This window comes from Petaurus breviceps, unplaced genomic scaffold, assembly GCF_028583685.1.
Source record: "Petaurus breviceps papuanus isolate PSGF00001 unplaced genomic scaffold, PetGlider_PUasm1.0 126, whole genome shotgun sequence".
Classification (NCBI taxonomy): domain Eukaryota; kingdom Metazoa; phylum Chordata; class Mammalia; order Diprotodontia; family Petauridae; genus Petaurus; species Petaurus breviceps.
The window spans coordinates 2,421,114-2,486,051 of NW_027185655.1; the positions used below are offsets into that span (position 1 = coordinate 2,421,114).

The window sequence follows — 64,938 nt, forward strand, 5'->3', positions numbered from 1 at the left end:
TCTCTCTCTCTCTCTCTCTCTCTCTCTCTCTCTCTCTCTCTCTTTCCTTTTCTCATTAATTAATGGCTGTAAGTCAGAAATTTCAAGGCACTGAAGAAAACAATCCAACAAAGCAGAAGCCTGACCCTCAAAGGCCTCCCTCAAATGCCTAAGAATTCAGAAGAAGCTCAGATGACCTTGGTATTTTAAGGCAAATGGGAAACGAGGAAAAGAAATTGTTCTGATTTCAAGACCAATCAAATCAGCATTACAGTTGCAGTGTGTGTCACATTTTTGGCTTTCAAGGGATTACCTCAGTTCCCTTTAAAAAACAACAATATTCTGGATTGTTCTCTTGACTGGCACAGCACTTATTTTGATACCAATTATCACACCAAAGTCCTGCACATTGAGAGTGACAATCCACCCACCCACCCTAACTCCCCCACAGCCTTGGCCAATGCCTTTATGAAGCTATTCATATTCATCTGTGGCTCTTGAACTGAGTGTGTTGGCAAGAGGCACCATGAGCCCTGTGGGGAAAGGGAGCCCACATTCTGTATGGAATTGGAAACGCTTGTTATTGATGTTGGATTAAAAGTAATAACAGATATTGGCATGGACAAGTAAGGATGTAGATGAATAATGTAAAACTCATCATGTTAATGACAGTACATCTATAATGGAGAGTCTTAAAAAGTTGCCTGGCCTGGTGAGGGTTATTGATGGCCATTAGGTTTTAGAGGTAGGATTTGAACTCGGGTCTTCTTGAGCAACTTTGAGGCTGTACTGTTAGCCTCACAGTTCCACTGGTCATTCCTGCAATAGTCTTAACTTGGACCTAACCTTGGACTTAACATGTGAGAAAACATTTTTACAACAGTGTGTAGGTCACTTTGAATGTAATAAGTAAAATAAAAGAGAACTATTTCTTATTTTCTTAATCACATAACCAAAATGAGGAAAATGTCTAGAAAGAACAATACTAACAGAAACCTAGAAATTCCTGCTTTGTCATTTTTCTCTTAATCTTATAGATTTTTATTGGTTTCTCCAGCTAATAGAAAGTTTTCTCTCACTGATCAGGATAGGAATAATTTTTTTTCAATTTAGTCAAGAAATCCCCTTAGCTATGACTGAAGTTCCCCCCCTCCATTAAAAAAAAACCCACTACAGTTGTGGAAAAAAGGAATTGAAACATGCAAAAAGTAAGAGCTAATCAGAATTCCAAGAGCATAAGAATATTTGATGATGCATAAATTAGTGAATGAATCTTAGATGTTTAATTATTTTTCTTTAGAAAAAATATGAAAAAAATGGATCCTAGGCATTTTAGAGTTAAATTTTTGGAAATTACCATGGAGCTTTTAAATGACTATCTCTACCCTTTCCTAGGAAAGGGTATGATAATACATCACAATGTTCCAGAGAACAGACTATTCAAAGGCCAACTGCCTGTTTTGTAGGCAGCATCTGTCCTATCTTTGTTTTCAGGATTAACCTGGAGCAATTCCTTCTTCATGTCACTCTTCCTTTCTCCCCCCCACTAGACAAAAAGTAGGAGGGACAAACATAAAGCCTGACTCCTTTATTAAACCAAGATTCAATCAGTCTGTCTCTTCATTTTCCTTGGGAATCAACAAATAACTGAGTCTAGAAAACTGAGTCAAGAAGAGGCAACATCTGACACAAAGGAACGGACCCCTCTCAAGGTACCAACTTGGGTGACCCCAAAGGCTTTGGGACACCCACTCTTCCATTATCTCTCTTCTGTCTTCATCATCACTCCCTTCTTCATTCAAAGTTTGGCCCAGGGTATGGCTATGACCATGACAATAAACTAAAGCAAAGCAATGGTATCACAGTCAGGTCTGGCTTTTAAGAAATATAAAATGATGCATTATTGAGCTCTCAATCACTAAATCAGTAGACTTTTTTATTATCCCCAACCATAGTCTAAAGATTAAGGTGTGTGTGTGTGTATGTGTGTGTGTGTGTGTGTGTGTGTGTAGCTGGGTTTGAGGGACAGGAGTCGAGAATACAATCCTGACTTTGGGTTTACAAATAATAATGTTAATTAATCAACAATTATTTATTAAAAGTCAGACATTGTAGTGCTGGAGGTACAAAGATAAAGAAAAGTGAAATTGTCCCTGTCCTCAAAGAGCTTATATTCTATTTGGGAAGAATATAAACACAAGGTACTTTTTCTTTGGGGAATGCTACTTCCTAAGAGCTGCATGATGGGGGGAGAAGGAAAGGCTTCCTGCAGGAGGTGTCATTTGGATGACATTCTGAAATAAGCAAGGAATTCTAAGTGAAGGCAAAGACAGGGGTCATCCTAGGCATGGCGCATAATCCTACGCAAAGACACGTGGATGGAAGGTGGAATAATAAGTGTGAGAAGAAGCAAGAATTCCAATTTGGATGGATCAGAAAGTATGAGAAGGGGAATGATGTGCAATAAGATGGGAACTGTAGCCTGGCTGTAGGTGGACAAAGCAGTTTACACTTGATGTTCAAGGCAATGTAGAACTTTAGAGTGCATTGAGTAGGAGAGTAGACTCCAAACTCTTTTTACCACACACTCCCATAAAACAGTTTTGAGCGTGCACTCCAAATAGGTATCTATTCTCTTATTTGTAAATTATTTATAGGAGCTACTATACTTTAATTATGTACATTATAAAACTTATACAAAAAGACATTTTAAAGGATGATAAAAAGATGAAATATTTTTTAAATAATTTTATTTTAATGGGACAAAAATCCTCTCTGCTATCACTAAATTATTAGTACTAATAATACTTTAGTGAGAGCCATGTGATTGAATATGCTTTTTTTTTGCTATGGGGAAGGAGGGGGTAGTGAAGTAGGTGGAGCTAGTGGATAGACCATTAGACCTGAGTTTAAATTCATCCCCAAACTTTGACCATGGGCAAGTCACTTAACCTCTTGTTTGCCTCAGCTTCCCAGTCTGTAAAATGGGAATGACAAGAGCACCCTTTTCCCAGGTTTGTAGTGAGGATTAAATGAAATCATATTTGTAGAGTTCTTAGCAGAGCACCTGGCACACGGTAGGGGATAGACAGGTGTTAGCTATTTTTCATGGTGTTTTTTGTTCCAAATGCAGGAAATGCATTACTGGGTGTGCTCATAGCATCGTGACACTCAATTTTGAATCCTAACAACCAATTAAGCAAAGGATTTTGGTTTTTTGGTTGTTCTTGAAATTCTGCTAGTACATTTTCATCTTCTCTGCTGTGGATTCTTGCAAACTGGCCGGAAGGTTTTTTTTAATTTTGATGAATGAGTTCCAAAACTAGTAAAATTCTTCCTTGGTAGGATTTTTACAACATGTTATAAAAGTCTATTTCCATGTTTTTAAAGTGTACAGATAGGAGAGTTTTTATAAGTGACACATACTTTGCTTTCTACAGTTCAGCACCTGGGTCGCCATCTTCTAATCCTCCCCAATTCCTAGTCTTATACTAGGGGGCTTTAATATCCATAGAGACATTCCCTCCAACTCCCTCAACTCCCAGTACTGTATCCTGCTTAAACGTCATGACCACTTTACTCCGTCACTCTACGTCAGTGACTTGTAGAATAGTCACACAGGAGGTCTCGCTACTACCTACAAGTGGTCCAGTAACACGTTCCTAATTCAAAATGGACATCCTCCTATCTGACCATAATTTCTATGATTCCATTTCGGTCTGAGCTTTCCACCTCCTAATTCTTCCACTCTCATTATGGTCTCCCACCCTTCCACCTCTTAGCACTTCCTCAGGCCATTGGCCCTGGGAATTGGGACTCTTGGTCAATTTTGCTAATAAATAGCTAGATGGCTTAGGGTACTGTGGGGTACCCAATCAACTCCGGGGCTTCACTTTTCTTACTTGTACTCTGATTTTTTGAGGTCACCTTCCACATCTTGACTTTTGCCATTTGAAATGCTGGCAGTGGGATCACCCCCAAAAGACCAAATATTTCATTAGAAGGGAGGACAGGATGGTAACACACACACAAACCATTCTGTCTTTTGTCCTTATGAGAGGGGGTGGAGGGAGGGAGGGAGGGGAGAGAGACAGGGAAGGGGAGGGAGAGAGAGAAAGGGAGAGAGGAGTAGAGAGAGAGGGGGAGGGAGGGAGGGAGAGGGAGGGAAGGAGGGAGGGAGGGGGGAATAGAGACTGTTGCATCTAAATGCATGTGCTGCTGCATCTATGGTCAGGCCCATTACCATTTATGTTTCTCGGTTCTACCATTGAAGAATGCCATCCAAATTTAGGGTCGAATCCATCACCAGAATGGGATAGAATGGTTAAATGATACTCAGATCCAAACAAAGAATAGAAAAGTATGGATAGATGTCACATGTGGCCTCCCTCACTCCTACCTCCCATGTGGGATACACTGGTCAGCCTGAAAAGAAGTAAGGTATGTTCTTGGGTCCAAAGCCCAGAGCCACCGGGGGCCTAGGTTTACATAGGGTTTTCAGACAAAGGGCCTGCCATGGCATCTACAATGTTTCTCATGGGATGATGGGGTCAGGGAGTATGGCCCAGTGTTAAAAGGCAAAACTAACCAGGAAAGCCTATTTGAGATGGGCGAAGTAGAGCTATAATTATGCCACATTAGCAAAGTTTCCGGAGAATTTAAACCTTAAGAATACTAAAGTTTATGAGGGGACATCCTAGGCAAGAGTGGCCATAGATTCCTTTGGTTATTCAAAGAAACATAGGAAAATGGACTGAACCTATGGCTTCATCAGTACAGAAAATCTCTACCAATCCACCCTCAGCCCTTATCAGTAACTTGGAGAGTTTGTGAGAACAGAGACTAAGTGAATTGTACAGGGTCACACAGCCAGAATGAACCCATCACTTCCTGACTCTGAGGCTAATTCTGTATCTCCTGAGACCTCTCACTGGGTATAAGGGATATTTTATGCTAATATACAAAAAGTTTCTTCTAAAATACATGAATTTGAGTGTCCTATGACCATTCCCCCTGATTCTCCTGACATAAATGTTTCGTCACCAAATTTGATAGTACAGTAAATGTGTTTTGGAACAAGATAATTATTTTTAATCCCTGTTTTAATGTAGCATAATTTAAAAATTTCTGCATTGTGTTAAGGAAATTATCTTGTATGTGGATTCTTATGATGACATTTGAAATTCTAATTTTAGATCTAAAAGCAACTTGATCAGAGTTAATATATACATTATCATCACCCCATTACTAGAGAATTCTCTTGCTTCTTACTTGCAGGGGCCAGAAAGACAAGATGAAGACTTCAATCCTGATTGTGTTCATTTTGGCCTTTACCAGTTGTTTTCCAGTAAGTTCCCAGGTTCTGGAGAAGCTAAATCTCTTGTGATCCACTTCAACACTTCATTACACTCTCTTCCCCTTCTTTCCCTTCCCTTCTCAAAAAAACAAAAAAGGACCATCCCCTTTCAAACCTGCCAATTTCTGTTGAAAGGACCACCATCCTTCCAGGCAGTCCAGGCTCAGAACCCACATAACATCTGTAGCTTTTCACTCTTCCTTTCCCCACATATACAAATAGTTGCCCAGGTATTTCTCCCTCCACAACAATCCTCAAACTTGCACCCTTCTCTTTATTCACTCAGTTTACACCCTAGTTCAAGGTCTAACAACTTCTCACCTGAACTATTTCCCTGCCATTGGGGAATCTCTCTTCTCTACAACTCATCCCCCACTTAGCTGCCTAATGTTTAGGTCTGACCATATTACCATCCTACACAATAAATTACAATGTTTCCCTAATACCTCTAGGATTAAGTATTATTTCCTCAATCTGTTTTATTTAATTTGTATCTTTATATTATATCTTTATACAATTTATATACATATATTATAATGTATACAATTACAAGTATGGTACACACATACATGTGTACTTTGCACATAAGTCTTTAATGAATTCTTTATTCACTTGCTCACATAATTTAAAAATGCATGAATATGCACATATCAGCAGTGAATGCTCAAAAAATGTTTAACCAATGGAGTATGTTATCAAAAAAATTTGAAGACTACTGACCTACAGAATGATTGATATATGCCACCTGTCCTTGAAAGAGGGGAGCTGGAAAGTTTCACAGGGTTTGTTTGTCAGAAGGCTATGGAGGTAGATGAGGATAGACAGGAGGGAGGAGGGATGATTGTCAGGTAATAGCCAACGTGATCAGTGTTGCCCTTCAATTAGCTCTCCACCTGCAGAGTGTTTCCCCTCACTTAGGGAAAGAGGCACCACAGAAAAGATGATTCATCTGCCATTGCCACACTTTACCGTACTTACATTAAACCAGATACATTTCCTTTCAAAGTCATATTGGGTTATAAGTTGATCTTGTGAATTTCAGTCATATCATCAAGGAGATTTCAATCAACTTAATGAATAAGACCTTTCCTCAAATCAGTAATGAAGTACTCAGTGCTCCAGGGCCTAAGACCAACTACTTCAAAACATCAATTGATATTCTTAAAGATCAGGTTTGACCCTGTCATTTCTCTAAACAAGAATCTATCCTATTGCCGTTGGGATATTAGGACTAGGTACTCAAAAATATCATATTTATAATATATAAAATATTTTCAAAATCTATGCCTTTATCCTATTGCCTCTGAGATAAATATAAACTCCTCCATTTGGCCTTTTGTAATCAGGATCCAGCCTACCTTCCCAGACTTATTGTACATTGCTCTCCTATGTTCCACACTCCTCACTCAATGATGCAGCCAAATTGGTCTGCTGGCTGTCCAAATCCCACTCCTGTGTCTTTCCACAGGCATTTCCCAAGACCTAGAGCAGGAGTGGGGAACTTGAGGACACATGTGGCCTTCTAGGTCCTTGAGTGCAGCCTTCTGACTGATTTGGATTCAAACAAAAGGTCAAATTTAAGGACCACAGGTTCCCCACCCCCTCCTGGAACAAAATCCTTCTTCCATCTCTAAGAATCCTTAGCCTCAAGACCCCACCTAAATGCCACCTTTTCTGATTCTCTCCAGCTATCCCTGAAATTCCTTCATATTCACCTTATGCATATTTTGTATTTGTCTGTGTTTGTGTGGTCTCCCACCCACTACCTCCCATGAGAATATAAGCCCCTTGAGGGCAAAATGTTTTATTTTTGTGTCAGTATCACTAGTGCCTAGTACAAAGACTGGTATATTACAGGTACTTAAAAATGTCTGTTAAATGAAGAAATACCTTTTATTTCTCTCTTACAGTTAAGTGAAAGTCAGCAAAGGCAACGTCAGAGAACACAAAAAACACCCAATAATCAATTTGTCCAAAGTAATCCAATTCGAACTGTGAGAAGTAGACCATCCTCTGTTCAATCCCCATCAAGGAAATTTCAGTCTCGTCCAAGTGTGTCTCCCTCATCTGTAGCTAGATTTCCTCAAAAGATTACATCTTCACGTCCCCAGGCTCCAAAAGCCCGGTCATCATCTTCTCAGAGGGTGGTAAGAAGGTCATCTGCTCCTATCCAAGCTGCACCAAGGGCAGCTCTATCTAAACAGGTAGTTCCCAAGTCATCTCCAGCACGGAAACAGATTCCTCCTTTGAAGGAGAGGCCCAAATCAGTTAGGACATCTTCAAAACAACCAGCACGTTCTCAATTTACATCAAGGCAGTCTCGGCCTGCCAATAAACCAACAGCAGTATCCAGAACCTCCAGAGTCGCCCGTGAGCCTTCTCAACTTGCCAACAAACCAGTGAGAAGACCTACACCCACCCGTAAGCCTTCCCAACCTGCCAACAAACCAGTGAGAAGCCCCACGCCCACCCGCAAGGCTTCTCAACCTGCCAAGAGGCCAGCAAGAAGCCCCATGCCCACCCATAAGGCTTCCCAACCTGCCAAGAAGCCAGCAAGAAGCCCCACGCCCACCCATAAGGCTTCCCAACCTGCCAAGAAGCCAACAAGAAGCCCCACACCCATACATAAGGCTTCTCAATCTACCAAGAAGCCAGCGAGAAGGCCCAAGCCCACCCGTAGGGCTTCCCAACCTGCTAAGAAATCAGCAAGAATCCCCAGGCCTGCCCGCAAGCCTTCCCAACCTGGCAAGAAGCCAGTGAGAATCCCCAAGCCCACCCGTAAGGCTTCCCAACCTGCTAAGAAATCAGCAAGAATCCCCAGGCCTGCCCGCAAGCCTTCCCAACCTGGCAAGAAGCCAGTGAGAATCCCCACGCCCACCCGCAAGCCTTCTCATTCTGCCAATAAACCATCACATTCCAAATGTACACCAAAACGATCTCCAATGTCCCAACGTCCACCGAAGAAACGTCCACATGCCCAAGCTTCACAAAAGAAACATAGACCCTCCAAGGCTATTCCAAAACAACTTTCACCACGTCCCAATGGCAAAGCTCCATCACATAAACAGGCCTCATGTTCTAAGCCAAAGGCTCCAAAGCCTCCATCACACATATCCCAACCTCTTCGACCTCCTTCTAAAAGACCTTGTCCTCCAGGATCTCATTCAGCACACCATCACCCACACCCAGGCCATACACATCGACCACAAACAGGAGGTCAACAACCATCTCAAACAGTAGCAGCGACTTCTGCTGAAGTCACAAAAGAACCCAAAGCCTTAACTGATGCCCAAGCAGACTCGTTCATCACGACTCCTGGAACTACCACTGCTTCAGCTGTGACGAGGACTCCTGGGTCAGGCAGCACAGTCTCTACAGCAGCTGTCACTCAGGCAAGTTCCACAGCACCTGCTACAAAAACCACAAGAGCTAGTACCACTGCCACTACAGGAGTGGCTACCACGACCACCATGGGAGCCACTGCTGCTACTGCTGCCACGTCTTCAGCCACTGATGCCTCAACATCTGAAGCTTCGACTATAGTTGATGAGGTCACTACTGAAGTTTTCCCTGTAACAGATGAATCAGCTTCACCAGGGACTGAAGTTATCACCCCAGCTATTGAAGTATCCACCTTTGAGCCCGATGATGAGTCTACCACTGGGGCTGTGGAAGCCACCACTACTACGACAGGGGCCACCACTGCCACTACAGGAGCCAGCACCAGTGCCACTACAGGGGCCACCACCACTGCCACTACAGGGGCCACCACCACTGCCACTACAAGGGCCACCACTACCGCCACTACAGGGACCACAACCACTGGAGCCACCACTGAGGATAACACTGTCACAGTATCCCCTGAAGCAACAACTTCCATGGATGCCATCACTACTGAATCAGCTGCAGAGGTGACCACTCTCCTTGAAACAGGTGAAACAACTTCAGAAGTGACTGAAGTCACTACCTCAGATGTTGATGGCTCCACCACTGCAGAAGACTCCACCTCCCCAACCACAGAAGCCACAGTCACATCTGCTACCACTTCTGCAGAGACCACAAGTGCAGCCTCAGTTACCACCAGCACATCAGCAGACTCTACAACAACAGTTTCTGAGGCCACCACCACGGCAGTGGACACCACCCTCTATGGCACAGAGGTCACCGAACTTACTACAGATGATGCCAGCACAGGGGACACAACTTCAGGCACAGAAGCCACTGAAGTTGTCACTGAAACAGAAGTCACCACTGAAGTTGATACCACTGAAGAGAGTGGGACCAGCCCTGCTCCAAGCTCAGCAACAGATGTGGCTACCACTTCTGCAGGGAATACCACTGCTGTAGATGAAAACCCTTAAAAAGGGCACGGAGGAATATTTTAATAGATTTCTTAAAAAAGGTAAATGATGGTATTGGCAATTATTAAAGGAAAAAATCAGCAGTCTTCTAAAAATCCTGAAATTCAATATTCTTAGCAATTATATCAACTTATGATTTCATAATACTGAGTATTAGGATTCCAAGCTGGAAGGGAGGTCATAAGTCATCTGGTTCAAATCCCTTGTTTTACAGATGAGGAAACTGAGGTCTAGAGTAAATGATTTGTCCAAGATCCACCAGGTACTAAGCAGTAGAGTTCAGGTCTGAATGTAGCTCATGTGACTTCCTTTCCAACAAACATCTAAACACCATGTAAAATAGACAGTCATCAAACTTGGATTGAGGACGTTAAACATCACACCCTTTCCAACAACATGGTGTTTCTCCTCCCCAAGGCCACCAATCCCTCTACTTGTTTGCTTGCTCTCCTGGCAAATTAGTCTTTCCCTGTTGCCTATTAGCTCCTTCCTACTGCCTGAAATCATTCACAGTCCTTAAAGAAATCCCTTATTTGCCATCACCTTGAGCAATGATCACTGGGTCTCAGTTCTCTCACCTATAAAATGAAGTGGTTGGACTAGTCATCCTTTGAGATCCTTTCCAGCTCACAATCTATGATCAATGAGTCAGGAAGACCTGGTTTCATAACCTGCCTCAGATATCTTCTAGCTCTATGACTCTGACAGTCAGTCACCTTTCCAGATCCCATTTCCTCATTTGTAAAATGACAGAGATGGACCAAAGGGCTTTTAAGATCTTTTCCAGTTTTTAATATGTGATTCATGAATTAAAATTAACCAAATGACTGTCAATTGAGAAAATTATTTTTGAGAATTTCTTATAAGAAAATTATATTGAAACCAAAGAAGAAAAATTCCAATAGTCCAACATAGAGTTGAATAAGTTATTTGCATATGAAGACAGAGAGGAAAGTGGAATGGTGACCATGTAGCCTCCAAGGCTAGTTACAGGCAGAAAACATTAGGCACTTTCACTTGGTTGAAAGACCAGGCTATAATGATAAGAAGAAGAGAGGAAGTAGAACATTTTCATTGCTATTTATGAGATGCTAGGAATAGTGGACACAGAATCACCCTTGGAGTCAGGAAGACTGAGGATCAAATGTTGTCGCTGACACATACTGATTATGTGACCAAGGGCAAATAACAACCCTTTTGTGCAGCTACAAAATTGCTGCTTTGAATGCCTTTAGGGAGTTTCCATACTTACATACAATGAAATCACAGGTCCACATCCCTTCCTACCAAAAAAGGTAAAGATTTGGGCTAAACTAGAAAGTTACTGTAGTTGGTAAGAAACGTTAGAGTTTGATTTTAGATTATGACTGTGAAAAGAAAGATGATGCAACAACTCTTGACATGTTTCAAATGAAGAGTTGATGGAATTCAATTGGGGCTCTATTAGAAACCCAAATTCCTAAGAACTAGTTTTGGAACAAAAAATATAAAACACTTTATATTTTTGTAAGGTATACATATATTCAACAGAACTATTAAAGATATAGCCAAGGGGGTGGCCAGGTAGCACAGCGAGTAAGAGCACCGGCTCCAGTGTCGGGATGACCTGGGGATCAAATCCGGGCTCAGATACTTAGCACCACACCCAGAAATAACTGGCCGTGTAACCTTGAGCAAGTTACTTAACCCCAATTGCTAAAAAAAAAAAAAGATATAGCCAAGGAGTCTTTCCTTCATAGCAAGGGCCCACATATCTTTAAATGTATTTTTATTTTGCCATCAGAAAGAATGGGAAGTGACAAGGAGAAGAAGGTGGCAATAACATTAATGATGTGGCAAATTCCAAGGACAGTGATACCTTAACAAATAATAATCAATATTTATAGAATGTTTTAAATTTTTCAAAGATCAAATTATTTTATTTGAGTCTCATGACAGTCCTTTGAGGTAAGTACTACCACTTTACAGATAAGGAAGGAACCCAGGGTCACACAGCTTGCAAGTGTCAGGGATGGAATTCAAACTCAGATTTTATATGACTCAAAGCCAAAAACTATCTATTAGAGCACATTTATTCTTCTATAGGAAGAAAGGGGGAAAATTATTTCAGTCTAGATATGCTTAGATACTATGGTACCTGTAGCACCAAGCACCCCAAGCACGTCCTCAGGGTTTGCTGCCCATACAGGTTCTTGGATCTGCTTTGTTAAAGGCAAGCAACTCAAAATGGGTTAACAAGCTTACTTTAATCAGTCAGACGTATATCGTTTACCTTGTTCAGGGGAAAAGGTCAGCACCCCGAACTTCAAAGTATACAGGCAGAATTATCAAAACAGAAACAGATCAAGTAGACAGATTTCCACACTGTCCAACCATTACATCCATACCCAGTCAACATCTGGGTTTCCACATCTGGGTTTTTCAAAGCCGGGGGGACCCTGGACAATGGCTTCCCAGAATACAGATCAAATCACAGAACACTTCTCAAAGTGAGCCCCCAAAACAAAGCTACACATCAGGGCTTATATAGCTTTCTCCTGGCTCAGAGAATGTAAAAACCTTTTGGACCCACTGGCCAATCAGAAAGTATCTACTGAAAAACAAGCCTCCAACCCCAGGCTTCAGGTGCACTTCAGCCTAGGGGCAGGGAAGATCTTCCAAATTTGCATTCCCGTTACAGTACCCTATCCAAATAGAGAGAGGAAATATGTTGTAATAGAGAGAAAGCTGATCTTGAAGGCAGGAAGACCTGCATTCAAGTCCCACCTCCAACAGATACTGGTTGTGTTACATGAGTTACCTTCCCAGGGCTCCAATCAACTCTTTAAAATGATAAGTGGGAGAGACAGTGAGAGCTGTCTTAGTAATGATACTAGCCAACATTTATTTGGCAATTTAATGTTTGCAAATCTCTTTCCAAATATAATTTCATTTTTTCCTCAAAAGGTTATAACCCGTAGATATACGTGTTATTACCCCATTTTACAGGTGAGGAAACTGAGGCAGGCAGCCAGTAAGTGATTTGCCTAGGGTCACAAAACTTATAAGTAATTTGATGTCTGGTTTTCCTGACTCTAGGTCCAACATTAAATCCATTATACCACTAGTTGCCATGACTTGCCTTGGTAGGGCCCACCCCCTCAGGAGTTTAATATAACAGTAAATTCATAGGACAATACCTATTCATTCCTAACCCTCTTCCCACCAAGATAGGACTATCTATCTCTGAGATACACATATAGAGAGATATACAGCTATATAAATATACACATATATGTGTGTAGAGAGAGGGGGGAGAGAGAGAGAGAGGAGAGAGAGAGAATATGGAAGGGAGGGAAGAAGAGAGAGAGGGAGAGAGAGAGAGAGAGAGGGAGAGGGAAAGAGAGAGAGAGGGAGAGGGAGGGAGAGAGGGGGAGGGAGGGGGGGGGAGGGGGGAGAGAGGAGAGGGGAAGAGGGGAGGGGGGGGAGAACAGAGGAGAGAGATGTTACTGTCCAAAGAATGGGCAGTGTTTAGAATGAAATAAAATGGAGTTGGTTTTATGTGGCAACTAAGACAGGCATTATTTGAAGTAAATATTGCTTACATTATCATCAGACTTTGTTTTCTCTTTGATTCTTCCAGGTCCTCCTGATCATAAACATTGAACTGCTCACTTTCCATCTACCTATCAAGTATTTCCAGAAACAATCACTGCCACTTCAGAGGCAATAATCATTGTAGAGATTTGGGCTTTTCTAATTGGTTAAGAAATTCTCTTGAGCATATCTATCTTCATTTCAACAACTTTTGTCCAATAAATCCATTTGAAAGTCACATACATGTTTGCTATGCGGGTTTGTTATACCTCACCTTTTCTTCTCCCTAACAAGAAATCACAAAAGACAGTGGCCCAGAACGATTAGAACCAGAAGGCAAAATTAAAAGAGAAGGAATCCATAGGTCACTGCCTGAAAGCAATCTAAAATTTAGCATATCCCCAAATGTGATAAACAAATTCCAGATATTCCAAGCCAAAGAAAATATATTGCAAGCATCCAGAAAGAAAGAGATTGAATGCCAAAAAGTCACAGTCAAAAACCACACAAGATTATACAATGACTACGTAAAGGTAAGAAAAGAATAGAATATTAAATTAAAAAAACACAAGACAAAAAGGCTTGCAGGGTGGTTGTGGTAATGGGAGCAACAAAACTGCTGATTGTGCATTTTATCCAGATGCCATTAATTCTCAAAATATTTTTTAAAAGAAAAGAAAAGAATCAAGAGATGTGGAGCAATTACAGATGAATCCACAGGACAAAGAAGAGAAAATACCAAGATGGAATTCTTATGGAATCCCTTCATATGCCTGGTGGAGATACAAATTAAACCATAACCTTGTGCTGGGGGGCCATCCTGGAATTCCTTCCTCCTTCCCTCCTTCACTGACTCTTCAGGCACATACCAGCCCTGCTATGTAGAAAATAAAGATTCTGCCCACCTGTCTGAGGAGGAAGACCATGTTCAGCCTTTCTCCTGGGGCCACGCCATACATTAGGGACCCCCCATATCTTGAGGGACTCTCATTTGCACACCCTCCAAATCTCCCTCCATCATGAAAAAAGAGGCAGATGCTGATTCAGGCTGGCTGGAGAAAGAAAGGGATATGAGGGAGGAAATGGTGTAGGGGCCGGCATGTGTAACTTCTCCAGACCTGAAGAAAATAAGGGTCAAAATTGAGTCAAGGTCACTTCTGTCTCCCCAGATGCTACTCAGGGATCCAGGCTGGTGAAACACAAATATCCAATGTGGAAGGAAGCCAGGTCAGCTTTGCCACTCAGCTTCAGGAGTGTACCCATACGGAAGGAGAAGTCACAAAGTTAGAAATGGGGGAATTTAAGGGGAAAAGACTGAAACAAGAAGGATTTCAACAATTTTTTTAATGTACAAAATTCTGGCACACGAACGAATACAGAGAGAATCCTAAAACTAGAAAGGGGAGGATTTAAAGCCTTTAAAAGATCACACACTCTCTTAACAAATACTACAAGACAAAGAGAAATGAATCAGCGCTTAACGAAGTCTTCTTGTTGCTGCTGTGGTTGTTCTCTGTCCTGCAGTTCTGAAGAGGACTGATGACATCACAGGGTGACGTCTTGACTCAATCATGCATCGCAATTAAGGGAGGCAGAGTCGCACAAAGTGGTCAGCCTCACTCTCTCTTCCAGAGTCCCCAGAACCCAGTGGTGCCTTCACTGGCTGGCCAAGCTCTACAGCGCCTGCCTCAGTCACCTCAATGGCCATTCTTCCCATTCTGCCAGGAGAAGTCTTCACATTCTTGGGGTAGATACCCCTCAACTCACTGATGGGTCTGAGGCCCATCTGGTGAGATTGTTTTACCAGGGTGTGGCCACAGCACACTCTATAGCTTCTAGTCACAAGTGAGAGGTGGGTAACAGATGGATGCCAAAGGTGGGCAAGCAGTCCTAAAAAGAGCTCTGCAAACCCTCTCACCAGAGATACTAGTCCTCCTGAACACCCGATACACTAAGGAAATACAGAATCCTATGAACTCCCATGTGAGTATAGAACACACACACACATCCTAGAACGGTTCAAAAGAGATATTAATTAAAAAAAAAGAAACTGGAAATAAATATAAATCAGAAGTCAGAGCTTTCAATGTAGAGAACTTTCAGAAGTTTCTCGGCTTCCCTAATGAAATGTTCCCCTTCCCTATATTATTTTCTGAAAGGCTACAGGGCAGACAAGCAGGAATATGTATTAGGAAGGGGACATTTTGGAGTCCCTTGACCTCACCTCCCTAAGGTATATTCCCCTGTCCTATACAGTTACCTGCAAAGGTTAGTGGGCAGATAAGCAAAAGGGTGTGTAATCTTTTTTGTTTATGCCTTGGGATATGGTCCGAGAATAATACCCTGATAAGTAACTAACCTTAAGCAAGGGTAAATAGTGAACAGGATTAAGGGGGGCTCCTTCCACATTATCTGTATTCCTTTGATGTAGGATCTTTCTACATTGTCTGCATTCTTTGGGGGTGTCTACATTCTCCTGGGAGGGGGGGGCATAAAAACTCTGTGAGCTCCTTGCATCTTTAGCTCTGTATGAAATGGTCCTGTAATAAATAGACTATTGATTACACCCCTGTCTTGTTATTCTCACCACTAGCTAGCCCACCAACTGCACTGGCCTCAGTTTTTCAACGCAAAACAAAAAATAAAATAAACTAGATTAGTTTCACTAAAGAAGGGAAAGATTAATAGATTGAGAATACAAAACTACTTAAATCAAAGAAATCTAGCAAAAGAAAACAAAAAGTCGGCATCCATAAAAGAACATGGGATTTCTAAACAAGCTAAAGCAATTGATCTTAAAGGTAAGATATATAGAAATAACTTAAGGAGCAAAGGTGTCCCAGTCAATCAGATGAGAGGTCTAATATGAGAAGCAGCAAGGAGGCTGGTGTCACTAGACTGAGTATGTGGGCAGTGGGGTATAAGGAATAGGAAAGTCAGGAAGGTGTCAGGTTATGTAGGGTTTTAAAAGCCAGAGGATTTTAGGTCTGATTCTGGAGGTAACAGGGAGTCAATGAAGCTGATTAATTGGAGTGGGGGAAGGAAGTGGTCAAGCTTGTACTTTAGGAAGATCAATTTGAATGCTGAATGAAAGGTGGACTAGAGTCAGGAGAGATTTAAGGCAGGGAGAGTAATTAGCAGGTCATTGCAATAGGGCAGCTAGGTGGCAGTGACAGAATGTGGGGCCTAGAGTCAGGAAGACTCATCTTCCTGAGTTCAAATCTGGCCTCAGACACTTACTAACTGTATGACCCTGGGCAAGTCACTTAACCCTGCTTTCCTCAGTTTCCTCATCTGTAAAGTGAGGTGGAGAAGGGAATGGCAAACCACTTCAGGATCTCTGCCAAGAAAACCCCAGGGATGGCTAGGTGGTGCAGTGAATAGAGCACCAGCCCTGGAATCAGGAGGACCTGAGTTCAAATCCAGCCTCAGACACTTAACACAAAAACTAGTTGCGTGACCTTGGGCAAGTCACTTAACCCCAATTGCCCTGCATTCCTCCCTCCAAAAGGCAAAAAAAAAAAAAAAATGGGGTCATGGAGAGTTTACTATGACTGAAAAAAAGGCAACAACAACAGCAAAGTCATGGAGGCCTGCATCAGGGTGGTGGCAATGTCGGAGGAGAGATATTGTGAAGGTGGAAACAACATTTGGCAGTTGTTTGATGGGGGAGAGGATGACATCTAGGCTGAAAGTCTGGGTGACTGGGAGGATGGTGGTACCCTGCAGAGTAGTAGGAAATTCAGGAAGAGGGGAGAGTTTGGAGAGAAAGATAAAGGACATGTTTTGGACGTGTTGAGTTCGAGATGGCTGAGAGACGTCTATTTTGAAATGGCTCACAGGTAGCTAGAAAAACAAGACTGGCCATCAGGAAGGAGGTCAGAGATGGACAAATGAATCTAAATCATCCATGTAGGAATATTAGTTGAATCCATGGAAGCTGATGAGAGGACACATGAAATAGCATTTAGAAAGTAGAGATGAGGGTCCAAGAAAAACATCAATACTATAAGGCAGAAAATAACATAAGAAAATTGTCCCAGATCTTCTGTATACAGAAAACAAAGTGCCAACTGAAAGAAGACAGTGTCAAATAGAAAAATAAACAAACAACAAAAAAAACCCTATGTTTCACACCCCAAGATATATAGTGGTTAAAATAAATAATTTCGATGGTATACCACAAAATTTACAAGCAGTTAAAAGCAAGACCTTCAAATATAAAGGAATTAAATTGTGAATAACAACATTATTCTGCATCTATAACAAAGGGCAGAAAGAGAGGAAACTGAATATTCCAAAGGCATAAGGGCTAAAGCTTTTACCCACAATGCTTTAACTTGCAAATTTGAGACTAATCATCTTCTCAATCATTTGAAAAAATTGTTTGAAAAAATCAATATTTTCTCAATATTTCCTTTGTGCCATCACATGCCTTAAATTCAGCGGCCAAAAGTAGTATGATCCTTTCAAATTAAGGACTTGTGTATAAATTCTGATGAGGTTATAGGAAAATTCCTCAATATACAGTTTACTCTGTTTATTGGTTTGAATGGTGTGTAACAATTCCTTTACATAATAATTTGAGTAAAACTGGCAAAGTAGAGAAAACGTTGACAAATAGGAACGGGGTAGAGGAAGGCATAGGAGAGTCAGTGGAAATAGAGACGCTTCAAAAGATGTATGCAAAATTAATCATAGACACAAAGTATTGATCTAAAAAAGGAAGATCTTCAAAAATCTAAACTACACAGTTTCTAATAACTGACCCTTAATAGTTCCCTTGTCTGGGGAATATCTGCTTCAGTATTCTGAGAGAAGTAGTTTCTGAGGGTTCTAAGGAAATTCGTTGCTGGGGGTTCTTTGTCAGAAGCAGCTGATTTGCATATGGCAGGCAGGAAAAGATAGAATTTGCCCTTTTAAATACTCATTTGTTGTCAAGGAGTGGATAAGAATATACCTAGGAGTCAAAGTGAGTAGAGCACCGGCCTTGGAGTCAGGAGGACCTGAGTTCAAATACAGCCTCAGACACTTAACACTTACTAGCCATGTGACCTTGGGCAAGTCACTGAACCCCAACTGCCCTCCAAAAAGCAAAAAAAAAAAAAAAAGAATATATGTTGCTCTCTCTGGCACTTGCTGACTTGCTGGAATGGAGAAGGAGAAGAAGGGGAAAGTGATCTGTGGTAGAGAATTGATGACCTGGATCTCTTTGTCCACAGTGTGGAGTGATGATTCACTGGTGCCAGAAAGTTTAATGTTCTAAAAAAAAGCTTAGAAAGATTTTTTGATGTATTAAAATAGAGAAATATGAGTGTGAAGAAACATGTGTGGTTTCCAGAGCACCAAAGAGAACCATAACTTTGATGGAAATTTAAGAGTATGCATATACACACATATACATACACATACATACATACATACATACATACTGCATATATACATACATAACACAATATACATGTTTTATGACAGCTAGATTAACAGAACAAGGAATAGGTCATTTCTGAGATAATTAGCCCAATCTCAGAAAAAAATGAGATATCATAAAAGAACTCCCAAAGTAACAACAAAAAAACCAAGTGCCATATGGATTTATAAGCAAATTCCATTAAGCATTCAAAGAGATAAATAAATAGTACATGAAAAAAAATAAGAACAGAAGGGAGCCTACCAAACTCCTTCCAAGGGATGAGCATTGGGCCCTGATGTCAAACCTAGAAAGAGACAAAGAAGAGAAAGAAAACTAGAGAGCAATGTCTTTAATGCAAAATTCCTGAAGAAAATATTAGCAAAGAGACTAGAGTAAAATATTAAGAAGATTATATACTTTGACCAAGTTGATTTTATACCAGAAATGCAAGATCACTTCAGTTTTGAGAAAACTGTAGCTATAACAGACTATACTAATTACAAAAACAATAAAATTTCATAAATATATCAGTAAAAACAAAACTTCCAAGCCCTACTTGGTTATTGTTTGGGCCCTGATTGGCTCAGAATGAATGCAAATAGCAATTGTTTCTGTTTTGGTCAGAATTCCTGAGGGTCTTCCCCTCCCAGATTGATTTTTTTTAACTAGGTAAAGAGGCCATTCATTGCCTCATTTCTTAATAAGCTTATTTACTGAATAGGTGTTGCCTCAATCAAGTTGAGACCTATTAAAGACCTTAGTTTGAAAAGGCCACAGTCCCCAACTATATCCCAGTTGTCCTGATCTTTATCTGGTCACAGGACTCAAATGGCTCTGGAGGAGAAAATGAGGCTGGTTACTTTGCTCTGTTCTCCCTCATTTAAATCCAATTAACTTGCATTGTGGCAAAATGAGGCTGGTTACTTTGCTCTGTTCTCCCTCATTTAAATCCAATTAACTTGCATTGTGGCTTCACCTTCCTGATATCACAGTCCTCTTCAAGAACAAAGGACAAACAACAGCTAAAGAAAATATTAGCAAAGAGACTACAGTAACATATTTAAAAGATTATATACTTTTCCAAGTTGGCTTTAAACCAGAAATGCAAGATCCCTTCAATATTGAGAAAACTACCAGTATAATAGATCATATTAATTACAAAAACAATAAAATCTCATGAATTTATCAATGGAAACAAAAAGTACTTTTGAAGAAGTCCCATCCCACTTTATGTTAAAACACACACACACACACACACACACACACACTAACCAGAACTCTATGGGCAATGGGAAAGGAGGCATCTAGCAAAGTTAGGGTAAAGCAAACAAACTAGTCAATTCCCAGTGATAGAGAGAGGCAAGAAACCTGCATAGTCACCAGGCTCCTTGGGTGAAGGTAGCAAGAATGAATGGCACCCTTCCCATTAAGAAAGCCACAGTGAGGTTAAAAAAAAAGCCACAGCAAGATCATGAGAAGTTCCTAGAAATGGCAGTGACCACTGCCAATGTGGTAGCACTTGTATCAGGATATTCCAAAGCTCTGAGGTGCCTAGCACTCTATCCTCAAATTACATAGAGGGCTCTGAAGACCTAATGCTATGAACCTCAAAGATCTAAGAGGTCCTAATCCCTCATGTGGAAGTCAATGTGGGAGCTCATGTAATGGATTCAAGGCCAAGCAGGGTTAATAACACCTAAAAGAGCAGCAGGAAGTAGCATAGTTTCCTGTAGCAAAAAAGCCCACTTTGGGAACTAAGGCTAAATAAAATGGGTATAATAAATCAAAGAAAACTCCCACCAATATAAAGAATTATTATTGATCCTATAGATGCCCCAAAATCCAATATAAGAGGGAATAGCAAGCAGCCCCTCAAAGGAAAAAGTGCATTTTCTAAAAGGAGTATACATGAAGACCTAGTAGAAATGAAGAAAGAAAAAACTCTGGGGGAAAGAAGAATTATAAGGAGAATTAAATAGCTCTAAGCAAGTAGCAAATTTTAACCTGTTACCTGAAAATTAGAATCAAACTACCAAAAATTAATGACTCCACAAGACATGAAAATATTAGGACAAAATTATGAGAATGATGAGACAGAAGAAAATGGGCAGTACCTTATATCAGTCACAATTGACTTTGAAAAAAAGGTCAAGAAGAGATCATTTAAAAATCATTGGACTCGGTGAACATAATTTTTAAAAAGTCTGGATGCTACATTTCAATAACATATAAATGAAAACTGCAGTTTGTTGTTGTTCAGTCATTCAGTTGTCTTCAACTCTTTGTAACCCCATGGACAACAACATGCCAGGCCCTTCTATCCTCCATTATCTCTCAGTCTTTTCAATTTCATGTTCATTGTTCCATGATGCTCTCTGTTTCCTCTCTGCCATCCCCTTTTCATTTTGCCTTCAACCCTTCCCAGCCTCAGGGTCTTTTCCAATGAGTGCCATCTTCTCAATATGTGGTCAAAGTACTTAAGCTTCAGCTTCAGTATTTGAAATTCTAGTTAACAGCCTGAATTAATTTCAAACTCAAAAGAAATCAACAAAGTCAAAACAGCTATATGCAAAGCCTCAAAGAAAAATTCAGAGTAGACACATGCCCCAAAAAAAGAATTCCTAGAAGGCCTCAAAAACAAATTTTAAAAATCAAATGAAAAGTAGAGGAAAAATTGTGAAAAGAAATGAGTGATGCAAGAAAATCAGGAAAAAAAGAATGAACAGCTTCATAAAAAGGAACAAAAGTAAAATATTAAAGAAAATAAAACCTAAAAACATAGAATTGGCCAAAAGGCACAAAAATCCACCAAAGAGAAGAACTCCTTTAAAAATCAGAATTGACCACATGGAAAAAGATGTACAAAAATTCACTAAAGAGAAGTCCTTCAAAAGAAGATTTGACTAAATGGAAAAGGAGGTACAAGGGTTCAATGAGGAAAATAATTCCTTAACAATTAGAATTGGGCAAGTGGAAGCTAATGACTCTGTGAGACATCAAGAACCATAAAGCAAAATAAAAAGCATGAAAACAGAAGAAAATGTGAACTACCTAATTGGAAAAAAAAAACAATTCAACTGGAAAATAAATTGAGGAGAGATAATTGAATAACTATTGGACTATTAAAAGCTATGATAAAAAAAAAAGAGTCTAGACATCATCTTTCCAGAAATTAACAAGGAAAACTGCCTGGGATTATAGAATCAGAGGGTGAAACATAAATGAAAAGAATCTACCATTTACCTCTTGAAAGAATTCCCAAAATGAAAACTCCTAGGAATATTATAGTCAAATTCTAGAGCTCCAAGATCAAGAAGAAAATATTGCAAGTGACCAGAAATAAATAATTCAAATTTCATGAAGCCACATTGAAGATAACATAAGATTTAGCAGCTTCTACATTAAATGATCAGCAGGTTGGGAATATGATAATCCAGAGGTCAAAGTAGCTAGGATCACAAAACTTAGTATAATCCTTCAGGGGGGAACATGGATATTCAATGAAAGAGAAGACTCTCAAGCATTCCTGATGAAAAAAAAAAACAGAGGTGAATAGAAATTTTGAATTTCAAATACAAGACTCAAGAGAAGCATAAAAAAGTAAATAGGAAAGAGAATTCATAAGGAGCTCAATAAAGTTAAACTACTTACAATTTTACATGGGAAAAAGATACTTGTAACTCCTAAGAACTTTATCATTATTAGAGCAGGTAAATGCAGTCTGCATAGACAGAAGACATGAATGCAAGCTGAATGTAATGGGATGATATCTATAAAAATAAGATTTAGAGGTAAAAAAGGGGAATGAAGTAGAAGAAGGGGAAAGGGAGAAGTTTAATGGGGTAAATTATCTCGCATAAAATAGATGCAAAAGAGTTTTTACAGTGGAAGAGAAGAAGAGAGAGATGGAGTTGGGGGGAAACAGTGCTTGAACCTTAATCTCATCAGGATTGGCTCACAGAGGGAATAACATACATACTCAGTAGAGTATAGAAATCTATCTTACCCCACAGGAAAGTAGAATGGAAAGAAGATAAGAGAAGGGGAGGGACTGATGGAAAGTAGGGTAGATTGGAAGACATGGCAGTCAAAAGCAAAACAGTTTTGAGGATGGACAGGGTGAAAGGAGAAATAAAGTAGGATAAATGGGAGGGATGGAATGGAGGGAAATATATAGTAATCATAACTGAAATATTATAGCAAGTTTCTCTGAAAAAGGCCTCATTTCTCAAATATATAGAGAACTCAATCAAATTTATAAAAATAAGAGCCATTCCCCAATTAATACAAAAATACAAGGATACAAACAGTCAGTTTTCAAATGAAAAAATCAAAGTTCTTTATAGTCATATGGGAAAATGCTCTAAATCACTATTGATTAGAGAAATGGAAATTAAAACAACTCTGAGTTATCACCTGTCTAATTGGCTAATATGACAGAAAAGGAAAATGACAAATGCTGGAATGGATATGGCAAAATTGGGACACAAAGGCGCTATTAGTAGAGTTGCAAACTAATCATTCTGGAAAACAATTTGAAACTACATCCAAAGGGCTATAAAACTATGTATAACCTTTGACCCAACAATATAACTACTAAGTCTATATCTCAAAGAGATAAAATGGAAAGGAAAATAACATATTTGTACAAATATATTTATAGTAGCTCTTCTTTGTGGTGGCAAAGAATTTAAAATTGAGGGGATGCCTATCAATTGAGGAATGGCTGAACAAGTTGTGATATATGATTGTGATGGAATACTATTGTTCCATAAGAAATGACAAGCAAGATGCTTTCAGAAAAACCTGGGAACTGATGCAAAGTGAAGTGAGCAGGGACAGGAGGACACTGTACACAGTAACAACAATATCATTAGACTAAAAAATTGTGAAAGACTTAGCTATTTTAATCAAGACAAAGATCCAAGGGAATTCTGAAATGATGAAAAATGCTATCCACCTCCAAAGAGAGAACTGATGATCTCTGAATGCAGATTGAACCACACATTTTTGCTTTACTTATTTTCTTGTTTTTTCTGTGTTTTCTTTTGCAACATGGCTAATATGAAAATGTTTTTGCATTACTTCACATATATAATTGATATATTGCTTACCTTCTCATGGTATGAAGGAGAGGCAGGAGAGAGAAAGGAGAATTTGCAACTAATTTTTTTAAATTAATGCTAAAAACAATTTACATGTAATTGGGAAACATTTGATGAAATAAACAAAAACATTTTTAAAAGAACGACAAAAAGTAATAACAAAATTCATCTGGAGATGAAAAATCTCAAGTGAAGTAAAGGGACACAGAAGAATCAGATCTCAAACTGCACTACAAAGCTTTAAGATTCAAAACCACTAAGAATAGTTAAATACATGCATCTGTATATATGTATGTATGTATGTGTGTGTGTATAAAAGTTAACCAGTGGAACAGATTAAATACAAAACAGAGAAGCAATCATACATAGTGTAGTATTGCTCAATAAATACAAGGACACTGACCTCCAACTACTGGGTTAAGGACAAAACAATTTGACAAAAATTCTGGGGAAAAATGTGACAGAAATTTAGACTAACATCTCACACAATATGCCACAATAATAGAAATTTTATCTAGATATAAAAGGTTATATCATAAACAAAGTAAAGGAGAAAGGAGGGAGATGCCATTCACAGCTCTGGACAGTGGATGAATCTTTAAACAAATAAAGGATAGAGAGGCTTCTAGGCACTACAATGCACAGCTTCAATTATATAAATTTTAATTAAAATGTTTTTGCACAAACAAAAACAATGTAGCTATAACTAGAGCAGAAACAAGGAAATAGGAAAACTTGTAACAAATTTCTCTAATGGTCTGATATCCGGTAAAGGTAAGTAATTGATTCAAATACACATGAACATAAGTCATTGCCCTATAGATAAATGTTCAAAGGATATAATTCTTCCAAAAAGAAAAGTAAGCTATCAGTAATCATATAAGGGAAAAAATACTTCACATCACTAGGAACAAGAGAAAATTCAACCAACAGAACTCTGAAATTCTATCTCACAGTCTTCAGATTGGCAAATATGACCAAAAAAAAAAAAAAGGAAAATGACAACTAACTGTTGGGACAAAGGGCTCTTAGAGAGCATGTAGAGTAAGCATTGTGGATAGAGCTGTGAACCAGTCTATCCATTGTGGAAAGCAATTTGGAACTCTACCCAAAAAATCACAAAGCTATGCAAACCTTTCAACTCAGCAATACTATTACTAGGCATGTACAGCAAAGAGATCAAATAAAGAAGAAAAAGTCTCCTATAAACAAAAATATTTTTATCATAGTTAAGAACTGAAAATAAAGTGGGTGCCCATCATTGGGGAATGACTGAAAAAATTGTTGTATATGATTATTATAAAATATTGTTGTTTTATATTAAGTTATGAAAAGGGAAGAATTTAGAGAAATCTGAAAGGACTCATATGAACTGATTCAGAGTAAAACGAGCAGAATGAAGTAAACAATTTACACAATGACTATGACATTGTCATATAAAGCATGCCCTAAAGATTTAAGTCAAATCAATGCAATAACAAATCAACTCCAAAGGACTATGATTCCTGCTCCTTACCTGTTGGCTGTGTGGTGAAGGATTAGAGAGGCAGAATGAAAGAAACACTTTCAGACAGGACCAACAAATGAATTTTGTGTGTTTTGACATTGCTTATTTGTCACAAAGAAAGGTTTCTTTTTGTAGGAGAGGGAGATTAAAAGAAGTATTGATAGTGACACCAAAAAGAAAGAAGAAAAGTATGTCAATGAAACATTTTTTAAAAAATACATTGAAGCAGAAATAAGTTCCAAAATAAAGGCAAGCAGGACAATGCTGGGACCATTGTATTAAATTTTACTTTATAAGTATATGTGTGTTTCTAGGTGTATATACACATATATACACACATATGTATGTATGTATCTTGTATGTATATATTATTTTATACATATAAATATATTTAAAACTAAGATGTATATGACAGATTAGTGGTCTGATATATTGTTGAATTTTTTCAAGTTAATTATGATTTAAAAGAATTTTTCAAAAGAAAAACTATAGATCTGATGTAAGATTAGTAAAATAAAAAATAGGATTAACAAAATAAAATTGTTTTGGAGCAAACAAATACATTGATTCTAGATTTTAACCAAAAATTGAAATCAAGCTCACTGGGCTAAAATGTAAAGGTTCGTTTGTCTTGTCTTGCCTTTTTTCTTCCTTTATTTTCTCTTTGAAAATAAGGACACATTTGATCTCTAATCATCTCTGACCTCTGCCATTTTTCACAAGCATCCTGAAGTTCACAAACATTGGCTCAACCTTCCCATTTTTAGTTCTTCAAGAATCCTAGAATGTAACTGGTGTGAACCAAGTGGCACAAACAGCTAGGAAGACAACTAGGCACTCTCTTGCTCTTTTATGCCTATCTCGGGTATCAGTTCCCTATTAGCCATTTGTGTTCTACCATTTTCAGTCCAAAAAACATTCTCATTGTCAGAGAAAGCAGAAGCAAAATAATTAGAACTGGGCAACATCCACTTCTCCCATCCTCTATTACTTACTTCCCATTCCCACATTGAAGAGTGGCCCTATTTCTTCTTTCATCTTCCCTTCCCCATCCCATATAGCAAAAACAGAGAAACTTCATCCCATTCTAGTCCTTAGCTTTTCTCACTAGCCTTCACTCATTCTGATTAGCATTGTTCTATATTGTATTTACTTGCATAATATGCCTTATCCTCCCCCCCCATCACTAAAATGTAAACATTTTAAGGGAAGGTACCATTATTTTATTGCACAAGAATCACTTGTAGATAAATATATAAAATAAAAATCCAAAACCAAACAATACTTCAGCAATAGTATTTAATATTTTGCTATATGAAAATGCATTAATCATACATCCCATAAGCTTGTCTTCATATACCATATGGCAGGTTCCAGTAATAGCTATCAACCTGAATGGTTAATATTAAGAGGGGGAATTCACTGAAAATTATTGGGCTGGGTGTTCTCCCTAAATGGCCAATGAATTAGGATTTTATTATACTACCATTCCCGCCACCGCCCCCAAAGATGAATGTTGCCACATCACAAAGTAAAGCTCTGATTTTAGTTCACCTTTGGAAATCACTTGAGGAAAACTCTTGGCTTTCTTTAATCTCATAAAGATGAATTAGTGCCAACCAGGGATTCTGAGTCTGAGAAGGGCGGCTTACTTGAAACGAAAAGCTCACCACTTATCGAATGAGTAGACTAGTGCTTAAGTATATATTATTTTCCAACAATTACCTCAATTCTGTTGAAGAGTAATATTTAATGTCATGGAAATGGTATTCAGACTACTACAATGACATGATAATTGCTCAAGAACTGGCACATCTCTTTTGATGAAGGCAATTATCACACAAGTACATGCTTTTAACATCAAAATTCTGCCTGACTAGACTAAATAATCCAGCCAAGGCCTTCAGTATAGGTTTGGGGATTTGGCATTTGTTCCAATGTCCTCTTTCATTTGAAAGAGCAACCTTCACAGATAAAACCTTGTGCCATTTTGAGGTGGTGCGGAACTGAGGGAACCTGGAAAACTCCCCAATAAATCCTCCAGTCAATATGCATATTTGGACAGATCTCTAGAGTTCTAAAGTCATCACTGAAATTCCAGATTAAATTTAAATACTGTGGAGGAAATATTCAAAAATTTTCTTTTGTATTTTGCAGATTTTGTTAGATATCACAGAACGGCTAAAGTCCATATACTATATACAAAAATATAACACATATAGTTAGTACAATGCACTCTAGACCTATATAGCATATCATATTGGGCTGAGTATAAACTGATCCTATGTTCATAACCTAGTCTTTTTATGATACCTAAAAATCTATAAAAATGAGACTATTATTCTATGTATATATGTATATATGTAATCTACCCTTATGTGTGTATTTGCACAAATATTCATGTTTTTATGTGAATATCTTTTTTTAATCTGATTTTTTGGAAATTAGGAAATCCTCAGCTATCTGTGGCTTGAAATCTTAGAAAGCTGTCAAGGGTAGTGAGGACTCACCCAGGGCCACACTGGCAGTTCTGTTAAACACAAAATATGAACCCAAGTTTCTCTCACTCACTACTGGCCCTACTATCCACCCTGCCAGGCCACCTCTATATATGATCTATGTGCATGGGGTTATATGCCTGTGTCTACGTGATTTAAAAGTGTTTTTGCAGAAAAACTTAACAAAACCATGAGTTACAAGGCAGTAACCATTTCTATTTAGGTGGGGGTTTTGTTCTTGGGGTGGGGGGAGAATATTTTCCAAATTATGTGCCGCTGTTTAGTTGGACCGTGAAAAAAATTCTATAGAAGAAGATGCTTAGGCCGAGTCTATGCCCCAAATGACAAACAACTGACGCCTGGCAGCAGGGAAGCCTCAAACTCTCAGTCCGTTATGGAAAACTGGAGCTTAACTAAGAGAAGTGTTTAAAGGAAGCATGTGGCTGCTCCAGGTGGAGATGGACAATGGGTAGCTGTGACGCTGAGAGGCTTTGTTTAGTTGAAATCCTGAAGACGGCTTTAGAAGCTTGAGAAGGTGTCATAAGCTTTAAACAGGGTTCCTACCCCTTCCAGCACTAAGATAAGATAAGCGTCCCTATGTTCCTTAAAGAAAGAGCACAGACCAGCCTACAGTCCTCGCCAGCCTTTGTCTCAGGATTAACTCCAAGCAGACCCATCCACGTGCAAAGTTTGTCTGTCTCTCCCCGACAGGAAAAAGGGAGGGGGGGAATGGGGAGTCGGGGTTTCTTTATTAGATTCAGGCTTGCTCAGTCCCTGATTTTTCACCTTCACACATCAAACAGCAGAGAGGAGCTGAATTAGAAGAGACTCGCTATCGGCAGGCCCAGCCCCAGAAAGGAAGCACCCGGCTGTCTGGTACAGACATTGTTTATCCCTCATGCTTTTGGTCACTCTTTCCTTGTGTTAAGCATTAAGCTATAAAAACTTTGCTATGCTTAGAATTCCAAATGAAGACAGATGTGATCACTTGGTCTTTCTCTATGCGGTTTACCTGAAAAAGAGTTTGTTACAGATCAGAATTATTACTGAGGAGATGGGGAGAGCAAAGGGAGATTTTACTCCTCATGGAAAAGTTTCTTCCCATCACCATTCAATAACTGTACTATTTAATTCTCTATAATGCATAGTTTGAGGCTACTTGACTTTACTTGGCCCAGGTTCCCCATCTATAAAATGAAGGGGTTGGACTAATAATAGACTCCTAGGTCCTTTTAGTTTTAAATCTATGATCTTATGAACAATCTAGTGCCAATTTGGTACCAATTATTAAATTGCATTGGCTTCAGTAAATAAAGTACCCAAGCCCACTTGCTAATAACCCTGATATTCCTGCTTGATGGGGGGATAGAAAGCCCTCAGATCTTATTTTTAACTTCATGTTTTTATTTGTGTTAATTGCATATTCAGATCATTCTTTGCGTGATTTTTGAGACTGTAACAAAAAGGAACTTGATAAAGGTTATTGATTTATTTTAATTTCATAACAATGGGGCTTTCTTGCATCTTTAGCAGCAGAGACAAGATGAGAGTGCATGTCCTGACCATGGTTATTTTAGCTGATTGTCTCTTGGTAAGTTTCAGAATTTTCAAATAGATTTCATTAAATAAGCAGCTTTTAAATTAATTTTATATTAAATTAGTTTTTTTAGTTGTTAATAAAGAGAGGAGTGAAGAGGTGAAGATGGCTCTCAACTTATACTGTTAGAATTCAGGTAAAAAAATAACAAAAAAGACAGGATTACCAGCTCAGACATATCTCAAAAAAGAGCAAATTTTGCTAAACAAAATTATCATTTCTATTATAAATTGTATTGACCTTTTGTTTTTATATCACCAACATTTCTCTCAGTATTTCTTTTCCTACTCCCTCCAAGAGAGTCATAAGGAAAATATTTTTATAAAGAAAAAAATATAGAAGATAGAAGAAATAATAGAAAGAAAAACAGGAAAAGAGGGAGATTTTAGTAAATTTGACCAATACATCAAAAAATTCTGAAGATATATGCAGTTCCATTTCAGTGGGCCTCCCACAACTGCCAAAGACTGGAGTGGGAGAGTATCTTCTCATATGTCTCCCTTGGGGCTATGCTCGTACCTGGAATTTTGCAGGTTGTTTTGTGGTAGTTCTTCCCATTTACATTGTTATAGTCATTTTACAGTTGTCATTTATTTATTTATTTGTTTATATAAAATTTGACTGTGATACTTAAGTGTTTCCACATTTCTGTATCTCTCCTTCAGCACAACAGTATTCCATTATATTCATGTACTACAATTTGCATGGCCATTCCCCAATGGATGGGCTTCTGCTTTGTTCCCAACTCTTTGATACCACAAAAAAATTTGCTATAAAAATTTTGGTGTGTTTGAGTGCTTAACAATGACCTCCCTAGGGCATATAGCTTGTAGTGGAATCTCTAGGTCAAAGTGTAAGGACATTTTTAAACATTTTATTTGCATAATTATAATTAAGACATCATTTCTAGGCTGAAATGCTGGATCCTCTGACTTTAACTTTTTTTAAATGCATATCTAAGAGAGGAGTAAATATTGTGAAGCTTTATGGCAAAGGAGCACAAGAAAAGGAAGAAGCAGGAGAGAATAACTTCATTTATTTTGCAAATGATATAAAAGAATTACGCAATTTACAAAACAGCTACTTTGTAAATATGTGTGCATGTATGTGTTTACACGTGTGTGCACATATGTACATGCATACATGTGCATGCATGTGTATAAGTACACATGTCCAGATTCAGAATTTAAATTTATACCTTTGGTACTTAAACTTAACATGTCACTTTTTTTCCTCTCTCTTTTCTTGCTGACATTTTGTTTGGAGAATTTTGTGGCATATTTTACTGTGCTAGAAAGCCAGGAGAAGGGTGTCTCTCAATCCTCTTCTTTGGTTTATATCACTCAAGATGACTGTCACTGTCAGGCTGTTAGGGGGGAAGTCTTCAAGGGAGGCTACTGTGAAAATACTGTGCTTCTTTCTGTGCAGTGCAGTGAAAGTCAGGAAACAGAACACGGGCCAAGCCAGCACCTGTCACCCAACGCACATCTGAGTTCAACACCTGTCAAAGCTGAGGCCAGTAATGGGCACTCTTTATCCCCTGAGGAGGCGGTACACTACTTGTTACCATTCAAGGTGCTAAAGAGACATAGGCCTCTCTATGCTGGTGCAGACCACACCTTCCCTGTTGGGGCTGTGTCTATGAGCTATTCACATGGGCTGTCTGCCCCTATGGAGGGAAGATCAAACAACTCTACAGGTCCTGAAACTCCACAGAACCCTTCATCACCTATCTCAAAGATGATATCGCACTACTATGATGGCAGTGTTGAGACCCACCCCTTCAGGCCCATCTCCACTGTACCTCCAAGCTCTCTGACAATCTCCAGGGCAGCCTCCAATCTTTTACCATTACCTAGGACAACTCACCTCTTCTTACCAGTCTCCAGCATAACAAAGTCCTCTGCCCTAGACTCCTACACAAAGAGTAGTTCTCCAAGAGACTCCAGAGAAACTGATCTCTTTTCACCAGCCCCCAGTGCAACTCATGACTCTGGGTCAGGTTCTAGGGAAACATTTAGTTCTCTACCAGACTCTGGGGCAATGAATTACTCTGTTCCAACCTCCAACACAACTCACCTCTCCATGCCAACCTTTAGGATAAGGTACCGCTTTATACCTGCCTTCATTTCAAGGTATCATTCTGTTCCTGATTCTCCTGCAACTCAAAATGCTTCCCATGACAGCCACTCTTTCCCTACAAAGCATGTGCAAAGAGAGTCTTTGCATTCATTAGACCAGACTGGTTTCAAAGAGATGACAAGTCTTCCTCTATCACACTGGCCTGTACCAAGCCAATCTTTATCTAAAGTGCCTATGATGCCAGGAACAACAAAACAATCTGCAACAAACCCTGAATCATCTCTCAAACCTGTAATTAGCCATTATTTGCCCACATTGAAGGGATCCAGTCAGTCTTCATTTGTCCCAGATGCTGAAAATTATTCTTCATCCTTCAGTATTCTCTCAGGTCATCCGAGGTCTACCTTAGTTAAAAGAAACTCTTTTAATGTGGACCAGGATAAATCAAGTCATTCATCCACTGCGCCAACCAGTGGCCTTTTACCTGTCAAAGCTGCAAGACAGTCATTACCTCTTTTCTCTGGATCTGGTAACTTGCCCCACACCAAAGTTGTTTGGAATAAAAGCCATGAATTAAAGCCTTATCCACTTATTCCATATAACTCTTTTGGAAAAGATCAATATCTAGCCAATGGTAGAACAGATACCTCCCAGAGTCCCTGGAACACACCAACTGTTCCTTTATACCCACAAGCAAAGCCAAGTTCATCTATGTTTGGTTATCCTCCACTAAGTAATTTTCCCTCTATCCCAGAAGCCCCTATCAGTACCACTACAGACACCATCATCAGGATTCTTGATTCTAACACTCCCATCTCTTCAGTGAATACCAATAATGAAAGTCCTAGATTGAAAAGTCACGAAGAGGAAGCTACAACCAATGTAGTCGATTTTACTACAATTGGAGGAAATGAAGAGATTACAGCAATAGCTGATGCCACCCCATGGGGTAAGAAAGACCATAGCACTGCGTATCATGCTACTGGTTCCTTCCTAAACCCTGAGAATTTGGCTGATGACTTCCTGAAAGATTCTACCAATGCTTTAACAGGTGTCCATAACTCGTCAGATGAGAGCACATATAAGGAAGAAGGAGAGGGAGGTGGCATGGATTTAGACAGTGCTGCTCCCAGCATGGTAGAAGATAATACCATTATAGTGGACAATACAGATGTCCTGGAGGAAGATTTCAGAGCTTTAATGAACACCCTAGAATTTGTGGGGGAAGATGGTTTTATCATGATTTATGTTCCTGACTGGGAGGAAGGCTATCTAACAGATGATGATGACCCTGTTGTCCCAAAGGAAGATGGCATAAATGAGGTGAACACCGGGAGCTTTACCAAAGGAATGATATCCAGGACTAAACTCCCAGTTGGCAATAACAATGCTGCTATGCCTATGAAAAATGTCATTCCTTTTATAACACCAAGGGAAATCCTAGAAGATGCTGCTGTTCCAACAAGCAGTAAAGAGGTTGCCACTAACCCAACAGATGATGCTACAAGCTTTTTTCCTAAAATGTTTGTGAGGAAATCCAGTACCCCTGTAGCTAACAAGCACTTAGATTTTACCGCAGTAGCTGAAAATGGCATGCCTACTGGAGATCCACTTACTTCAGAAGTAAATGATATTCTATCTGTAAGGGATTCTGAGATCCCCATACAGCAAACTATTCTCACTCAATTTAAACCTCAAATAATTTTGCCTAAAAATGAACTTAATGCAACAGGAAATGCCCATACTGTTCTTCTAGAAAATACCACTGCTCCTGATAAAGATGTCACAGTTTATATGACCCAACTTTGGGGTGACAATTCAGTTACTGAAAACTATACTACTCTTCCTGAGACAAATACCACCCTTCCTAAAAGGAAAATGTCAAACTTGACAAATATGCCTACTAGACCCATACCTGACGCGGCTCTCTCCATGGTGGGCACTGCAAACCCTCTACTAAATGATCCCAATGCTACTCCTATGAAAGAAGCTATAATTAAAGCATATTATGCCATCACCCCCATGGAAGATGACTCTACAGTGGGCAAAGGACAACAGACCTTATCTGGTAGAGTTATTCCCAGAAGTTCTACCATTATCCCCAGAAAAGACATTAAAGTCACACTTTATGGTCTTCCAAGGATGAATGAAAATTTTGCAGATGGAGACACAGCCTTCGAAGGTGACGTAAGTCTGTTTCCCAAAGCAGGCACTGCAGTGGAAGCTGATAAAGTGATTCTGGCAGAAGAAAACACACCAAATGATAACACCTTAAGAACTTTTATCTTGGATGACAATGACCCTAAGTCTACAAAAGATGACTCTTTTTTGCCTCAAGTCAACACTGCTAAACATCTAATAGACAGAACAAAACATGCAACTAACCCAACACAATCTAATGCCAGGGTAGCTGTTTCCACAGCTCATATTTCACCCTCAATGTCTGACAGAACTGTTACAACTTTAAGAAAAGCATATTCTACAGGCAGTGATGATGTCATCCCCTTCATGGAAGAAAACCCTGAATCTGAAATTAAGGCTCCTGTATTCCACATGTTGAGAGATGCCCCCAACTCCAGAGATGTGACATCTAAATCCACGGGTGGTGGCAGAACCAGACTCTGGGCCACAACTTCAACAGAAGAAGATACTGCTACCGAGAACAAACTGAAACCTACTCAAGAGTACTATGGTGGATTTGAAAAGGGCATCGTGTCAAAAGTCCTTCCAACCAGTTTTGCCTTTGGATCTGATAACTCTGCCTTTGATGTTGATGATTCTGACACAAAGGGCTTTTACAGTTTTCAAAAAGGGTATGGAACGATCACTTTCCCTTTAGGAGACAGAACAACAATCCCCAGGGGCTCCCATTCATCTTTAACTCAGGGTTTAGACTCCAAGGTAGATCCCACACCTTTGCTGTACGAGATGACAGACAGCGATCCCAACGTACCTCTTATATCCATCATGAAGAACTTGAAGCCAATCCCTACCAGAAACATGGCGGACGTCACTACTGATGGAACTGAGGAAATTATCCTCAAGGACAAAGAAACTGCAATCGTAAAACAGAATGATGAGGTGGCAGAGGATGTCAGGTTCTTTCAACTTGTCAATTTCATCCCAGGAATTAGAAGAAAGGATTACGCTGGTCTCTCAGACACAGATTACAGCCCAGCTGTGAGACAGACAATAATCTTTCTTGATGACGATAGTAAGCCTGCTGTCATCAGCACTCCCCCCTGGTCCAAAACACCTGTTTCTACAATCACAGAAGTTGCAACAGACTCAACTATAAAACCTGCAGAGAAAGCCCCTCCCAAAGAGACTAATGACTCCACTCTTACAATGAAGTATATCAGTGCTAAACGTGATTCTACTACCAGGGCAGAGGGGGATAAGACCTCTAGCCTGTTATCTGACAACATAACCATACCATCTGGCCAAGTTCTCCCTACAGCTTCTACTACCTCCCCTAAAGGAGATAGGAGAAACATGGGTAATGTCAATAAGCATGAGTTGGAGCCTTATGCAGAGAAAGACAAGGCTATTGAACCAGAAACACTTCCTTTGACAGAAAGGTCCACAATAGTAGAGGCAAATGATGCTATTCTACCAACAACAAATGTGAGAGAGAATGTGCACCAGATGATTTCTCCGCTTCGTGACAATATCCCTAAGGACTATGGCTCTATTTCTGAAGACACCAGGGTAGCCCTTAAAACAGCTGACACCAAGCCCGTTGTGGACAGCACTCCACTCACGTATGGTCCAGATGGGTTTGAGGCTCCTGCTCCTAATTCTCTGTCTAGGATTATGATTCTTCCAAGTGATGTAGGAGTTACTGAAAACCACCACACCATTTTTATTGGAAAGGATAAATATAACACGGAAGCTGACAAAAGTAATCTCATGAGAGAGCCTGCCAACCTGAAGGCTGTGAATACTAGAACCACAGATGATTCTAACTTTGGTCAGACTGAAAGTTCTACCTTGGCATCTCTAGACATGGAAGCTATGGCTACCAATGATATGGACTTCCTTCCAGACAAGTCTAATCCCAGAGTGAAAAAAACCCTTCACTCTTCGGCTCCAGATGCTATCCTCTATAGGACCAATACAAACCCATACATGACTGACAGTACTGAATCCAACAGGAAAGACAAGTTACCTTTGGTTAATAATGATTATAGACCTGCCACTTATGATGCTGTTGGATTGCAAGCAGTCACTACAATCACAGCCGCTGAGTCCAGGACTCAAGAGGATGAAAACAATACAACTGGGCCCAAACTGATCAACTTTCCACTTAAGATGGATCCTGTGACTTCCTTCATTGATTCTGTTATTGATGAGCTTCCCTATAAGACAGATGATGCCCTAGCTGACTTCATGACAACAGGTGCCATCACACGAGAAGACAGAGTCACACTGGCTGTGTCTAATGGCTCTACCCTCCCTGGAAAAGACAATAATGCTGAAGGGTGGTTTATCATTCCTGGAATAGACACTGCTCTGTCCACAGGAGATGTCCCCCTAGTGACAACTGAAATGCTCTCCCTGCTGCCAGACGTCACAGCTGATGATGCCCAGCTACCTGTCTTTACAGAAGAAGACCCCCTGACTGATGCTTCAATAATAGTAGTATCAGAGGTATCAGAACCTATGATGGAAAACATTGAGACCATAAATGAAGCTGCTGACCCAGGAGGGAAAATCTTTGAATCTCAGAGGGATCGTTGGGCTCTCCCTTGGGAGAAGAGACTTCTCATAGCTGACCCCACTTCCTCTAGCCTTTTCTCTAGCAATTTTAAAAATTCTGCATCTACCACTGGGAATAGAGTAGCCATAACTGAAATGGATAGTTCTGACGCCCCACTAGTGATACCTGAAACTCTCTCCCTGCTGCCAGATGTCACAGGTGATGAAGCCCAACTATCCATCTTTACAGAAGAAGACCCCCTGACTGATGCTTCAATAATAGTAGCATCAGAGGTATCAGAACCCATGGTGGAAAACACTGAGACCATAAATGAAGCTGCCGACCCAGGAGGGAAAGTCTTTGAATCTCAGAGGGGTCCCTGGGCTCTTCCTTGGGAGAAGAGACTTCTCATAACTGACCCCACTTCCTCTGGCCTTTTCTCTAGCAATTTTGAAGATTATGCATCTGCCACTGGGAACAGAGTAGCCATAACTGAAATAGATAGTTCTGATTCCCCACTAGTGACACCTGAAACTCTCTCCCTGCTGCCAGATGTCATAGCTGATGATGCCCAACTATCTGTCTTTACAGAAGAAGACCCCCTGACTGATGCTTCAATAATAGTATCACCAGAGGTATCAGAACCCATGGTGAAAAACACTGAGACCATAAATAAAGCTGCCGACCCAGGAGGGCAAATCTTTGAATCTCAGATGGATCCCTGGCCTCTCCCCCTGGAGTCCCTAGTTCTTCCAGCTGACTCACCAACTTCTAGGTTTTCTCCCACCAGTTCTGAATATTCTTCACCTACTATGGCAGCTGCTATCTCTATACTTGTGAAAGACATTCCATCTAGCACTGGTAGCCCAAGAGACAATTCTGAAAGGCTTGTCCTTGAAACAGTGCCTTCAGAAGAGTCTTCTTACACAAGTGGAGAAACAATAGCAAAGGAGGAGATCGTGACTCAAGCTGAAAAAAACCCTCCATATGGTATGGCTTATAATGATTTTGTGTCAGGCAATGCTGTCAACAGAACTGATGTGAGTGCCACAAACTCTGTTATTATTCCCACTGATATAAAAATGGCAGTGGATAGAGAGAGTGGTGCCCTCAGGAGGGAAAGGGCTGGCATTGAATCAAATGGTATTAAGAGCCCAACTGACAGGACAAATTCTACAACAGTGGCCACTGGAAACCTGGTGAAGACAATCCCTGATGTCCAAGAAATTGCTTTTGTGGAAGAAAAGAGTAGAGAAGATGACAAGGTTGCTGTATCTTTACTACCTGATACGAGAGGACTAGGAAACATAAGGAGTTATGATGCCCACCCTGTAGGAGGCACAAACGCTTCTGATAGTACTACCAGTGGCACTATGCCCAGCCGTGAAACCCCTGCCTCCTCTGAGAGTGCCACAGGATACATGGATCACACGTCAGGAGACCCTGCCACAGTCACTGCTGCCACTGTCAAAGCCCATGCAAAGGAAAGTGGAACAGCAGCGACAGAAATAACCAGCTCTCAGAATGACATCCTCCCAGTAACTCCCCCCAGCATCCCAGCATCTGAGGGCACTTCCCATGTGGATGATGGCACAGAAATTGTCCCAAACTGGGTGACAGTGGCCACTGTGCCCAGTGCATATGCTCAATACACTAAAGCTGGACAAAGCCAGGCCATTTCTGAAGGGAATCCTTCTTTGTCCACAGGACATGGTCATCAGTTATCAACAAGACATCTCACCCTTCCATCTGTTCAACTTCACACAGCTGACCCTGCAAAACAGGCCTCGGTTGGCAATGTAATTAGAACACCCACAGAAAGAAGGAATACAGACGCTGAAAATCCATCCACTACCAACAACCCCAATAGCCCAGACACCCCCATTGTAGCAGTGACCACAACATTTCAAAACACTGACACCACAGTCCATGTCTCTGGACCTGAGTATGACATACTTACAGAGGAAGACTCAAGTCATGAACCCAAAGGAGAGGAAGAGGAAGGTGATAATGACATCCTAGAGGTAACCAATATTACCCCCTTTCTCTCACATGATAGCATCCTCCAAAGAGACAATCTTGCACCCAAAGGTTATTTGATTAATTCTGAAGAAGACACAGTTGTCACACTTGATCCAAATGGATTTCTAACTCATGTGGCATTTTCCATGGCTAAGGCCACAAACTCTGCACCTGAAATAGCTGCTTCTGAGTTTGAAGAAATTGTTATTTTAGAAAAGGATGGTCTGGTTGACACGGACACTGCCTTCCTTCTTCCTGACATTCCAGAGAGGAAAAGAAATGCCCTAGGTGATGATCCCATCCCTCAAGAGAGAGTCAAGACCCCCACAGCACGCAGCAGGGACCTCCTCTTGGCTTCCACCAAAACAAAAGCTTTTCCCTCAAAGGACAGAGATTCTTTTGATAACAAAATTGCCAATGGAGAGGATCCCAATGAGATGAAAAAGAGGCAAGAGGCAGTTGCTGCTCCTCTGACTTTCTTCAGCACTCCTGAAGTGGACAGCTACCATGCAAACACTGAACCCTTGATGGATGTGACAGCTACACTTGGTTTTGTGCCTATGAAGAGGGGTGCCCCAGCTCTTTCCAAAGCCACTACTCTTCACAGTGGATACTTGAAACCTCAAAACGACTCCACTACCACTATTTCTGAGGCAGATTCCACTCTCCTGTCCACAGGTGACACCACTTTACTAACAGATCATCCTTTAAACTTTGACCCAGATGCCAGTGAAATTTCCCCAGAAACTTTCCATTTGAAGGAAAGTTCATTGGATGTTGTGACTGTGTTGGAAGCATCTGGGCCTGTTTCTGAAAGGCCTTTACCTGTTAATGGAGCTCCTGCCCCAGAATGGAATGTCATCAGTGCCCAAAGTGACCCTCAGGCCCTCCAGCTGGAATCTACACTTCCTCCATTGCCAAGGACCCCTGCCCATACTGACACTGATACAGTTGGCACAGTAAAAGAAGACCCAGTCACAGAGACAGCCACCTCTGATGAAAAGGACTTATCTCCTAAGAGAGCTATCTCTGCAGGGGCTCCCTTTAACTGGAGGGAAGATACTGACTTTAGGATTAGATCTACTCCATATGAGGCTGATATTCCTGTCTGGAAGATGGCATCTGAGTATGAAAAAGCATTTCTCAGGGAAGAAGAGGATACTATAGCAGAAGGAGATGACATTGCTCAGGAAGGAGAAAATACTCCATATTCCACTTACTCTTCACCTTTTATGTCAGGTAACAATATCCTTGAAGGCAAAAATGTAGACTCTGAGGATGGCTCTGTTTTCTATGAAGCAAATAGCAACAGTGTCATCATTGATGCTGCCAATTCTCCACCTCAAATAATCATTAATGAAGAAACTAAAGATGGTGATTCCATTAGTCCCAGAGATGAAAACCCTTCCACCGTAGGTGACTCAGCTGCTCAGACAGCTGATGACAATATTAAGACTATCACAGCTGATGGCATCCCACACAGAATGGTCAAAATGACCACTCAATTTAAAGGAATTATCAATGCAGGACAAAATTATTCAGAAACTGAAAACAGCAGTATTTTTCTGCCTGATATAGCTTACCTTCCAATAAAAAGAAAGGCTCAAAAAGATGGTGAAGTTGGTCCTGATGTAGACTCTCCTTTGGCCTCAAAAGATACAAGGTTCCCCGTGGCAGGAGGCACTGGTCCAGTTCCCTATGCTACCCTCTCTGAAGGTAAAGATAGCTCCACACTTGTCCCTGGATATCATGCTACAAATAACGTGGCTGGTGTCAAATCCCCTGAACAAGAAACCAAAACTGCTATGGTGGAAATGGTTGGTCCCCAGAATGACATATCTCCAGTGATATCCTTCACAACTCCTGCAGATGTCAGGATGCCCTATGCAAATACAGGGAACGGGTACAGAAAAGAGTTGGCTGCGAATGTGGCAATTCCACTTACATGGAAGGCCCCTGCCATGGTGCCTAAGGATGCTATGCTACCCTCTGAACACATCCAACCTAACACTGCTCCTGAGGTTGGAACTCCCATGTCCACAGGAGGTGGCCCATTGGCAGCTCTCACCAAGCCTGTACATGGGCACCTCGCTGCTTCTGATAAATCCCAAACAAATCACCATGGAAGAGACAGGATGCCAATCACATCCGAGACCCTAGAACCTGGGGCTGACAACTCTCTTCCTACTGATGCTGCCACTATGGGCCAGCCCCTCACAAAAATGAAAGCATACCTTCCCTCCCTCCCATTGGCACCGGCCCTTCTTCCAGATGATTCCAGTATGTCCATCAACAAGGCCATCTACACAAGGCACACTGCAGCTACTGCTAGAAAACAAGATGCCAGAACATCCATGGTGCCTGACATTTTAATCACTTCAACCAATGTCCCTAGCGCAGATATTAGAGATAGAATTAATACATCTAGTTACCAGCCTGATATTATCATAGAGGAATCTTCCTCTATGGAATATGATGAAATTCCCTTTGTAGAGGAAGATACTTCAGGAGAGGGAGATGTTATCTATCTGGAAGAAGAAAACACCTCAAATGATGATTTGATGACCATTGTCCTTGACAACAATGTCTCTGCCTATGTCACTGAGGATAACATCATAGCCCCTCCAAGCCCCATTATAAACACACCTACCCTCACATATGAGCCATCTGAACTGGGGACTTATGCATCCTACAACAAGGCTGATAATTCGTACTCCTCATCTGAAATAGCTACTGCCAATCCTACACAGACAAACTCTACAGAAACCAGACATACCATTATCCCTGAGTATGAACCATCTGACTCTGAGATTTATACCACCATGTTGAAATCTGTGGCTCCTCGGACAATAGCTCATACCAGCTCTGATGGAAGTAAGAAAATGTCTTCAAGATTTCTAAAAACGACCGCTAAGGAGCAAAATAATAAAGTTGTAGAAGATGCCACCACCTTTCTGCCAACGACATCTAACCCAAAAAAGAAAAGAACCGATTCTTCAATTGCTCTAGACCCAGACAGTGGGTTCCCTATAGAAGAGAGTGAGCCTTTTACAAAGAACAACTTTGGCTCTGCTGGGGAACCTGTCCCCATTAAAAATAAAGAAGTTTTTGACACAAAGAATGTCGCAGCTGATACTTTTACTTTAGGAAGAAACCCAAGTATCACAGCACTTGAAGAACAATACTTCAAAACTGTTGGGAGTGAAATACCCACTTCACAGGATAGCACTAGTCATTCAGAGCTACCCATTTCCCCTGAAACCAACAGAATTTCTCATGTGGATGAAAACACGGAAATGGTAACTGACCTGGTCGCCACAGCCAACATGCCTGCTGCAGGGACAGTTGCTTCTGCTGGTGTCCTTCCTGTTCAAGACAGTGCTTCTCCTGTTCCTAAAGCAGGGGTCACCATGTTCCTAAACAATAACCCTCTACTAACCCATGAAAACCCCAACCTTACTCCTGATGCCAAGACTGACAGTGCTGCAGCTTCTCTACAGCAGAAAAACAAGGCTTTGCTGGATGATTTCTTCCTAGGGTCAGAGGAAACAGAGATAGTGGTTGAACAAATGGAAACTTCTAAAGATGACACCAGTGTACCTGAAATAACTCTCCTTAGTAAGGATGTCAATCCTCCAGTATCAGAAGACAATGTCATTCAGGCAGAAGAAAGCCTTTCCTATGATACCGATTTAATTGGAGGGGATAACTCTAATTCTGAAGATGATTATATTATACTTGAACCAAATGTATCTGACCTGGATGTAGTCATGAATTCATGCCTGACCAACACAAATGAACTTGAAACCATAGCTTGCACGGATTCCATTACCATCACGGAGAAAAATGGTGAGGATGAATTTTATGCTAAGAATCTTCCAGCTGACAAAGCCAAAATTCCTATGGAGACCATAACCGTGACTGGTGTCATCACTGATGGAACTGAAACAACTCCTCAAGAAATCACAGCTGTTGAAGAGGGTAACAGGGCTACTGTTAAGGTGACTTCCTCTGAGCCTGACATAACTCACTCAGAGACAATAGTCAACATCCACAAGGGTAGTGACATTGCTTCTGACTGGGATCCCATCTTCACCACAACAGACAGAAGCACCTTCATGACTGGGAGCACTGGTCTTGCTGAAGATATCACCTCTCTCAAAAACCAGGAAACATCCGTCCCCAAAGATATCAGATTCTCTACTGATAATACCATTGACTCCAAAGCAGCGTCTATGGTCACTACAACTGATGCCACATCAGAAGAAAAGGAGGAAAATGAGGTGGCAGAAATAACCAAATTGGAGAATGATGTTACTCCCATGTCCCCCTTCATTTCTCATAGGACTGAAGGCATGGAACCAGTAACTAATTCAGGGATAGCAGATGTTATCACAGCTGAAGAAGAAACCCCCACACCCATGTTTTCAGCCTCTACCATTTACACTGGATACAATAAACCTAAAGATGACCTCATTGCTTCTGGGGCAAATTCTGCTCCTGTGTCCATAGGTGACACCAATTTACTAAAAGATGCCAGTATGGTTAATAGCCAAGAAACTATTCCTTCAAAGGAAATGTCATTGGATGATGCTGATATGACTGTGTCAGAGGTAACAGGGCCTGTTTCTGAAAAGCCTTTACTTGTTAATGGGGCTCCTAACCTAGAATGGCCTGTCATCAATGGCCAAAGTGACCCTCAGGCCCTCCAGCTGGAATCTACACTTCCTCCATTGCCAAGGACCCCTGCCTATATTGATGCTGACACAGTTGGCACAGTAAAAGAAGACCCAGTCACGGAAACAGCCACCTCTGGTGAAAAGTACCCATCTCATAAGAGAGCTATCTCTGCAGCTGCTACCATTAATTTGAGGGAAGATACTGACTTTATGAGTAAAACCGCTAGATATGAGGCTGATATTTCTTTAGAGATTACATCTGATGAGCATGAAGTAGAATTTCACAGGGAAAAAGAGAATACTATAGCAAAAGATGGTGTTACACAGGAAGAAAATACTCTATACACCACTGACTTTTCAACCTATATATCAAGTAGCAATATCCTGAAAGGTAATGAATTAGACCCTCAGAATTATTCTATTTTGCCCAAGAGAGAAGATGTTGATTCTAACTCTGAAGTGAATAAAATCACAGCTGACCTATCGAAATTTGCTGCTCAGCCAGACAGTCCACAGAATAGCATACCCATTGTGACTTCCTTTTCTGCTCCTGGAGCAGACAGAATTTCCTTCAGAAATAAAGACTCTGAAACTCTGTCTCACTCAGACTTAACAGGTGACATGTCTTTCACGGCAGAGGCCAACCCAACAATGACCAAAGTGCGGATTCCTACTTCTTTACCCAACAGATCTGGCGATAACTTTCTCGTCTCTAGATGTGGGACTGCTAAATGCAGTGAACATACACCTCCGTCTATGGACATAATCAGTATTCCTGAAGGTGAATTCACTAGCAAAAAAGTTCAAGACACCCTCCTAGCAAAAGATGGCTCTTTGGATGATCTGAAAGTGACAAAATCCCATCTTTTAAATGTAGTGACTGATCATTCTGCTCCTGATATCCTGGAAGGGTCAATTACCAAAACTCCCACTCACCTTCATGCTTTTCCATTGGATGCTGCCAGAGAGAACACCGTCTCCAGTGTTGACTCCACATCTACTGAATATGATCCATCTACCACTAGGGAGGACACCACCTCCGAGATGTCATTTGGTGCCATTAGAACTTCACCCGGAAGCTCTCCCCTTGAAGAAGTGTTCCCTGTGACTAGTGCTGCTGAACCGGTGGCTGAAGATCCACCTCCTAAAATCTATTCCCCAACTCTCACAACAGACATCACTGGAAATCTAGCAGAAGAAACCCTTTTCTTCATGGATGATGACACTAGCCCTAAAGTACAAACAGCTATCACTCCAGAAGGAGGCCATCTTACATCACTGGATGACTCTATGCCAGAGCAAAGTGACATTATCGCCACTGCCGTCAACTTCATGTCGACTTTCAGCGACTTCATCAGCTCAGTGGCAGACAAAATTACTCTTTCAAAGCAAATACCAACATCAGAATTTAACTCTGAGTTCCATCACACTGAAACACCCACTACTTCTGATGTAGCCGATGTGTCTGCTCTAACCAACACTGCCCCGCTCTCTGCTGACGCCAGGCCTCTCACTGAAGAGGAAGTCATCTCCTATGAAACTGGGAGCACCAGTCCCATAGCCAGTGAGGATGCCACCGACCCAGCAAATGAAATCTCTGTGTTTATGATGCAAGATCCCGAAAGAGGGAAAATCACTGAATTTGACAGAACTGTCCCTTCGGAGGAAGATGACCCCAATGCCACGGCTACAGTAAATGGCTTTACACAGAAAGATGACATCACTGAAGAGAAGGACACGCTGGGTATGGCTCATCTGACTAACTTGGAGGAGGAAGACACCACCACGTCTGAAACCTCTAACTCCATAGACGTAGATTCTGTTGATGATAACTGGCTTTGGATGGAAGGAAATCCTGACGATGAGCTGAATGCAACAGCCCTTCTTCTTTATGCCGCTAAAATCAAAGATCACTCCGATCTTTTTGTATCAGGAGCCGAGAACACTGCGAACACCTTCCTCACAAAACTGGCAGCGGGGCCAACCGAATCTGTGAGTGCTGCCGCCGCGGGGGGTCCCGCAGAGCTTGGCGGAGATTCCACCGCGAAAACCGCTATCAGCAACCTAAAGGGAGAAGGCTTTAAGGACACCCTCTGAGCAGTGCGGAAGGCCATCTGCACCCGAAGAGAGGAGGTAAGAACGGGGAGCTAGGGGGTGGCAGGACAAAGGGCAGGGCGAGCTGCAGGGGAAGAGAGGCCCAGGGCTGCGACCCCGCAGGCACTTAATGCCTCAGGGGGGCTCCGCAATATGAGAGGGGCGAGTGTCGGGAGGATCAGGTGACCCGTGTTTGCAAATCTCACAGCCCAGCGCCGAGAGAGCAAAGCCTGCGTCCAAGACCCACCTAGCTTTATAAACGGGAACCTTAACCGCCCACGGCCCCTAAGGTTGTAGGAGGAAGGGCAGGACCCAGACAGGACCCTGGAAAGGGCGGTCACGTGGGTGCCAGTCCTCCAGGACACCAGGCTCCGGAGGACTGAAACGAGCGAGACTAGGAGGCGTAAGCCTAGAGGGACGAAATCGCTTCCGGTTGTGTCCGCTTCCGGTGATCGTAGGAGACGGCAGGCCGAAAAAAAGATGGAGGGGAAGGTGAGCCGGGTCCCTTTAAGATCGGCCGGCTGGCAATTCGAGGTAGCCCCTTTTGGCCAGAGCCCTGCAACTGTCCGCGCCCCTCCACTGACGGCAGCACGGGAGGAGGGGTCACCGGTAATACTGGTCTCCTCCTATTAAACATTTCCTGGGCGCTTCCTCCGGAAGTGTCGTCACACTTTAGCCAGCCACTGAGGAGTGGAAGAGCGCAAGACGCCTCTCTAGCCTCCTCGTTCCTCCCAGTCTCCCTTATCCGTCTTCTGCACATGGTGGGGAGGGAGGAGACTGCCCAACTTGGCCCTCCCCAGAGCAGAGAAGCAGACCTTGTGGGAGGGGGCAGTTGCAGGGGGCACGTTTGTAGATTTCCCCAATATTATAAAATTTTATAAATTACAAATTATAAAATAGTGTCAATTATATAATAAAATTAGTAATTATATGGATGTATTATTAATTATGATTGTATCATAATATATTAATATAATAAATAATTATAATAAACATATAATAATTATATAATATCAAAATTTCCCCAATATTAGAGCAATCCCTAAATGGAACAGGATGCCTTGGGAGGTACAATATTTCTACTCCCCTATCCCAAAGCCAACTGACCACTCAGAGAGCCATGGTGGATCCAGGGAAAGGCCATCCAAGCCAAACTTCTCATTTTTACAGAGAGGAAAACTGAGGTCTCAGACGATTCCCAGCTGTGTGACCCTAGGCATGTCACCCAACCTCTGCCTACTTCAGTTTCCCCCTCTGTAAGATGACAATAGTAGCACTTAACCTCCCTAGATTGTTAGGAGGTTTAAATGAGATAATTTTCATAAAGGGCTTTAAAGATTGTCAACTTTAAAATACTACACAAATGCGAGTTGTTTCAGAAATAAATTTGTCGAGACACCTTGCCACAGACATTCAGATGGCTATTTTTAATTTCTGGGTTTTTTTTTTAATTGCCTATCTTTTTATTGTTAAGAAAACAAATTCTAAGTTTATCCTTTTTTTCCCCACTAAGGTCTTAATCACTGCATTCCTGCTCATTCTCCCTCTATAAGCTTCTTCCCAGAAGATTCTCTCTTCTTCATTGGCAATTGAAAGATGATGTAATCACAAGGATGTGGACTCTTTTTCTCTTCCGTCCACAGGATTTAAAGTGGGTCAATCTTCACTTTGATTACTTGTCTTCAATAAATATTTTTGAACACAACTTACTCTCTTTGAATATAAGTGAATATTACAAGGGAAGTGTCAGGTGAGGTGCAGCTAAAATGGTAATATACAGTGTATGTAAGAGGCTGGTCTGTGAGAAGGGCTTCAGTTATATGGGAGGAACTCATGACTTCTCAGATACTCTGGAGCTTTTTCTTTAAAAAAAAAAAAAACACATGTGAAGGACAAATTGGATATAAAGAGGAAACGGTGGAAATCTGGAGAAAACAAAAAAAACAACAACAAAATGTTGTGATTTGGAAGGGAGGGTATAGGTGTGTAATATAAAAATCAAACAGCCTTATATTATGTACCAGACACTGTGCTAGATGTCTGGAGAGAGAAATACAAAAATGAAACAATTTTCACATTCTAATAGGACATGTATGGAAATATATTCAGAAGGAATAAAGAGGAGAAATAAAGCATAGTTAAATACGGTTTTGATTAGCAAAAAAACTATAGCAACTTATCACAAGAATAATACACTTCGATGAAGTAGGATTTATTCCAGGAATGCAAGAATGGTTTAATATTAGGAAAACCATGAGCATAATTGATCATATCAACAATAAAACTAGCAGAAACCACATGATTATCTCAATAGATGCAGAAAAGGCTTTTGACAAAGTATAACAGCCATTCCTATTAAAAACACTAGAAAGTATAGGAATAAATGGAGCCTTCCTTAAAATAATAAATAGCATCTAATTAAAGCCATCAGCAAGTATTATATGTAATGGGGATAAGCTAGAAGCATTTCCAATAAGATCAGGGGTGAAACAAGGGTGTCCACTATCACTCCTCTTATTCAGTCTGGTACTAGAAATGTTAGCAGTAGCAATAAGAAAAAAAAATAAAGGGAATAAAATTAGGCAAAGAAGAGACCACGTTATCACTCTTTGCAGAAGATACGATGATATACTCAGAGAATCCTAGAGAATCAAGTAAAAAACTACTTGAGACAATAAATAAATTTGGCAAAGTTGCAGGATATAAAATAAACCCACATAAATCCTTGGCATTCCTGTATATTTCTTTTTTTTTTTCCTTGCCTTTTTTTTTGGAGGGCAATTGGGGTTAAGTGACTTGCCCAAGGTCACACGGCTAGTTTTTGTGTGTGTTAAGTATCTGAAGCCGGATTTGAACTCAGGTCCTCCTGACTTCAGGGCTGGTGCTCTACTCACTGCGCCACCTAGCCACCCCATTCCTGTATATTTCTAATGAAATTCAACAGGAAGAGATAGAAAGAGAAATCTCATGTAAAGTTACTGTAGACATTATAAAATATTTGGGAATCTACCTGCCAAAACAAACCCAGGACCTATATGAACACAACTACAAAACACTTTCCACACAAATAAAGTCAGATCTAACTAATTGGAAAACAAACATCAATTGCTCGTGGCTGGGTCGAGCTAATATATTAAAAATGACAATTTTACCTAAATTTAACTACATATTTAGTGCCATGCCAATCAATTTACCAAAAAAAAAATTACTTTATAGAACTAGAAAAAATAATAGCAAAATTCATTTCAAAGAACAAAAGTTCCAGAATATCAAGGAAATTAATGAAAAGAAATGCTAGGGAAGGTGGACTAGCTATACCAGATTTCAATCTGTATTATAAAGCAGCAGTCATCAAAACTACTTGGTACTGGCTGAGGAATAGAGGAGTGGATCAGTGGAGTAGATTGGGCACATGAGACTCAGCAGTCAATGACTATAATAATCTACTCTTTGATAAACCCAATGACCCCAGTTTTGGGGATAAGAACTCACTATTTGACAAAAACTGCTGGGAAAACTGAAATATAGTATGGCAGAAACTGGGCATAGACCATTATCTAACACCATATACCAAAGTTAAGTCTAAATGGGTGCATGATCTAGGTATAAAGGATGATACTGCAAGCAATCTGGGAAAGAAAGGAATAATTTACCTGTCAGTTTTATGGAGAGGGAAATACTTCATGACCAAACAAGAATTAGAAAACATTATAAAATGCAAAATGGATAACTTTGACTACATGATATTGAAAAGCTTCTGTATAAACAAAGCCAATGTAACCAAGATTAAGAGGGAAGTGGAAAATTGGGAAATAATTTTTACAACCAATGTCTCTGATAAAGTCCTCATTTCTAAAATATACAGAGAATTTAGTCAAATCTATAAGAATACAAGTCATTCCCCAATTGATAAATGGTCAAAGGACATGAACAGGAAGTTCTCAGAGGAAGAAATTAAAGATATCTATAAACATATGAAAAAATGCTCTATATCACTATTGATTAGAGAAATGCACATCAAAACAACTCTGAGGTACCACATCTCACCAGCCAAATTGGCTAAGATGACAAAACAGGAAAATGATAAATGCTGGAGAGGATGTAGAAAAATTGGAACACTAATACATTGCTGGTGGAGTTGTGAACTGATTCAACCATTCTGGAGAGCAATCTGGAACTATTCCCAAAGGGCTATAAGTAATTTCATATCCTTTGACCCAGCAATACCACTTCTAGGGTTGTATCCCAAAGAGATCATAGAAGTGGGAGGAAGACCCATATGTACAAAAATATTTATAGCAGCTCTTTTGGTGGTGGCAAAGAATTGGAAATTAAGGGGGGATGCCCATCAACTGGGGAATGGCTAAACACGTTATGGTATATAAATATAATGGAATACTATTGTGCCATAAGAAACGAGGAGCAGATGGACTTCATATTTACCTGGAGAGGCTTCTACGAACTGATGCTGAGTGAGAAGAGCAGAACCAGGAGAAATGTGTACACAATTACAGACACAACGTATGTGTGACAACCAACTTTGATAGACTGGACTCTTCTCAGCAATGCAGGTCTATAAGTCAACTCCAAAAGACTCATGATGGAGAGAGATGTCTACATTCTGAGAAAGATCTAGAAAGAACAGAGTTTGAATGCAGATTGAAGCAAACTACCTGCTCTCTTTCTTTTTCTTGTTTGGTTTTGTTTCCTCTTTCCTATTGTTCATTCCATCTGATACAATCCTTCTTTATAACCTGACCACTGTCTAATGTGAAAGTATCTGCAGATCCTGTACCTGATTGTATGCCACAAAACGGGGGGGGGGGGGGGGGTTTGGGGACAGAATTTGAAAGTCAAAGAACAGGGGGACTGAATCTTGTAAACTCAAAGTAAACGAACAAATTAATGAAGACCAAAAAATAAATAAATATGGTTTTGAGATGGTGGCAGTTGAAGAGATCAAGTATTCAGTATAGAAAGCAATGCTAGAAATGAGCCTTGAGGCATAAGAAGCATTCTAAGAGGCAGAGGTGAGTTAGATGTGTGTTTGATCTCCCCCATCCCTCCTATCCACTGATTTTAGCCTACTGTCACCAGGACTGTGCTGGTGCCTAACACTTTCAATGTGAGTCTTTACATCTTAGAAATCAGCGATCACAACGATTTAGGGCTTGCTTCATTATTTTGTTTATCGTCTAAACTTTGTATAATAATGCTGATTAAACTTAAAAGTGTACATGCTTACATTTCTCTCTTCCCCACATGGGCACAATTGTTAAATATTTACCAATATACCTGTGTATTTTTCTACAAAGCTGTGTGAGCTCAGTAGTAGTGCAATAGAAGGTTCAGGGAAAGAAGTCATCACCAGACTGTACTTAGGATGAGGAAGATAATCAGCATTTGTATAATGCTTTAAGGTTTGGACCCGTTACCGAAACTGAGCCTCCCAACACTCCCTGCCCGGCACCAAACCTCTCCTAGAGAAGCTAAGCGTTCTGCTCAGATGTGAATGGAGTGGCAATGTGTTCTGGCTGGCTTGACTCAGACCAGTTTAGACTCAGTACTGGAACAAAATGAGACGCTGCTAGGTCATTCCACGATTAACAAAAGGAGATTTACTTAGTAATAGTGAGAGAAAGGTAATTGACAAGAAGACAGGTTGAAGTGTTGAGCTGATTTGGCTGAATGAAGTTTCCCTACCTGAAATATCCATCATGGTTTACCAGCCAAGTATCAGAGAGTGCTTCTAGGGCTCATGGGAGCTACTCTTTGTACTCTGATGACAAGGAGGTGATATTAATAGTCTGAGCCTTTATTCCCCTGAACCAACCAAGTGTTATGGAAGGTTTCAATACCTTTTAAGGAAAAATTAGCCTAACTTCTATAGAAGGAGATACTAGGACATTACTCCTACTCCAGGATGCATCTGCAATGACCATCTGTCTTTTATCTCCCCTTTTCCCATAACATAACTTCCCACTATATTCTCCCTCTCACAAAAGACATTAATCAAAAGCTACTTAGCTTAGATGGATAGACCAGTGGGTTTGGCATAAGGAAGACACGAGAGAGAATCCCACCTCAGACACTTTGTAAACTGTGACCCTGGGCAAATCATTTAGTATCGGCCTCAGTTAATTCATAAAATGGAGATAATACTAGCATCCACCTCACAAGCTGCTGTGAGGTTCAAAGGAGACAGCATATGTAAAATGCTTTACAACTCTGAAAGCACCATCTGAATTCTAGCTAGCAGCAGCAGCAGCAGCATATTTAGAGGGGATCATGAGATTTAATCCAAGGACTTTGATGAGCCCTTCCTCTTTGAATTCTCACTTCTTAAGTCTCTCTTCCATAGTACTTAGATAATTTTTGCCCTATATACTCTTTGCTGTATTTTCTCATACCCCCAGTTAAAGTTTCTATTTTCTTTAAAGAACACACAATAAACACGTGAGACATTTCTTCTTTACTTAGTTGGTTTTTAAAAAAGTTTTGGAAATTAATTCTATTTATCTTTCCTGTATTGTTTGAAGGGTTTGTTTCCTGTTGTTATTGTTCAGTTGGTTAAAATACTAGCTTTTTCACTGATCATTAGACCCGGCCTTGCAGCATACATTTGTTCGGGATGTAGCTTGAGCTCCCCTGATCTTTGGAATATACCAGTCGTGAGTTAATAAACACTTATTAAGTGCCTACTACACTGGGCACTTAACACTAGAGATCAAAATGAGGTAAAAGACAGTTCCTGCCCTCAAGGACCTTACAATCTAATGGGGGATACAAGAAAAAAACTATGCACAAACAAGCTAAACAGAGGGAAAATAAGGAAATAAAAGAAGACACTAAAAACGAGAGGATGGGACGGCTTCCTGCAAAAGGTGGAGTTTTAGCTAAAGGAACCCAAGAAAGCCAAGTGAGTAGTGTTCTGAGCATAGGAGAAAGCCAGAGAAAATGCCCCAAACCAAGAGATGAAGTGTCTTGTTTGAGGAACAGCCAGGAGGCCAATGTCACTGTATCAAAGAGCACATCGCAGAGAGTCAGGCGGAAGAAGACTGGAAAGTGGTCAGGGTGTAGAGTAAGTTATGCTGGCTTTGAACATCAAACACAGGTTTTAGACTAGGGAGTCACTGGAGTTTATTGAGTAGGGGAGTGACATGATCAGACCTATATTTTAGGAAAATCACTTTGGTGGCTGGAAGGAGGATAGACTGGAGTGGGAAGAGACCTGAGGCAGGCAGACACCCAGCAGCTACTGCAGTAACCAAGGCATGAGGTGATGAGGGCCTGTGCTAGAGGGGTGCAGTGTCAGAAGAGAGATGTTGGAAGGGTAAAATCACCAGGCCTTGACACAGATTAGATATGGGGGTGAGAGCTGGTGAAGAGTCAGGAAGGACTGAAGGTTGGAAGCCTGAAGAACTGAGAGGGCAGAAGGTAATAAGGTAATTAGGGAGAAAGATAATGAGTTTCATTTTGGACATGTTGCCTTTAAGATGTCTACAGGACATCCGGTCTGAGGTATCTGAAAGGCAGTTGGAGATGGGATGTCGGTTGTCAGCAGGCAGATATGAGAATCATCAGCATGGAAATAGTAACTGAATGCCTGGGGGCTGACGAGACACCAAGTGAAAGTGTGGATGGAGAACAGAAAAGGGCCCAGGACAGAGCCCACTCTTGTTATAGGACATGAGCTGGATGACAATCCAGTAACAGAGGCTGAGAAGCAGTAATCTGATGGTTAGGAGGGGAGCCGAGAGAGAGTAGTGGAAAGAAGAGAGGATTGAGGAGGAGATGATGGTCAATAGTGTCCAAGGCTTCACAGAATATCAGGGAGAGTGGAGACAGAGAAGAGGCCATTGGATCTGGCAATGAGGAGACAATAGGTGACTGGAACGATCAGTTTGGAAGCCAGATTGTAGGAGATTAAGGAGTGAGAGGAGAGAATATGGAGGCACTGTGTGCAGCCTTTTTGAGTGCAGCTACAAAAGGCAGAAGAGATATAGGGTGCTGTTTACCAGAGATGAAAGAATAAAGTCAGGGGGCTTGAGTTTGTTTCTTTTTAGGATGAGAGAGACATAGGCATGTTCATAGGCAGCAGGGAAATAACGAGCAGAGAGAGAGAAGTTGAAAATAAGTGATTATTGTTTGTTCTTTGTTTTTGAAGACTTCCAGTAGCCGCATGGGGTAATGTCTTGACTCCTTCATGAACTGGATTTAAGTGAGGCAGAGCTGCACAAAGTCATTAGATCCCTCTCTCCTCCAGAGTCATCCAAGCCAGTGGCAGGACAAATGTCCAGATGACTGGAGATGGCCCTGGATGCAGTGGATGACCTTGGCGTCTTTGTTGCCTGACCAAACTCTAAGTGCCCCATAGCGCTTACTTCAGCCGTCTTCATGACAACTGGAACAAACTGTTGTTGTCCGCCCATTCTGCCAGGGCAGCTCTCCACATGCTTGGGCAGACGTCCCTGTAATGGGAGTGCAGATTTGGAAGATCTTCCCTGCCCCTAGGCTAAAGTGCACCTGAAGCCTGGGGTGGGAGGCTTGTTTTTCAGTAGATACTTCTTGATTGGCCAGTGAGTCAATAAAGTTGTTACATTCTCTGAGCCAGGAGAAGGCTATATAAGCCCTGATGTGTAACTTTGTTTTGGGACTCACTTAGAAAAGTGTTCTGTGATTTGATCTGAATTTTGGGAAGCCGTTGTTGAGAGTCCCCCCGCTTTGGAAAACCCAGATGTGGAAACCCAGATGTTGACTGGGTATGGATGTAATGGTTGGACAGTTTGGAAATCTGTCTACTTGATCTGTTTCTGTCTTGATAATTCTGCCTGTATGCTTTGAAGTTCGGGGTGCTGACCTTTTTCCCCTGAACAAGGTAAAGGATATATGTCTGACTGATTAAAGTAAGCTTGTTAACCCATTTTGAGTTGCTTTCCTTTAACAAAGCAGATCCAAGAACCTGTGTTGGCAGACACCCTGGGGAAGCCGGGGTGCTTGCTGGTACATCAGCTGCTCTCAGCTTGGCTTTTCTATCTGTGGAGATAGTTTATAGGCTGTGGCAGCTGCTCATGCTACATTTTCTTGGAGCGACAGGTGAGAACTGGGGCCAGGTGGACACCAAAGGTAGGTGAGCAGCCCTCGCACCAGAAGTATTCATCCTCCCTGAACACCCCATATGCCTTAAAGATAAGTGATAGAGTGGGAGTAACAGAGGGGGTGATCTATTGGAGGAAATGGGATGAAATGGGATTGTTTGTGCAGGTAGAAGTGTGGGCCTTGGTAAGGAGTAAAGTCACCTCTTCTCATTAAACACGGGTAAAAGAAGAGATAGTGGCAGAAGGTATCTGAGTGATGGGAGATGAGGAAAAGGGAGAAGAGGAGCTCATGAAAAATGGTCTTATTTCTTATCTGTAAACTATGAGGCAAGGCTCTCAACTGAGAGTGAGGAGAGGGAAAGCCAAGGGAGGTTTGAGAGGGGATGAAAAGGTTTGGAAGAGCCTCTGCGGAGAGATAGTGAGTTGATAAGAAAGGTATAGTAGGATTGCCTAGAAGTGGTGAGAGCCCAGCTGAGGTCACATAACATAAAATCTGTAATGTACCCAGTCAGAACAGTTGACTGATTTTTTTTTCCACCTAGGTTCAATTAGCACATGTGTAGAACTTTCAATTTCTCATGATTACAGAGTAATCCTGTATTAATCAAACTGGAACTCCTTCAGAGTTGAAGATTTTTACTAGTTCTTTGAAAAAGTTGTTGGTTATTGAAATTTATTTGGTTGGTTATTGAAAAAATACTACATGTCTTTGAGTTTTAAATGTGGAAGAAAACCAGAGAGAGGTGCGTAGGAATATAAAAGAAACCCTGAAAGACCAATATGGGTTTGAATGTGGGTTTTTCCTCTGGTGGTGATCTTTGGATTTCATAGACTAGTGTTTGCATATATTTCCTGTCATGTGGTATTCATTTTTTTATATTCATGTTTTTATGGGGGAAAACTATAATACTTAATTTATCTCTAACATTGTCTCTTTGAGCTTAGTCACTTAGACTTAGAATTCATGGGTTCTTTCAAAGTAATTTCCTTTTGTTTCTCTCCTGAAAAAAATTTTCATCCACTTCTGTATTTTTGTGTTCTAAATGCATCACTTCTTTCAGTTTCTCTTTCTTTGGAAAGATTCTCAGTTGTGTTTTCTATTATCTTCTACCCTGCTATTGGTATTTTTAAATCCTGACTTCCTTTAAGTCTCAATAAATGTTCTGCTCTGGTCAAGAATCTTCTCCCAGCCCTCCCTGATGCTAGTGTCTTCCCTTCAAAATTACCTCCAAGTCAGAACACACACACATTTATAATATATAGATGTATGTATGCATGTATGTACATATGAATGTGTACATACATGCATTTATACAGCCAAGTGGCATATGAATAGAGTGCTGGGCCTGGAGTCAGGAAGACCTTGAGGCCAAATCTGGCCCCAGACACTTACTAGTTGTGTGGCCCTGGGCAAGTTACTTAACCCTGGTTGCTTCAGTTTCCTCATCTGAAAAATGAACTAGAGAAGGAAATGCAAAACTACTCCAATATCTTTGCCAAGAAAACCTTAAATGGGGTCCCAAAGAGTTGGACACAATGGAAAAGACTGAACAACAGATAGATAGATATTTACATCCACGTATGCACATATAATACACACACATGCATGGTTTATGCAGAGTTGTTAACATGATATCTCCTCCATTAAACTATGAACTCCTTGAGGGTAAGGATTATTTTGGCCTTTCTATTCCTACCATTTAGCACAGTGCCTGGCACATCTCCCTTACCCCATCTAACAAGAAAATGGGGTCTTTTTCTTTGCCAAAGGAAACCCCTCTACAATCACAAGTGATCTCATTCCATCCCATCTTCTCCAGCGAATTGCCCTCTCTGTCATCCTTACTCTCTTATTAATCTTTGGTCTCTCCCTGTGTAGTCGCTATTTCCCTACTAGGTAAAAACAAATGCACATCTCCCCCCAACCTGAAAAACAACAAGGCACTAAGGAGAGTGATTTCTTAGGGATGCCTTTTGAAGAATGACTTCTCCAACAACTAGAGAACGAGTGCCAAGCTATTAGAGAGTGATTTCTTTTAAAGGAAGGCATTGAAAATACCACAACCAATCAGATCCAGATATGTCTAAGTACGCGTTGCTTTTTCACCTTCCTGGTCATTAATTCAATGACCATGAATAGCTATGGTTCATGTCCTGGAAATAACATCCAAATTACTACAATATGGACATTATCTATTGTTAACTAACTGCTCTGCCTTTGTGACTAAGGTATACAAAACATCCCCTGTTTGGAGGAAACATTTGTAACGAAAGAGGAAGAAAGCAGCATGGTCTGATGGAAAGACATTTGGAATCAAAAGACTGAAGTTCAAATTCCAACCATATTGTGACCTTGGATCAAGGGCATTCTCTTCTCTGGCTTTCAAGGTTCACATTTGTAAAATGGGGGAGTTAGATTAGATGAATCCCATGGTGCTGCATCTCCAAATTTAAATCTCTTAATTTTGTGGTAAAGGCAAATTAAAGAATATTTCAAACAGTGGGATTTTGTTTATTTTTGTATATCCTTCTATAGTAGCCAACCAACAATCAATAAGCATTTATTAAAGACCTTTTTAGAGCATTTATTAAGAACTCTTCCCCATATCTTACTGAAAAAAAACCTGAGGCTTTTTGCTGAGTGTTCCCTTTCTCCTTTTCTCATCTCTCATCATTCAGATAACTTCTACTATCTTTTCCTTCACTTGTGTCACATAAAGAGATGATTCTTCTCCTTACCAAGGCAAACAAATGACCCTATTTCACCCTATCTTCTCCAGTGGGTCATTCCATCACTCCCACATCTTCACTCATCTTCAATCTCTCCTTGGCTATAGGCTGCTTCCTACTACCTACAAATGTGCTCATGTCTCTCCAGTCCTCAGTCCCTCACTTGACCTATTCACTTCCATTCATTATCATGCCATTTCTCTCTTCCCCTTTGTGACTAAACTCTTTAAGAAGACCATCCTAGAACTGATGGAGCCACCTCCTTCTTTCTCATTCTCCGTTGTCAGGCCTCTGACCTCATCATGCAACCAAAGCTACTCTCTCCAAAGTTACCAACAATCTCTTAAGAGACAATTCTAAGAACATTTTGCAGTCCTTCTTGACCTCTCTGTCGCCTTTGACCCTGCCGATCATCGGATACATTCTTCTCTCCAGGTTTCCATGGCATTCATAACTTTGTCTTGGTTCTTCTCCAACCCTTCTGACAGATATTTCTCAATATCTCATTCTGGATCTTTATCCAGGTCAGACCTGCTAATGATGAGTGTCCCATAAGGCTTGTTCTAGGCATGCTCCTCTTCTCCCTCATTGTTTCACTTGGTGACCTCATCAGCTCCCATGGTTTCAATGATCATACCCATGTCAAGGACTCTCAGTTCTAACTTCTCTGCTGACCTCCAGTCTCATCTCCAAGCGTCTAGTTGACATCTCACATTGGATGTTCTGAAACTCAACATCTAAAAGTGAAACCATTATCTTTCTCTCAAACCTTCCCCACTTCTGAACTTCCCTGTGGTCAAGGTGGTCAAGGGCACCATGCCCTTCCAGTAATCCAGGTTTAAAACCTAGGTGTCATCCTCAGCTCCTCACTGTCTCTTGCCCACTTCCATATAATCTATCATCAAGTCTTGTCTATTCTACCTTGTTAGTACCTTCTCTCCTCTGACACTGCTGCCTAGAAGACTGCACCAGCCTGCTGCTGGGTTTCCCTGCCTCAAGTCTTTCCCCATTCTAATCCATTCTCCACTGTCAAATTAATCTTCCTAAATCAAGGGGCTGATTTGTCCCCTTCCTCTTCAGCAAACTCCAGGGGCTTCCCAATCACTTCCAGGATCGAATATAAAATCCTCTGCTTAGTACTCTGAGCCCTTCACAACCTGGCACCTCCCACCATTCCAGGCTTCACATACCATCCTGCATACTCAGCAGTTGGGGCATCCTCCCAGTAGAATGTGAATTCCTGTTTCATCTTGTCTATATCTCCCCAGCACTTAGCCAGGGACTCCTTCACATAGTAAATTAGGTAGCACAATGGATAGAGTGCATGGCCTGGAGTGAGGAAGACTCATCTTTAGAAGTTCAAATCCAGCCTCAGACACTCACTAGCTGTGTGACCCTGGGCAAGTCACTTAACCTTGTTTACCTCAGTTTCCTCAACTATAAAATGAACTAGAGAAGGAAATGGCAAACCCCTCCAGTATTTCTGTCAAAAGAAAAACCCAAATGGGGTCATGAAGAGTCAGATATGACTGAACAATATCATTTAGAGGAAGGTATGGAGTTAAATGGTTGGAAGATACCATAATGAATAAACCTTTGCTTCTTCTGATGCACAGATAAGGTAATTGCACATGACATTTTTATAATAATAATAGAGCAGCCTATTATTACAAGTTTTTCTGACAGACCACTCCCTTATTAGTTTCAGGAAATAGCCAGGATTGACCTGGAAGCAACAATCCCAATATCACAAACTTCTTATTTTCTCCCCAATACAGGAGGAGGGAGGAGCTAGAGAGGAAAATGAGAACTAGAACCATTTATAAACTCAGAATCCCACTAATCTTTCTGGAAATCTCCAAGCAGGAGGAACTGAAGGCAGCAAGACCAGGACAGAAGGAAGACAGCATCCATTGTATGGTACATACTATATCAAAAAGACAGGATTTCTTCAGGTTTCTAACAGGAATGTGACTGAATTAAGAGGTGATGGGTAGATTGCTGGATCTGGAGTCAGGAAGACCAGGGAATCTCACCTCCAAAATTTAAGGGTTATGCAATCCTAGGCAAGTCATCTAATTAGTCTATGTAATTTTGGCAGCTCTTTAGAATTTTTCTTGCCTAGATGAATTGCAATCTGCATTGGTAGATGGGCTTCCCACACTATGGAGACCTTCAGTGCAAGAGCATAAAAATGAGCTGTTACCCATACCCGTGAGACAACCTGGTGTGCTGGATAGAGTTCTAGACCTCGAGTCGAGAAGGTCTAGACACAAATTCCAACTCCTCCTTATTATCTGGGTAACTCAGGGCCAGTAACTTCTCTGTGCCTCAGACTGCCCACTAAGACTTATAATCATATCAGACCATGTTATTACCTCCTTTGTGTCCTGATGAAATCACAATTTCGTGACTATAAATAGACATCTATTTCTTTCTAGTCTAGTTAACAGAATCTAACAAAAATCGGATTATGTTTATAAGTGTGTATTTGGAAATTGATTTTTATATATGAATATACATATAAATGGAAAAGATCCTCAATGCCAAATCTAAAGAACAATTCCATATAAACAAAATAGCAGTAACAAAAATAGGTAATGTACAATCTTGATTTTTTTAAACAAACCTTCATTTAAATTCAAAATTATTGCCTTTGTTCCCTGCTCCATCCCACCCTCAATCCCTACGAAGTATTTTAAATAATATAGGTTAATATCATAGTTAGTGGCTTATCTTTTTATGCAAATTCCTCAGCTGAAATTTAATTTAAAAATAAATTTGCTGTTTCATTTAATTCTCCCAACTCCCACAGGAGATTCTCTCTCTTCATTTCTAGAGTAATAAAAGATGAAGGCCCTAATCCTGATTACAGTTGTCTGGACCATAACTACTTGCTTCTCCGTAAGTACCCAGTATCATAAAGCTATTTTCTTATCAAAGTATACCATTTCTCCTTTTCTTAAAGCAGCCTAACTCATAAGAAAGTTCAGTAGAAAATGCTGTCTCATATTCTTCAAAAGAATCCCCAATATGATTATTACCCATAGCCTAACCAACAATGGAAATGAGTTACTTTGAGAACTCTGCCCCTGGTACCAATGAACTGGTTGTGAGATAATGTTAACTTACCTCTATGATGGTGACATCGAGAGGCTCGAAATTTCTTTTAATGTGTTTTCTAACCAATCTGCCTATCCTTTATTTCATCACCAAGGATAATGCATAATGTTTCCTGTTGGAAGATACCATGCTCTGAGTTCTGTGTAGGGAGAGAGATGTGATTGCACTGGCAGAGGGAACTCCCAAGTGAGGAGAACCCCTCCATCCCCATACAAGCTGGCACCAACTCTGGAAATAAAATGATGAATGTATAGTGCTTTGGGAGCCATAGAGCACCACAGACATCTTCATCATCATAATCATCATCATTATTATGATGATTACTTATGGCCTTAGAGAATAATCCAGAATACTATCCTGGAATGACTTATCCTCAGTCACACATTCAGTCTGTGCAAGAAGCAAAACTTGAATCCAGGTCCAACCACGTCATCCACACACCCCATGCCCAACTCCTGCCCCTCAGTCCTATGCCTCCAGAAGCAAAGACAAAATGCTCCATTTGGCATCCAAAGCCCTTCATAACCTAGCCTCTTCCGACCTTTGCAGTCTTAACTCCTCAACACACCCTTTTTGATCCAGTGACACTGGCCTCTGGGCTACCATCTCTCAGCCTTGGGCATTCTTTTTGGCTTTCTCCTGTGTCTGGAATGCTCTCCATCCTCCACTCCAACTGCCGACCTCCCTGGCTTCCTTTAAGTCCCAACTCAAATCCATCTTCTACAAGGAGCCTTCCCCAAACCCTCTTAATTCCAGTTCTTTCCCTCTGCCAAGTATTTCCTTTTAATGTTGTATATAGCTTGCTTTGCATATATGTGTGGGTGCTTGCATGTTGTCTTCCCATTAGATTGTAAGCTCCTTGAGGGGAAAGACTATCTTTTGCCTCTTTTCATATTCTCGGCACCTAGCACTCTGCCTGGTACACAGTAGAGGCTTAATCAGTGTTGATTGATTAGTTAATTCCAGCCTTCAAGGCCAGCTGTCTCTCCAGTAAGCCATGTTGCACTGAGTCTAATTTGTTTCCTTTTGTTTTTTACTATATGTTTCTATATGGACAACATTTCAGTCAGCTGAAGGACATAAGAGGGGACACCACGGAAACGTAAGTTTTATTTCATCTTTACCTTCCTTCCCTCCTTCCCTTATTTCTTCCCTCCTTCCTTTCTTCCTTCCTTTCTTTTTTCATCCTTGCCTCCCTGTCTCCTTTCTTCCTTCCTTTCTCAGATAGCTTCTAACTGAGAAGTACAAGTTTTCTTCTATGCTCCAACTAACAGAAAATGTGTTGAGATAGAAAGCAACCTAATGAATTTCTAATAGTAAGAGGAGAAATAAAAGCCAGATGAGAACGATTCAGCCAAATACTTCCTATATTGGTACACGGCCTACGCAGCTCCCGTGTCCACGAAAGAGTTTTGTAAAAACTGTTTCAGCCCCTTTGCTTTTATGTCGAGGCCATTTCCATGTGTAGCTCATCCCATGTAGATAACACAGTTAATCCTCTTTTATAAGAAAGAAAAAAACAGATAAGCAAAGCAAATCAAGAGACCTAGTGACCCCTTATAGAAAAAGGAATGAATTCTGCTCCCGGATACCCCCAGATCTCTCCCAGAATGTGGGAAGGGCCTTCAGCAGCAGCAACAGATCCAAGCCCGTGAGGAACCAAGGAGACAGATATGGCCAACCATATTTGAATGCTTTGGTTATGCCATCCCATTCAGGATCTTGCGTATCTGACTGATCATTTGAGGGATCCTCGTGCACTCTGGGAAACAGTTGCAGTCATATTCCATAATCTAAAGGTGATCTCTTTTCTCTCTCTCTAAGATTAGCATCCAAGCAAGCTAAAAGCAATGTCATTCTTGCCGGCTATAAGGCAATCATTCCAGAACAGAGATCACTCATATTTAAGGGTCTGAGTGTTTTCCATTCTTAGGGTAGAAAAAAGAATTGTTAGGGACTCCTCTTGAAATCTATGGCTATTTTTCTTCCCTTTATCTCAGAGGTGAATGCATTCTAAACAGTGGGGAATACAGAACAGACATCTTATTTGCTCAATATTAACAAAAACTTAATAGGGAGAGCTCTCCAACTATTGCACTGAGCCCATGAAGGTTCCCCACCTAGTTATATTCCAGCCTGTCTTTATTGATCCTAGCTGGCCCTAGGCCCCTTACCCTGGCCCCAGCATTTCTGAAGTACTTTCCTTACCCCCACCTACACTGCTAGCAGGGGACAAAGTATGCTTTTATAATTAGGGATAGGTCTGGGCCTATGATAGCATGAGTATGGAAACCTCCCCATGAGAAAATGCCATCTCTGATGCCAGCTGGCACCTTCTTTGTACCCTGTCGTCTGAGATCATTGCCTGAAGCACAGAGTGGGTCAGGGCCCTGGCCTGTGTCACACAGTCTGCTTATGTCAGAGGCAGTATTTGAATCCAGGTTTTTTGACTCCCAGACCTGCTCTCTGTCTTCTATGTCCCATTGCCTTTCTGTGTTTTTTGTGAAATTATTCATTTATTACATAATTGGACCACTGTTCCTCTCCCTCATTTGCATGAGTAATAGCGAATTGTCTGTACTCTTTCCTAACAAGGCAACTTGAACTTTCACCAATTTTTGAGTGATGTGGAACTCCTCCTGTGCAAAGGCCTCCCTGAAAAAGTATCAGAGATCCTGGACCAAATTTTGAGAACTGATGGGTCAGAGCTATGGGGAAGTAAAGACAGGAAGGTATTCCTCAGAGGAAGTTGGTAGTATGGTGTATAGAGCCCTGAGCCTGGAATCCAGAAGACCTGAGTTCGAATTATACCACAGACACTTCATCTCTGTGTGACTCTGTCTGCCTCAGTTTTCTCATCTGTAAAACTTGTGTAATAATAGCACCTACCTTGCAGGGTTATTGTGAGAATCAGATGAGATAATATTTATGAAAAATGCTCATCACAGTGCCTGCATAAAATAGGTGCTTTGTAAATGCTTATCTCCCAAACCCTCTCCCCTTGTACCAGCTCTTGGAGAGGGTCCAGAAAAGAGAAGTAAAGATGGCTGGTTACTAAATAGGAAACCCCTATAAAGGAAAAGTAACCATAATGGGAGGATTTGACCTAAAGGGAACAAAATAACGAGTGACTTAACTGTCTTCAAATAAATGGATTGTTCAGTGGCATGTGGTGTGAAGACAGGAACAATAATCCTGCCTGTTTACTGTACCAACCAGTACAGATGAGTCAGGTGGAGAGGGAGCCCTTGCTGTCTCCAGCTCCCCACCCCACATAAACCCAATTGTTCTCAAAGTGTGGTCTAGGGTCCCCACTACCCTTTCAGGGAGTTCTTAAGGTCTAAACTAATAACACTGAACCCCTTTCATTTTTAATTTGGTCAATAATCAACATATATATACACAGATATGTGTGTGTGTGTGTGTGTATAAAACAAAAACTCTTGAGTGGGGGTCCTCAATGATTTTAAAAGTGCAGTGACGGATCCTGAGATTCAAAAGTTGGAGAATCTCTGCTCTATCCTGTCCCTAAAGTTAGGGCTGAGGAAGCAGGGCTCAGGGGAGGGAGGTGAGCCTTACCCCTACAATTAATGGCACCAGTGCAGTAGATAGAGAGATAGATAGATAAATAGATAGACAGACAGACAGATGGACAGACGGATGGAGGGACAGATGGACGAATGGTAGATAGATAGATAGATATTTCTTTTATATGTATATATGCATGTGTGTTCATGTTTTTCTGTCACATATGACACAAGAAGAAATTGGTTTAAGCCATAACCACTTCACTGGACACTGCAAGTGTTTATTTATGCCCTTAATCTCTGTCTACCTGTTCTAAGTAACCAGAGGCACCAAGTTGCTGTGCTTTGGTTTTGCCCAAAGAGGAACAGAGTTGGATGAAAAGACCCATCAGTTCTACTCAAATATACATATGATCCTACGTCTGTTTAGACAGTTATATGTGGTTTCATTAACTCTTATCTCAGTTTCTTTCATGTGCTTAGATAATAATAATAGGGTGCTTTAAGGTTCACAGAGAGCTTTAGAAATATTTCCTCATTTGATCCTCACAACCCCTGGAGGAAGGTATTATTACTATTCCTGTTGTGCAGATGGGGAAACTGAGGCAGACAAAGGTTAAGTGACTTTCCCAGGGTCACACAGCTACTAAGTGTCTGAAGTTGAATTTGAACTCAGGTCTCCGTGTCTCTGGGCCCAATGCTGTGTGCACTATAATGCAACCTAGTAGCCACTTGAAGGAATTTTTACAGATGAACATAGTATGAACTCTTTCTGTTTTCTCCTTTTGTACTTTACTTTCTCTCTGTGTGGTCTTAATGTGCCACATGTGATTTCACAAGATAGTAATTAGACTTATCAGCTCTTTGAGGCCAAGAACCATATCCTCCACTTCCTTTATGTCTCCCCACCAGGCAGAGGTCAGGGCTTTAGACAAGGGAGCTATCCGTTTTTTGTTTTGGTTTGGTTATTTTGCACCAGACCTGTGATTTTATCAGTATGGGGAGCTCTTGATGAGGTGAATAATTTCCTCTACTATTACAGAGAGACAAGCACCTTCTATGCAACCTAGTTTTAGAGAGTGGTCTGGGACGCTGAGAGGGAGAGCAATTTGCTCAAGGTCTTAATCCTGTAGTTGTTAGAGACAGGGCTTGATAACCAAGGTCTTTATGTGCCTCTAAGACTGTCCACTGGCCACTCTCTGTCTCTCTCTGTCTCTCTCTGTCTCTCTGTCTCTCTCTGTCTCTCTGTCTCTGTCTCTCTCTGTCTCTCTGTCTCTGTCTCTGTCTCTGTCTGTCTCTGTCTCTCTCTCTGTCTCTGTCTCTCTGTCTCTGTCTCTCTCTGTCTCTGTCTCTCTCTGTCTCTCTCTGTCTCTCTCTCTCTGTCTCTCTCTCTGTCTCTCTCTGTCTCTCTCTGTCTCTCTCTGTCTCTCTCTCTGTCTCTCTCTCTGTCTGTCTCTCTCTGTCTCTCTCTGTCTCTGTCTCTCTCTCT

General features: G+C 40.8%; 2 protein-coding genes and 1 long non-coding RNA gene across 6 annotated transcripts; 2 read left to right on the forward strand and 1 right to left on the reverse strand.

Moving 5' to 3' along the window:
* The first annotated feature begins 5,272 nt into the window (after nucleotides 1-5,272).
* Nucleotides 5,273-9,696, forward strand: LOC138168997 (uncharacterized). The gene is made up of 2 exons (XM_069098060.1): nucleotides 5,273-5,326; nucleotides 7,246-9,696. Exons 1-2 carry the CDS (start codon nucleotides 5,273-5,275, stop codon nucleotides 9,694-9,696), a joined length of 2,505 nt encoding a protein of 834 aa, XP_068954161.1.
* A 16,882-nt stretch (nucleotides 9,697-26,578) lies between these two features.
* Nucleotides 26,579-45,334, reverse strand: LOC138163846 (uncharacterized). The gene is made up of 2 exons (XR_011168938.1): nucleotides 45,219-45,334; nucleotides 26,579-28,807 (listed from the first exon to the last, which is right to left on the reverse strand). It is a non-coding gene; the product is annotated as an uncharacterized lncRNA (long non-coding RNA).
* On the forward strand, nucleotides 39,253-46,676 carry CABS1 (calcium binding protein, spermatid associated 1). 4 transcript variants are annotated; one of them, XR_011168934.1, is made up of 3 exons: nucleotides 39,253-45,010; nucleotides 45,180-45,580; nucleotides 46,485-46,676. XR_011168934.1 is itself a non-coding variant. In XM_069091437.1 (2 exons), the coding sequence occupies exon 1, from the start codon at nucleotides 39,314-39,316 to the stop codon at nucleotides 44,972-44,974; it is 5,661 nt and encodes a 1,886-aa protein (XP_068947538.1). In that variant the 5' UTR covers nucleotides 39,253-39,313; the 3' UTR covers nucleotides 44,975-45,010; nucleotides 46,485-46,676. The 4 variants fall into 4 exon arrangements, 1 of the variants encoding a protein (XP_068947538.1); XR_011168937.1 differs by having other exon boundaries at nucleotides 45,180-45,505; XR_011168936.1 differs by having other exon boundaries at nucleotides 45,180-45,463.
* Nucleotides 46,677-64,938: the final 18,262 nt, after the last annotated feature.

Coding starts and splice junctions, on each gene's coding strand:
- CABS1 (XM_069091437.1), top strand. CDS start 39,314: ATGGCATCTGAGTATGAAAAAGCATTTCTCAGGGAAGAAGAGGATACT.
- LOC138168997 (XM_069098060.1), top strand. CDS start 5,273: ATGAAGACTTCAATCCTGATTGTGTTCATTTTGGCCTTTACCAGTTGT. Junction 5,327..7,245: donor CCTTTACCAGTTGTTTTCCA/GTAAGTTCCCAG, acceptor TCTCTCTTACAG/TTAAGTGAAAGTCAGCAAAG.